The 63,753-nt window shown below is 42.8% G+C and overlaps 1 protein-coding gene and 1 long non-coding RNA gene across 2 annotated transcripts; one reads left to right on the top strand and one right to left on the bottom strand.

Moving 5' to 3' along the window:
* Positions 1 to 3,802: 3,802 nt before the first annotated feature.
* Positions 3,803 to 18,149, bottom strand: LOC148112166 (uncharacterized). Its single transcript, XR_015729740.1, has 2 exons — positions 18,060 to 18,149; positions 3,803 to 3,943 (listed from the first exon to the last, which is right to left on the bottom strand). It is a non-coding gene; the product is annotated as an uncharacterized LOC148112166 (long non-coding RNA).
* Positions 18,150 to 18,550: 401 nt separating this feature from the next.
* RHCG (Rh family C glycoprotein) lies at positions 18,551 to 46,171 on the top strand. The gene is made up of 11 exons (XM_034424655.3): positions 18,551 to 18,858; positions 27,013 to 27,199; positions 28,933 to 29,083; positions 33,262 to 33,409; positions 35,651 to 35,817; positions 37,343 to 37,480; positions 37,639 to 37,775; positions 39,307 to 39,431; positions 41,769 to 41,842; positions 43,309 to 43,403; positions 45,049 to 46,171. Exons 1-10 carry the CDS (start codon positions 18,654 to 18,656, stop codon positions 43,378 to 43,380), a joined length of 1,404 nt encoding a protein of 467 aa, XP_034280546.2. The 5' UTR covers positions 18,551 to 18,653; the 3' UTR covers positions 43,381 to 43,403; positions 45,049 to 46,171.
* Positions 46,172 to 63,753: the final 17,582 nt, after the last annotated feature.

Here is a 63,753-nt window from a genome sequence, read left to right as displayed (position 1 = left end):
AGGCAAGGACTCCAGAGCAGAAAATGTTGGTGATCCGCAGAAAAATTATTTGCATTTTTTATATTGCACTAAATACTATTTCTCTTTTATTTTTTTAAAAAATCATATTAGTGGTCCGCGCGATTTAAAATTATAAATTTAGTGGTCCCTGAGGTCCGAAAGGTTGGCGACCCCTGCTCCAGGGAGATCCAAATCCATTCTCAGCTATAGGAGATCAGTAGGTGACTTTTGGACTCGCCATTTTCTCACGCGCGCTCTCTCTCTCTCTCTCTCTCAGCCCAGTCTACATCACAGGGTGGTTATCCCAGCTGATTGGGAGGAAATGGGGATTTCGCAGTAACCTTCCCCTGGAGTGGGGAGCGAATGGAGATTTTACAGTATCCTTCCCCTGCCACGCCCACCAAGCCATGCCACACCCACCAAGCCACGCCCACAGAACCAGTAGTAAAAAAATTTGAATCCCACCACTGGTATAAGTCACTTTTTTTAATGCCATTGTAATTTTCAATGGTCACTAAATGAATTATTATAAACAGGGACTACCTCAGTGGTGGGTTGCCCCCGGTTCGGACCGATTTGCAAGAACCAGTAGTAAAACCAGCAGGAGGCTCCGCCCACCAAACCTGGACGTCGTCAGGAAGCTTCTGCACATGCACAAAAGCTTCTGTGCATGCGCAGAAGCACGCACGCTCAGTCCCATTTTGAACTGGTAGTAAAGGTAAGTAGAACCCACCCCTGGACTACCTATATAAAAGGTGGGGTAATATATAGTAATAAACATAACCTTAAGTCAGTGGTGGGATTCAAATAATTTAAGAAACCATTCTCTGCCCTAATGACCAACTGGAGAGGCATGGTTCAGTGGCCATGAGACTGTGTGGGCGTGGCCAACTCAACATCACTCATGATGATGGGTGCTTCACCTTAGCTGTTACAATGTAATAAGGGTTAACCAGAGAGGCAGTTTCTGTAAGCAGGGCAATAAAGATTAGGCTAGAAACACCACCAGAATGTTTCCTTCCTGCCTTCCTTACAGGATTAGCCCTGTAAAGTGGGAAAAAACAAACAAACAAAGATTTCTTCCAACATCCGGTTCTCTGAACTGCTTAGAAAGTTAACAACTGGTTCTCCCAAATAGGTGCGAACTGGCTGAATCCCACCATTGCCTTAAGTAAAAGAAAGATTTAAGGGTTAGTCTATTAAATAAAACAATATCATACATAACAAATGTCCTAACACGGCCATAGAGTAAAACTGTGTGAAGAAGGCATTCATAGGAGTTGTCAAATAGGATTTATTTCTGTGTGTAATATATTTCAGTCAGTTAGTTTACGTCCATCCTACTTTTCTTGTCCAGGGCTTGAAGGTAGATTGTTATTACTGTGCTTAGTTGAGTATCATATCTCAGACAAAAATCCACACCCACCAGTTGGTGGCAGTAAAGGGTGTTTTCTATTTTTTTATTGTTCTCTAGGAGGTCTTAGATCCAATTTTTGAAGGCTAATTCCTCCTTGGGATTGTGGCAAAATGCGAGCATAATAATGTTTATAATAGATACAAAATCAATAGAATTTATAATATTACACAGATATTCCTCCTACGAGTCAGTTCCTCTCCTGGTTCCTTTGCCTAAATTTTGTACATAATCAAAATCTGCTTGGCCCAGTGGGATCGAGGTATTTTCTCCTTTATGTCCACTAGATGTCAACATTGGCTCACTATAAAGCTATGAGATTGACGTTTTGCTACGAATAGAATCTTTGCATAACATGCAGTGGGAGAGTACATTTGCAAGACTAAACTCCAGTGAATACAGTAAAGCCAGGAATAAAATTAAGAATAATATTGGAGTCATTGAATGGTGCTGAGGCCTTTACTTCAATTTTTTATTTGCTTTTAATTTTTAAAAAAACCTAAAATTTTGTTGTTGTTAGTTGAGAAGTCGTGTCCGACCCATTGCGACCCCATGGACAACGTTCCTCCAGGCCTTCCTGTCCTCTGCCATCCTCTGAAGTCCATTTAAGCTCACGCCAACTGCTTCAATGACTCCATCCAGCCACCTCGTTCTCTGCCGTCCCGTTCTTCTTTTGCCCTCAGTCGTTCCCAGCATTAGGCTCTTCTCCAGTGAGTCCTTCCTTCTCATTAGGTGGCCAAAGTATTTTAGTTTCATCTTCAGGATCTGGCCTTCTAAAGAGCAGTCAGGATTGATCTCCTCTAGGACTGACCGGGTGGATCGCCTTGCAGTCCAAGGGACTCGTAGAAGTCTTCTCCAGCACCATTGTTCAAAGGCCTCAATTCTTTGGCGCTCAGCCTTCCTTGTGGTCCAACTTTCACAGCCATCCATTGCAACTGGGAAGACCATCGCCTTGACTATACACACTTTTGTTGGCAGAGTGATGTCTCTGCTTTTTAGTAAATGCTGTCTAGCTTTGCCATAGGTTTCCTCCCCAGGAGCAAGCGTCTTTTAATTTCTTGGCTGTAGTCCCCATGTGCAGTCATCTTGGAGCCCAGGAAAATAAAATCTGTCACTACCTCCATTTCTTTCCCCCTCTATTTGCCAGGAATTGAGAGGGCCGGTAGGCATGATCTTAGTTTTCTTAATGTTGAGTTTCAAGCCAACTTTTGCACTCTCCTCCTTCACCCGCATCAGAAGAAGGAAATGGTAACCCACTCCAGTATCTTTGCCATGAAAACCCCATGGACAGTACCAAAAACCTAAGATGCATGTTCTAATTAAAGAAAACCTGGAAAGATACCTGCTCAGCAACACAAGACAAGATAGAAAGACCTGCATACAGATTAGAGAACAAACAAAACTATACAATATCATCAAGAGAGTTAAAGAATTAAAATGGAAATGGGCCGGTGACATAGCAAGAAGAACTGATGGCAGGTGGACGATGGCAGTCCTAGAACGGATCCCACTTGGTTAAAAAAACGTCCACGAAAGAGACCTAAAACAAGATGGAGTGACATCAGAAAGTATTACGGACCCAATTGGCAAAGGAAAACTCAAGACCGTATTGGTTGGAAACATGCAGAAGTGGCCTTCATCCTGCAGTGGATAGACAATTGTGAGGAGGAGGAGGAGGAGAAGGCAGAGGAGGAGAAGGCAGAGGAGGAGGAAAAGGAGAAGGAGGAAAAGGAGGAGGAGAAGGCAGAGAAGGAGGAGAAGAAGGCAGAGGAGGAGGAGGAGGAGGAGGAGGAGGAAAAGGAGAAGGAGGAGGAGAAGGTGGAGGAGGAAGAGGAAGAGGAGAAGGCAGAGAAGGAGGAGGAGAAGGCAGAGGAGGAGGCGGCAAAAAAGTAGGAGGAGAGGAGGAGGAGAAGGCAGAGGAGGAGAAGGAGGAAAAGGAGGAGGAGAAGGCAGAGAAGGAGGAGGAGAAGGTGGAGGAGGAAGAGAAGGCAGAGAAGGAGGAGGAGAAGGCAGAGGAGGAGGTGGCAGAAAATAGGAGGAGAGGAGGAGGAGGAGGAGAAGGCAGAGGAGGAGAAGGAGGAAAAGGAAAAGGAGGAGGAGAAGGCAGAGAAGGAGGAGGAGGAGGAGGCGGCAGAAAAGTAGGAGGAGAGGAGGAGGAGGCAGAGGAGGAGGAGAAGGCAGAGAAGGAGAAGGAGGAAAAGGAAAAGGAGGAGGAGAAGGCAGAGAAGGAGGAGGAGAAGAAGAAGGCAGAGAAGGAAGAGGAGGGATGACAAAAATAATGCCTTCATATCAAAAATTCAGCACATTTAGTACAACTAAATTAAGAGCATCCAATGCAATGGTTTTGCAACGCCAGTTGATTCAAAGCAGTCAAAGTACACCATGAGATTTTGGTTTAGATCTTTTGCCTATAATTTAATGACAGGTTCTCACAAAATCAGCCAGATAAAACACCACGGCCATGAATCACTGGTACGTCATTCCAGGAACACCAAAGGCCCCGCACTGGATCTTTCTTGTCCAGGTGACCTGAAACAGATGCAGAGGTAAATGCAGTCGTAATCTGCCTTATCTACCAGTAACCGCATGAGAACAGAAAACAGCCAAAGGAACCCAGGAGTTTACTAACCGACTTTTGATTTAAAGATATGGTGCATAAAAAGTGTTGGCTAACACCGTTGCGCTAAGAATGGCTAAGGTCAAACACTTTAGGGGCTGAAGGCTGATCCAACCGGGTTATCCTGCCAGAGGCAAAGAGCAAATGATTCTGCCCTGTTATTCGCTCTCCGCTGCTTCTTACAGCTACCAGAATATTCCTGCAGTTTGCAGTTGCAGCAAAATTCACCTGAAATGGCAGCTGGATCCATTTGGAGAACCGAAGACATCTGTACAAGGTGATAATAAGACCCACTCACCACCACCTTCTGAAATAGCCTGACTAGATAGCTCAGTGGCTAAGAGACTGAGCTTGTCCATCGGAAAGCCGTGGCCTGGTTTCAGTCCATGGCCCTGCAGTTGGGGACCAGTGGTGGGATTCAAAATTTTTTTACTATCAGTTCTGTGGGCGTGGCTTGGTGGGGCGTGGCTTGGTGGACGTGACAGGAGAAGGATACTGTAAAATCTCCATTCCCACCAACTCCAGGAGAAGGATACTGCAAAATCCCCATACCCTCCCCACTCCAGGGGAAGGATACTGTAAAATCCTCATTCCCACCAACTCCAGGGGAAGGTTATTGTAAAATCTCCATTCCCACCCCACTCCAGGAGAAGGATACTGTAAAATCTCCATTCCCTCCCCACTCCAGGAGAAGGTTACTGTAAAATCACCATTTCCTCCCCACTCCAGGGAAAGGATACTGTAAAATCTCCATTTCCTCCCCATTCCAGGAGAAGGTTACTGTAAAATCCCCATTCCCTCCCCACTCCAGGGGAAGGATACTGTAAAATCCCCATTCCCACCAACTCCAGGGGAAGGTTATTGTAAAATCCCCATTCCCACCCCACTCCAGGAGAAGGATACTGTAAAATCTCCATTCCCTCCCCACTCCAGGAGAAGGTTACTGTAAAATCACCATTTCCTCCCCACTCCAGGGAAAGGATACTGTAAAATCACCATTTCCTCCCCACTCCAGGGGAAGGATACTGTAAAATCACCATTTCCTCCCCACTCCAGGGGAAGGATACTGTAAAATCCCCAGGACAAATATTTTGTGAGTGCCAAAATTTAGCTCTTTTCTTCATTTTTAAGTGAGCCTGTAGTCTTGGATTCTTCTAAACGGGGTGGAAAGATTTTCTTTCTTCCTGTCTTGTTACAGCTGAATAAAATTGCACCAGACCAAATGTTCCTTTGTATGTGTGTGTGTCACTAGACAATTGGGATTTATAACCAAACTCGTTTAGGCAGTTATTTTCCAATCCTTGGGTGAAACTTCAAATAATGTGTATATTAAGCTTTGTGGCTGATCTTTAGCACTTCCAGCTTGTTGACACTCTTGCAACATAATCCTTTGTTTTCTCATTGCTACCCCACCTAGAACTGGGCATCAGGTTTGGCTCTTGCATGTTCGGTGAACTCTATGGCCAGTCCCACATTTATGCACCGATGACACATAATTTTGACTCAGTGTTCGGCATGAGGATGAAGGAATGTCTTGGCCTCCTTCTTTGATTCTCTTAAACTTGGGGAAAATTCAGAGAGAAGATGCATATAAAGAATCAAATCAAGAGCAGCAGTGGTTAAGATTGATAATTTCCATGGAATTAAAAAATAATAATCTGGTGTTTGAGGTTGCTCTGCATTCTGTCCCTGGAAAAGAACTGCGTCTAAAATAGGGACAATTCAAGGAAGAAGAGGAGTGAGTTTTGCATTCTTGTTTCCTGTTAGGGCATTTAGTTTTCTCGGATAAATGCTGTGATTGTTTTCCTGTGCTCCCATCTGCCATTCAAGGAAGTAAATGCAGGTAGTCCTTGACTTAAAACCACAACTGGGACCAAAATGTCCATTGCCAAGCAAGGCAATGTTGTTAAGAGAGTCATGCCACAGTTGTTAAGCAAATTAGCGCAGGCGTTAAGCGAATATGCCTTCCCCCAATGACTTTGCTGATCAGAAGCCAGCTAGGAAGGCCACAAACGGCAATCACACAACCCCAGTGTGTGAGTGTTCCAAGTAATACACCCACAGCAAACAGAACTCTGAGGCAGGTAGATTCTTCAAAGAATATTTCGAGATATCATATTGGCACAGAGTTCTGTTTGCTATGGGTGTATTACTCGGCTTCAGGGTTGAAATCCGAGGACACTGAAACTGTTGTGACCACATGCCAAGCACTCACGTTTTGGTCACATGACTGTGGAGATGCTACAATATTCATAAGTGTAAGGACTGGTCATAAATATTTTTTTTTTCAATGCAATTGTAAGTTTGAAGGGTTGATAAATGAATGGTTGTAAGGTTGAGGTCTACTATGGATACTGATCTTCCAGGTGGAGCTTCATGAAGGGAAAGTCACCCCGGAGCTTCTGCAGCAGAGACAAATTCCTTGTCTTATCTAATCACACTTGGCCAATAAAGTATTCCATTCCATTCCATTCCATTCCATTCATTGTCCTATTCTATTCTATTCTATTCTATTCTATTCCATTCCATTCCATTCCATTCCATTCCATTCCATTCCATTCCATTCCATTCCATTCTATTCTATTCTATTCTATTCTATTCTATTCTATTCTATTCTATTCTATTCTATTGTCCAGTCCAGTCCAGTCCAGTCCAGTCCAGTCATTGTCCTATTCCATTCCATTCCATTCCATTCCATTCCATTCATTGTTCTATCCTATCCTATCCTATCCTATCCTATCCTATCCTATCCTATCATAGTCCAGTCCAGTCCAGTCCAGTCCAGTCCATTCATTATCTTATTCTATTCCATTCCATTTTAAATTACATATAAATGCTAGCATGTTTCTCACCGTTCATTTTCTGGCATTAAAGAGTCAATCGCTTGGTTCCCTCCTATGCTTCCCTTGGGTGCCTTATCCAAAGACAGAGCTATAATTTGGACTCCCTCCACCTCTTCCTTTTGAATTAACCTAGGCTTCTTCGAGAGACAGGAATCGTCTAAAAAGCCAGGTAAAATTCAAGCAACGATATTAACAAGTCTGGCGGAAAGAGCAGTTCCCCTGGCTTTCGTTGCCAAAGGCCATCAGTCTGAAAATATGATACAGCAAACCGTTCGAAATCTCAGCTCTCTGTTGGAAAAGGCAACATTTACTTTTCGCGAACTGACATCCCATTGTATTCCAAATCTTCCTTTCCCTGGCTTATCTGTGACATTGGCCTTGACTTGTCTGTTCATTAGAGCCTGCTTTTGTTCCTAAGAATTACAATATACAGTGTGAAGAAGACAAAACCTTCTTATAAGTAGTGCGTTCAAAAAAAAATAAAAATGCAAAGACTGCAAGACCTTTTAAGCATCTCATTACGAAGGGACCACCAGAGACAAGACTTAATAGGCCCTGTAAATAAAACCAGAATTAGAACGATTCGGGAAAAATAAGAATGGTAATCTCAACATATTTGGAGTAACATGCCAGGAAAGTAGATTTTGTTACATGTCTCTGGAATTACAGCCAAAGGGAACCAATGCAGAATTTTTGCCAGTTTTTTGTGAGGCTGGATAGACAGATAATCAGATTAACAGAGTCAGATAGTCAGATTAATAGGTTAACAGAGTTGGAAGGGACCTTGTAGGTCATCTAGTCTAACCCCTCACCCAAGCAGGATACCCTACACCATTTCTGACAGATGGCAGTCCAGTCTCTTCTTGAAAGCCTCCAGCGATGAAGCTCCCACAACTTCCGAAGGCAGCTTCTGTTCCATTAGTTGATTGTTCTCAGTGTCAGAAAATTTCTCCTTACTTCTAGGTTGAATCTCTCCTTGATCAGTTTCTATCCATTATTCCTTGTCTGGCCTACAGGTGCTTTGGAAAATAGCTTGACCCCTTCCTCTCTGTGGCAGCCCCTCAGATATTGGAAGACTGCTATCCTGTCTCCCCTGGTTCTTCTGGATTCTTTCTTCCCAAAAGAGGTTTTGTATTGGCCATCCCTACAGTCCTTTCCATCACACACTGGACTATGCCTATCTAAGGATCTGAACAGCTCTGGTGCCTTCAAGCACAAGTCAACCAAAATAGCTGGTCATTTGAAAAGTATGTCCTGTTTTCTAAAGGTCAATCCCTTGTTTTAAAGAGCTTGGTTCAAAGGCAGATTTCTAGCTGTCCCACTTGGCTTTCTAAAAATGTTGTCGCGATTAAAAATTGAACTAAAACCCATAAAAAAACAAGCAGGCAGCTAGCACATCTTTCAGCTTCATATTTATTTGCAAAAAAATGTCTTTGGGTCCTTCATTATTCCAAGAACATCCAGGCTCCGTGGCAGAGGTGGGTTTCAGCAGGTTCTGACCAGTTCTGGAGAACCAGTAGCGGAAATTTTGAGTAGTTTGGAGAACCGGTAGTAAAAATTCTGACTGGCCCCAGCCCCATCTATTCTCTGCCTCCCAAGTCCTAGCTGATAAGGGAGGAAATGGGGATTTTGCAGTAACCTTCCCCTGGATTGGGGAGGGAATGGAGATTTTACAGTATCCTTCCCCTGCCATGCCCACCAAGCCACACCCACAGAACCGGTAGTAAAAAATTTTGAAACCCACCACTGTTCCATGGGTATTCCTAGAAAACATAATCAAGTGGAGACGGTTAAGAAAAAAGAAAGAAAATCAGAAGAGGTAAAATAGAAGCATAAGAAAAAAAAGTAGAAGACGAAAGGGATTTTTTTTAAAAAAATCTTGTGGTAGAGGGTGGCTTTGCAAATATTTTTAATTCCTCAGAATTTTGAGTTTCTGAGGGGCCATTAATTCCATGGATGACAGCCTGAGAATTGGAACAATTCGAACTTTGTGGGTTTTTTTTCATAAAATTCTAATAATCAGCTCTCCATCAATTGAGCTTTCATAGAAATAGGAAGCTCACCAAAGCACTCACTCACAACTTGGATTATGTGGGTGTGTGCTTATTTATTTATTTATTTATTTAAGCCCTGATTCTTTGAGGGCCTAAAGTCTTTTCTGAGGAATTTATTTCCGTAGATATGTCAGTCGCCTCACTTATGTGTGTTGTGGGGGAAGGGTTAGTTTCTGTGCTTTTAAATTGGACATTAGCCTCTCGGGGGTCGCTTGTTGGGCAGCTACATATATTGAAAGAAAATAATTATCACGCCTTCGTTGGCGTGCATCCAGGAATGACGGCTCTCCTTCGCTCTCATCCGAGACACCTGGCTCCTGGCTAATCTCCTCTCCCTTGGCCGGCACCTGAGACAGTGCCAGAGGGGAGGGGCCTGGAGAGGGAGGCCTGGCTGACTCCTCTTCCTCATGTTCAGAGCCTTCTTCCTCCTATGAGATAAGCTCAGAGGGCGGGGCCACAACAGGATGGGAGGCTGAGTCAACCTTGAGCCAGTGAGATTTGATCCGCTGATCTGCTGAACTAGCAGTCAGCTGAAGTAGCTGCAATACTGCACCCTAACCACTGCGCCACCTCGGCTCATATGATCTTCCGGTTTCCAGCACATGCATGGGCACCGGTCAGCTGGTCTTCACACACACATATGTGCCATAAGCCAGGGGAGCAGCTGCTTGGGGCTCACATGTGCACTCCAGGTGGCTGCTCGTCTGGTTTCCGGTATGCATGCACACACGTGCACAGCCATTTCAGCACTCAGTGCCAAAAAGGTTCACCAACACTGTTCTATGGTTTCATTCCATCCCTTCCCAAGGCTGAGCCATTCCATTTTTTTTTTAAATTTGATTTATATGCCGCCCTTCTCCGGAGACTCAGGGCGACTTACAATGCATTAAGCAATAGCCTTCATACTTTTGTATATTTATACAAAGTCAGCTTATTGCCCCCACAAACTGGGTCCTCATTTCACCTACCTTAGAAAGGATGGAAGGCTGAGTCAACCTTGAGCCTTGGAGAGATTCGAACCAGCAGTAAATTGCAGGCAGCTGTGTTAATAACAGGGTGCGTAGACCACTGTACTATCAAGGCTCTTTTTTTCATCAGTTTCCAGCAATGCTGCTTCTTCTGTTCTTAAATGATGACCTCAAAAAGAAGAAGCAGCAGGAGGGCTTTTCAGCAGTGAGTCCCAGGTGTCTCACACAATCCAGCGGGCAAAGGTGAGAGCTTTGGAGAAGTCATTGGACCAGGAAGGCAGGTGCCTACGTTGGAGATCTGCCCATAATGTTTGATTTTTTAAAAACTGGTAACAATCTAGTTTGAACTGAAAGAGTAGAATAATGGTTAGCATGATGGAACTGGGAGTAAGACACTGGGTTCAGATCCCTTCTCAGCCACTAAGCTTAACAGAATGACAGAAGGACCTTGGAGGTCTTCTAGTCCAATCCTCTGCTCAAGTATGAGACCCTACTATTTCAGACAAATGGTTGTCCAATCTCTTCTTAAAAACCTCCAATAATGTAGCGCCCACAACTTGTGAAGGCAAGCCTATTGAATGACCTTGAACCAAGCTTCATCTCATGGTCCAACTCAGCTCATATAGTAACGGTGAGAATAAAATGAGGGGAGATCATTTCCCCTCCCCTCCCCATTTATGCCACCTTGAGCTTCCTTGATAAGTAGCTTTAATCATTCAAGAAGACTTCTTCAAGAAATAAGAGAGTATCCACCAATAAAGTGCACTTATGATCATGCTTAGTCATAAAACTGACTAGAACTACAGAAAAAACCATTGCTACCAACCTACCTTCCATTGAGGACTTGTATACTGCATGAGTCAAAAAGAGGGCTGTGAAAATATCTACAGACCCCTCACATCCTGGACATAAATTGTTTCAACCTCTACCCTCAAAATGATGCTATAGAACACTGCACACCAGAACAACTAGACACAAGGACAGTTTTTTCCCGAATGCCATCACTCTGCTAAACAAATAATTCCCTCAACACTGCTGAACTATTTACTAGGCCTGCTTTACTATTAATCTTCTCATCGTTCCTATCACCCATCTCCTCCCACTTATGACTGCATGACTGTAACTTTGTTGCTTGTATCCTTATGATTTATATTGATTGTTTCCTAGTATGATTTGATTGCTTATTTGTACCCTATGACTATCATTGTGTTGTGCCTTATGATTCTTGATGAATGTATCTTGTCTTTTTATGTACAGTACACCGATAGTATATGAACCAAAGACAAATTCCTTGTGTGTCCAATCACACTTGGCCAATAAAGATTTCTATTCTATTCTAAAACCTTTAAGCTAGCCAAAGTCTATCGACAAGGATGTAAGGGGTGAGGCACCACCCATGTTCAAGTCAGAACAAGCATCAGGGTTCCATCAAACATCCATGTCCAGCATTAAGCTTCAAGGATATTAACTGGGGCTGGGTCTGTTTCTGGCCTCCAGAGCCTGGGGAGCCCGTTTTTGCCCTCCCAGAGGCTCAAAGAAAGCCTCCGGAGCCCAGGGAAGACAAAAAGGCCCCGCCACCATTGTGCAGGAGGCTGACTAGGCCATGCCCACCATGGCCACACCCACCCATCAACTGGGCAGAGAACTCTTTGCTAAAATTTTTGAAGCCCACCCCTGCCTCCATCTCAGGAGTAGAATAGAAGCCATGTATATGATACTGTTCAACAGTAAGAAGTCACAGATGTGGTGGCTTTTCAGCCTACTTTCCAGTCAAGAAAAGTCAAAAGCAGTCAAGTCTTAAATCTGGCTTGAACTCAAGAACCAGGAGCTGGAAGAGTCACTGCCCTGAAGTTGTCCATATGTATTTAACACCAAGGCTGCAGGCTGATCAGGAACATGAATGATCTGCTCACAACCTTTTCCTTACTAGCTTGAGCCGAATTGCATTTTTTATTCTATTTGCGTCCGTGTCTACAGATAAAGCAGATGCAAAGGTTACAGAAACCTATTCTGGAGATATGTCGCCATCGAACAAAATCCCTAGGAGGAACTCACAGAGAGGCCGTGTGAAGATTTGATTAGCATATTCAGTATGAGGGCACTTGGGCCAAATCTCTGAATCAAACTGACTTTCTAAATTTGCATCAAACCTCAGAGTCAACCTGAATGATTCAATGACCTTTCGCCGACTACGAAAAGAAAAGCTTGTGTTCAGAATCATATCAACCTGAAAATACAGTTTGAAAAACTGAATTGGATTGACTCAGGGATTTGAACTGACAATTTGAATCAGGTTTGACTCAGGGGTGAAATCCAGCAGGTTCTGACAGGTTCTGGAGAACCGGTAGCGGAAATTTTGAATAGTTCGGAGAACCATTAGCGGAAATTTTGAGTAGTTTGGAGAACCGGTAGCGGAAATTTTGAGTAGTTCGGAGAACCGGCAAATACCACCTCTGGCTAGCCCCAGAGTGAGGTGGGAATGGGGATTTTGCAGTATCCTTCCCCTGCCACGCCCACCAAGTCACACCATGCCCACCAAGCCATGCCCACAGAACCGGTAGTAAAAAAAAAATGGATTTCACCATTGGTTTAACTTAATCTCTACACCCTTCCATTAAACCGTGAGCAATCTAATTTATCAGATCTCAGTCTTCTTTCTTCTTATTGTAAAAGTAACTGACTCTGTTTGAGGGTCTAACAGAGCTTTTCACCTCCATCTCTCTTCTGTTGTACGTTGATTTGGGCCTTGGACGTGTTTGAAACTGGAGAGTATCCAGGTCTTTTCTGGTGAGAAAGCCTGAGGGCACAACAGATGGTAGAACATTCAACACATAACAGGCAATTAGATTCAGGTAGCCAAATGAGTGGTTTAACTATGTTAAAGTATTACTTTTTAGAATATTTTCAAAAACACCTAGGAATTATTTGCTAAATCTGATCATTTCCCTGATTGGACCATAATTTCAGCAATAGGAATAAGCACGGGTTTCAAAATACAACTGTACAGTTTTTAAAAAGATAGAATGGATGCTGAAAATTTAAGCAAGAAGGTTAGAATGTCCCTGGAGCATTCTACAGAACATCTCAAGATCAGGAATGAAATGCTCCCGGTTCGGACCGGATCGCCCAATCCCGTAGCGATGGCGGGTAGTGGTTCAGAGAACCAGTAGCAAAAATCCCTGTCCCCCTCCCCATTGCCCAGCTGGGCCACATGATCATCAGAGGCTTTTTTTTTTTTACTTTTAAAAGCATTTTTTCTTTGGCCGAAAAAATGCCTTTAAAAGTAAAAAAAAAAAAAGCCTCTGATGATCACGCAGCTCAGCTGGGATCGTCAGAGCCTTTTAAAAGCATTTTTTCTACAACCTCTTCAAAAAATGCTTTTAAAAACCTCTGACGATCCAAGCTGAGTTGCCTGATCGTCAGAGGCTTTTTTTTCTTTTAAAAGCAAAAAAAAACAAAACAAACTTTTAAAAGTAAAAAAAAAAAGTTGGCCATGCCCAACCAGTCACATTAACCCCCCCACCAAGCCACGCCCCCAGAACCAGAATTTTTGCATTTTACATTTAATTTTTTTTCTGTTATATAATTACTGAAAGTTGTTTTTTCTTTTTAATTTGGACTATTATACTAATTTAAATATTATATCCTGCCTTTTTAATGTAAGAGATTCTGGACTCAGAAAATAATAAATAAATGCTGTAGTAACAGAATCAGTAGTAGGAGCTCTTTGAAAATGAATGGAATGGAATGGAATGGAATGGAATGGAATGGAATAGAATAGAATAGAATGGAATGGAATGGAATGGAACGGAACGGAACGGAACGGAACGGAACGGAACGGAACGGAACGGAACGGAATAGAACAGAATACCTTATTTTGCCAACTGTGGTTAGATATATAAGGAATTTGTCTCTGGTACAGCAGCTTTTAGTATACATACAAACAACAGTGACAAGTCATAGATCATAAATCATAAGATACAAACAATTGATACATCATAATATATCTATAGGAGAAGGTAGTTGGAGAGATGAAGTGAGAAAGAGGAGAAGATGACAAGGATAATAGCAATACAGCCCTACTACGTGGGTAACTATCTTTAGGCATAAGACAGTACTGTGGGAGTTAGGTGTTTAGCAGAATGATGGCATGGGGGAAGAAACTATTAAGACAATTAAGAATAAGGAGGGAGAAGACTCAGTGGCATTATAAGTAAGAGCAAGAAAACAATACAGAAAAGGCATGGAGAACCTATGGCCTTTAGATGTGGTTGAACTTCGCCTGCCAGCAGCTTCTGCCACCTTAGACAATGGTGAAAGCTGTTCAAAGTTGTAATTCAGGAGAATTACATCCTCTCCTGGCAGGCAAATTAATTAATGGTTCTGCTTGCCAGAGAAGCAGATTACTAAACCTTTTTTTAAAAAAATGTCCTCAGCATGCAAAGATCAACAGCCACTTGCAAATTGGTAATAGGTTTGTACTGAAACGAATGTTCAACACGCCAGGCGCAGCTGAGGGCAGAATCCAGAATATAGTACAGTTTGTTACCATATGGCTATATAGGATAGAGTGAACCTGGAAAGAGATAATGGAGAAAAGAACCAGGAATAGGTAGGGGGAAGATAGAGAGAGAGCGTGTGTGCTTTTAATATGGGGAAGCACTTCCTAGGTAGGAATACAATACAATAGAACAATTAATCAGTGGAAAGGCTCACCTTCAGAAGTTGTGGGTGCTCCATCATGGGAGGTTTTTAAGAAGAGGTTGGACAACCACTTGTCTGAGCTTGAGCAGGGGGTTGGACTAGAAGACCTCCAAGGTCCCTCCCAAATCTGTATGTGGTTTGTTTCTTAATCAGATTCAGGTCTAGGAAAATGTATTGTGCCAAAATCTGTACTTGGATTATCTCAGACATTTCTATCTTCGGTGGAAGATGTTTCTGTTTGAAAACGCTTGAGAATTTGTTTTGTTGTTGTTGTTGTTGTTGTTTCTCTTGGAGAAGTTTTTGAGTTTGATTGTAACGTTGAAGTGGTGAAGGTTGCTGTCACTGGTGGTGATCTGTAACGTATGTTCCCATCCATCTGAATCTCTACTGCCCACAGGAGGATTTTCCTCCTGATATATTTCCCTTGCGATTTAATAGGATCCTAAGAAGCCAGGGAAAGGGATGTGGTGGTTCAGTGACTAAGAGGCTGAGCTTGTTGATCAAAAGGTCAGCAGTTCAGTGGTTCGAATCCCTAGTGCCGCATAATGGGGTGAGCTCCCGTTACTTGTCCCAGTTTCTGCCAACCTAGCAGTTCGAAAGCATGTAAAAAATGCAAGTAGAAAAATAGGGACCACCTTTGGTGGGAAGGTAACAGTTTTCTGTGTGCCTTTGGCATTTAGTCATGCCAGCCACATGACCATGGAGATGTCTTCAGACATGCTGCCTCTTCGGCTTTGAAACGGAGATGAGCACCGCCCTGTAGAGTCGGGAACAACTGGCACGCATGTGCAGGGGAACATTTACCTTTACTTTTACCTTTAAGAAGCCAGGGAGGGTGCAGATTGTTGAAGACACAGCCGTCCCTCCAAAGGCAAGCCATCCAGACATACCCCTTTGGTTACCACCTAAGGAAATAAGTGAAATGCCCCTCTCTCCACTCAATTACTGTGCCAGTAATTTCAAAAGTGAAATCCTTTTCATTCAACTGAATATGTAGAAAAAATGGAGGAGAAATGTTCCATGTGGCACTCATTGGAATGCTAAGAATGAATATCAATGAGAGTCTCTCACCCAGCTTAAGTCAACCAGGGATAGTCCAGAATGGTAGGACAACAACCTCATGTTCCTTGGTCAATTTCTGGAGAAAAGTAGAGGAGCTGTAGATCAAGACACCAGAACTTGGAGACAACTACTTTCTTTATTGTTGTTAGTTGCGAAGTCATGTCCGACCCATTGCGACCCCATGGACAATTTTCCTCCAGGCCTTCCTGTCCCCCAAAGACCATTTAAGCTCATGCCAACTGCTTCTGTGACTCCATCCCGCCACCTCATTCTCTGCCGTCCCCTTCTTCTTTTGCCCTCAATCGTTCCCAGCATTAGGCTCTTCTCCGGTGAGTCCTTCCTTCTCATTAGGTGGCCTAAGTATTTTAGTTTCATCTTCAGGATCTGGCCTTCTAAAGAGCAGTCAGGGTTGATCTCCTCTAGGACTGACCGGTTTGATCACCTTGCAGTCCAAGGGACTCACAGGAGTCTTCTCCAGCACCATAGTAACTTCTTTCTACAGAACATATAATTCCAGTTTCATTGGGGTGCTGGTGGTCTCACTCATTCATTCATTCAATTCACTCCTCCAGAGCTAATGCATTCTCCCACTCGGTGGGGATGATGAGAATCATAGCCTAACATAACCCAAGATCAGTAACTCTGTGGTTCGGATGTGCATAAAAGATGACAAAATTATCATGAAGAAGAGTCTGATTGCTGGGTTCCCAAAGTGGAAGACAGCTTAAAGCTGCTCAGAGTACCTACTGTGTGTACCTCAAACTTTAGAAGGAGTAGTAGAACGTAGAAGTTTGACGTAGAAGAACCAAGGGAGACATGATAGCAGTCTTCCAATATTTGAGGGGCTGCCACAGAGAGGAAGAGATCAAGCTATTTTCTAAAGCACCTGTAGGCCAGACACAGATTAATGGATGGAAATTGAAGAAGGAGAGATTTAACCTGGAAACAAGAAGAAATTTTCTGATAGTGAGAACAATCAAGCAATGGAACAGAAGTTGCCTTCGGAAGTTGTGGGAGCTTCATCCCTGGAGGTTTTCAAGAAGATGCTGGATTGCCATTTGTCAGAAATGGTGTAGGGTCTCCTGGTTGGGTGGGGGGTTGGTCTAGATGACCTACAAGGTCCTTCCAACTTTGTTAATTTGTAACTCTGTAAACATGGAGGCAGAGCCAAAAGGGGGATCAGCCTAGAATCCCTATGTAGTCACAAGCAGGCTAAGTCCATCACTACACAATATTAAAAGTATCGTTGCAAGATGTAAGCTGTTACAAGTAAGTCTGCCTTATGCAATTGACCGATGGCGAGTTTGTCAATGCCGAGCGTATTCAAGCAGGTGCTAACCATTAGTTGAGAAGATCTCTGTGCATAAGCTTTTAGGAACAAATCAATTTAATTGGGCCTTCACAGTGGATATGCTCTCTCACACCTGACACAAACAAAAAAAATGAGATTTAAAAAAAGGGAAGCTGTATTTCTGGAACTGCTTTGACTTCAAACAGCTTGCAGTAGAAATAAACTCACTTTGTTTAAGTGAGTTAAGAATTTGAGATGTTTTGAAGTAAAGCCTTGTGAAGATGTCATCCTTTCCCTCTAACTCACGCAGGCACAAAAGACATACTGTATATCTTAGATAAACTGGAGGAAATGTCAGGTGTCATTTCCTCAAAAGAGGTGCAGTTATATGCAGAAAGAAATCCTACCAAATTAAATCCAACCTGGGCCCAGAAAAAAACAGGCACAAGATTGCAGCTGAACATTTTGAATAGGATAGTTTTAGGAAGGTCACGTTTAACACTGCCTTTCTCTAAATCATGGACACACAAACATAGAAATCTTAAAAAAATAAGATGATTTCCTGTAGCAGACAGCAGCCTGTGGATTCCAGATATTAAGGAAAGTGGCAGAATAAGAATAAAAATTTTATTATGGTCATTGACCAGCAATAGACATACAATAAATTAAAAATAATTCTGACATTAATCGTGACTAATAACATCCCTGTTATGAAAATACATGGTCTCAAACCGTTAGGGTCACTCCCTAATTTACATGCATGGAGAGCCGATAAGTATGTGAGTAAATGTATTTTTCCAATAATTGTTATAAATACAGTACCTCCAAAAAATTGACAGCAGTTGACTTCTATAATTCTGTAACCAATTTTTTTTCTTATGGACATTGCAGTGACACAGAATTTTGCCACTGCCCGTGGGGTAGCCGGATTTGAGTCCTGGGGGAGAAAGCCTACAGTAAGGGGAGGGGAGTAAGTAAGGGGAGAATATATATTGACCTAGATACTCTGTATAACTCACAGTACAATAAAACATGTGAGATATCTTCGACTTCTCCTTTTCCACATATACGTACCCGTTCTGCTATTGGTGTTCTCTTGTACCTACTCTGGAGAAGTGCTGAGGGGAGAATATTAAATCTGGCTCTGAAGGAGAGTGGTAGACCACTTCCTTGCTTGAGCTCCTGCTTCTACAGGTGAAACGAGCTGAGGATGAAATAGAGAAGTCAAAGGAACAGCATCTCGACCTGCATCCTTTCTCTGCAAAGGTATTTGAGGTCAGCCCCATAGATTCACGTCCATCTGCACCTGGGATCATCCCCAAATGGTTTGCCTTGTCTTTCTCAGATACTTCCTTGGCTTATCTTCCTCCACCTTCACTTGGAATGTGACAAGGCAGGGAAGGCTTGTCATGCTGGACACAGAATCCATTCATCTGTGATGTCGAACTGATGTGTGGAATACATTCTTAAGAAAAGCCAGGACACTCCCTTGGCTTCTTCTCTTTGGACTAGTACAAGGGAGTGAAGATGCCCTCCCTGAGTTGCTGTGATGACTGGCAGCTTCAGAGCCACACCCACTTCTCCCCAGATTACATAAAATGAATGAACAGGTTGGACTGTGAAGCTACTTTCCAAGCTTCTCTGGGACTTCTCTTTTCCGGCCACCTTCAATTGAACAAAGGGGCGAGGAAGTCAAGCTCATGGTGTGCCTGAGCACGATGGCGAGGAACACCGATATGCGCTGGCGCTTACCGTTGATTTGCCTGGTCTGGGAGGTGGCCATGATTGTCCTTTTTGGGATTTTCGTGCGCTTCAACCCGGAGGCGAACGTGGCTGATTGGGAGAAGGAAAAACAGCAAAGGAACGTCTCTGATATTGAGAATGAATTCTACTTCAGGTACCCCTGTGAGTATAATTATACCAGGCAAAAAGCTTGGAGTGGTTTTTTTGGCATGCCTTTTGTGTTGCATTTTTCCTCTGCAGAGATTCTGAATGGCAGAAAAATCATACTTGAAAATCATAAGGCTGCGCAGAGCTCCAGATTAATGCCATAATATGTAGTAGCATAGTCAGCCTGAGTCTGGGCTTACTGGTTTTTATATAATCAGCCATGGACTTCATGACTTTACAGGGACTTTCTTTGTTTGATTGGGCTGCACAACTTCTCCTGGGCTGTCCTTGATGGCATCCTGGATCATGCTCCAAAATGTAGTGGCTGCCACCACAGCAAAGGCTTTTAATCTGATTTAAAAACTGAATATTGCATTCAGTTTTGGTCACCACGATGTAAAAAAGATGTGGAGACTCTAGAAAGAGTGCAGAGAAGAGCAACCAAGATGATTAGGGGACTGGAGGCTAAAACATATGAAGAACAGTTGCAGGAACTGGTTATGTCTAGTTTAATGAAAAGAAGAACTAGGGGAGACATGATAGCAGTGCTCCGATATCTCAGGGGTTGCCACAAAGAAGAGGGAGTCAAGCTATTCTCCAAAGCACCTGAAGGAAGGACAAGAAGCAATGGGTGGAAACTCATTAAGGAGAGAAGCAACTTAGAACTAAGGAGAAATTTCCTGACAGTTAGAACAATTGATCAGTGGAACAACTTACCTGCAGAAGTTGTGAATGCTCCAACACTGGAAGTTTTAAAGAAGAGATTGGATAACCATTTGTCTGAAGAGGTGTAGGGTTTCCTGCCTGGGCAGGGGGTTGGACTAGAAGACCTCCAAGGTCCCTCCCAACTCTATTATTCTATTCTGATTTCACTTTGCTTGCCTGTGCCTTGAAGCCAGATCAGATATAATGAATAACATTTGTATTTCCATTCATCTTTAAAAGAAATAGTTTAAAAGTAACAATTTTGAAGGTTTGAGGAGGGGGGGAATGTGTCCGAGAGGGAAGAAATCTATCACCCTTCGAAGTACTATATTTCCACTAGAAATGAAAAGGTGGATTGTTTGGTTTACAGTTTGGATTGTTTCATCTACTTCAAATATCTAACTCAACTTCCTCCTGTTTTATGTATGCATGCAATGTGTATTTCTTCACGATCTGTATGAGATAAGCCTATGCTTGGAGTTTCTCCCTCATTTACTGAGTGAGGTTCTTAATGCCCATCCTTAAAGTCCTGATCTGAAAAATTCCTTCTGTGCTTAGGTAGGGTTCATCTGGAGAGAATAATAAAAAAGTGAATCAAGATGTTTAAACCAGAGGTCTCCAACCTTGGCAACGTTAAGCCTGGAGGACTTCAACTCCCAGAATTCCCCAGGCAGTTTTGCTTTGCTGTCTGGGGGAATTCTGGGAGTCGAAGGCCTCCAGGCTTAAAGTTGCCAAGGTTGGAGACCTCTGGTTTAAACCACAACTAAAATACAGCCTTTCTCAAAGGAATCTTCACACGGAACAGGACTCCTAATTGATGATTGATTGATGATTTAGCTGATTTTTATTATAAAATAACCTCTGAAACCCAAATTCTATTGTGGCTCAGCTTGGAAATTGGACAGTGTTTCCCAATCTCAGCCATTTTATGCTGGCTGGGGAATTCTGGAGTTGGAAGTTCACACATGTTAAAGTTGCTGAGGTTGAGAAATGCTGAAATAGGGAAAGGGAGACTGAGCAAAAAGCGTCTTTTTAAAAGAGATCATAATTCACATTGAATGTTTATGGAGTGCAGAGAAAACCATTGCCTTTATTAGAATTCCAGGCAATCACTTGTCCAGTTATCTCACGTTCTAGCATTACAATTTGATTTTTTTTTTAAAAAAAACTTGGTCCTTTGGTCCTTTTCCTGCTGCTAAGCTGGAATGCTCTTTGCTTTTCTATTTCCAACACAAAACTATAGGTCAGTGATGGGTAACCTTTTCCGGACCGAGTGCCCAAAGCGTGCGCGCCCCTGGATGTGTGCACATGCGCCCAAACCCCCAAGATGCAATGCACGCATAGCCCCCGTGCATATGCGCTGCCCTCCCATGCACACGGCTCCCGCACATGCCCCTCACGCGCATGTGTGCATGCCTCCCTGCACATGCCAAACTCCCGCACATGTACCGCAGATACCTGAAGACCAGCTGATTGGCGGGAGGTTCACACATATGCACGGCAGAGCTGAACTGGGGCGATGGCTCGCGTGCCCACAGAGAAGGCATTGCATGCCACCTCTGGCAAGTGTGCCATACATTTGCCATCGTGGCTATAGGTTATCCCCACTGTCACTCCCTATCACATCTATGGAGATTCTCCATCATCCTGATTATGATTGTCCCAAAAGTGTTTTTCCAAATGGCAACTGGACTTCCTTGGATTTTTTTTTCCCCCTTGAAAATATTTCACCTCTCTCTCTCTCTCTTTTTTTTTGAAAAAGTTTTTTATTTTTATTTCTCATAAACATGTCTTAAATATACAGTCTCTTATCCATTGTTGATCACACATATTCTCTTTTAACTTTCATATTAGTTCAGTCTTCATCTTAAAAAATTTAAGTTTTTAAGTTTGCTCGGGGTTGCTCTTCTACCATCCCATCTCCCTTATTTTACAACAATCCTTCTTTTCTTTCTCCCCTCTTTCCCTTCCTTTCCTTCTTCTATCCTCTTCTACTTTCTTCTTTCCTCCTTTCTTCCCCTCCTCTCCTTCTCCTTCCTTTCTCTCCACACCTCCCTTCTTCCTCCCTTTCTAACCTTCTCTCCTACTCTTATTTCCCTTCCTTTCCTTCTTCTATCCTCTTCTACTTTCTTCTTTCCTCCTTTCTTCCCCTTCTCTCCTTCTCCTTCCTTTCTCTCCACACCTCCCTTCTTCTTCCCTTTCTAACCTTCTCTCCTACTCTTATTTCCCCTCCCTTTCTTCCTCTCCTTTTCCCTTTCTTTTTTCCCTCTCCCTTTCTACCTCTCCTTTTCCCTTTCTTCCTCTCCTTTTCCCTTTCTTCTGTTCCTCTCTCTTTCCTCTCTTCTCCCCTCCTCTCTATCCCTCTACACCTCTTTCCATTCTCTCTCCATTGTTGTATTCATTTTCAATTCAGTATTTTCCAAAATGGTATCCGAGCAGCCCGATTTTCTGTTTATATTTACTTTCTTTTACTTATTTTTTTTTCAAAAAGAAGAAGAAGAAGAAGAAGAAAATATTTTACTTCTTATCCAAGAAGCTTCTTCTGAAGTTTTAGGTCCAAAAATAGGTAGAGAGAGCTAGCATGCTGTTAACCAATCATTCTATCCAGTGGTGGGATTCAAATTTTTTTACTACCGGTTCTGTGGGTGTGGCTTGATGGGCGTGGCATAGCTTGGTGGGCGTGGCTTGGTGGGCGAGGCAGGGGAAGGATACTGTAAAATCTCCATTCCCTCCCCAATCCAGGGGAATGTTACTGCAAAATCCCCATTTCCTCCCGATCAGCTGGGACTCGGGAGGCAGAGAATAGATGGGGGCGGAGCCAGTCAGAATTTTTACTACCGGTTCTCCGAAGTACTCAAAATTTCCACTACCGGTTCCCCAGAACTGGCCAGAACCTGCTGAAACCCACCTCTGATTCCACCAATCTGGAAACTGGGAGACTCTTAAATTCTAGTATCTCAGTTCTGAGAACTAAAGACCCTTCATGGATGAGAAGGAAAACATTTTCCAGGGGGGGGGGGGAAACCAAGGAAGTCCAGTTGCCTTTTGGAGAAGCATTTTTGGGATCCCTATTTTGCTTTTATTACCTCTCTTTTGAGCCACTGCCAGACCTCTGACTTCCCTGCAAATAATTGGTGACAACGCTTAAAACAAGTTTGAACACCTTAAGAATGTCCTTGGCAGTGTCAGAAAAAAGCTTAAAATTCTCCCGATTCAGCTAAGCGTGGCCTACGCTGTGTCACATTCATGGACCGTGGATAAGATGAAAGATAAGATCATGGGGACATGGCAGGGGAAAAAAAACAGATTCTCAAATCATGCTCGTGCTAGGGTTTGTGCCTAAGGCAGGACTAGAACTCACAGTCTCCCAGTTTCCAGGTTGGTGTCTTAACCATTATAGCGTACAGGTAGTCCTCAACCACAATTGAGCCCCAAACTTATGTTGTTAAATGAGACATACCGTATTTTTTGGAGTATAAGACACACCTTTTTCCCCCCTAAAAGAGGGTGGAAATGTTGGTGCGTCTTATACACTAAATACCTCCAAAGAGAAAATGGTACAGGGTTAAGGACAGTAATTGCATTGGAATTTCTGTCATTAAATTATGCGGTTTTAAAGTATGAGCCAGGGGTGAAATGCTCCCGGTTCGGACCGGATTGGACGATCCGGTAGTGATTGTGGCAGGTGATTCAGAGAACCGGTAACGATGGTGGTGCAAGGCTCCGCCCACCTGCCCGGGTGTCATTACTTTCTGGTTTTAACCAGGAAGTAATGTGTTTTTTACCCTCTGTGCATGTGCAGAGGATCTGTGGCGCGTGCACTTCCGAATCGGTAAGGAAGGTAAGTAGATTTCACCCCTGGTATGACCTCAAATGACCACACCACCTAACAATGACAATCCTGGCTGTCTCGGTTGCAGTCATTAACTGAATCCCACTGGTTGTTAGGTGAGGACCCACCCTGATCCAAACCATTCCCACCTTGGTCCTTTCCATCCCTGAATTTTGGTAAGGTAAGGGGCTACCTCTTCTTTAACCCCTCCCATCTGCCTATCTCAGTTTCCTCTGTTTTTCTACGTGAGCCTCAGGATGCTTGAAAATTTCATTCAAATTTCTCTTACTGATACAAACTTCCTGACTTGGTGAAACATGCAACAGCTGCTGCTCCTCTAATTTTTTTTTGAGACACGTCTTCATTCTGCAACCTTCCTGGCTATCCCACACTTCACAATCTGAAGAAATACAATAGGAATGAAGAATGTCCTTCCTGATAAGATTGATCAAAAGTAAAGAAGTGGAACAAGGAAAGTTGCAGAGTACTGGAGGGATGATTGTACAATGAAATAAATAAATGTTCACACTCATTCTTTGTCCATTTCATAACTAAGGTAAGCTGCAGAAATGCATTGCTCTTCTGTGAATTTCTCCCAAATGTTTCTTTTGGATTGTGAAAAAAATATCTGTGAACAGTTAAAAAAATAAAATAAAGCCAGAACAGAACAAACTGAGGACTTCTTCTTCTTGTGCCATATCTGTCATCGGATGTAGGTGATCCTATTTTTGTCAACAGCCGTATGAAAAAGTGCTGCTGAGTTTTGTCCAAACCTGTCCCATAGGTTTTGAAGCCATGATGTTCTTCTTCTGCCTGGATCTCGTTTGCCTTCAATCTTTCCCTGGAGGATTAAGTGAAGGATGCTGTATTTTCCTGGGTGTCGCATCACATGTTCAAAATATTCTAACTTCCGCTTTTTAATGGCATTGATGATTTCCCTTGGCTTTCCCAGGCAGCTTATCACCTCCTCGTTTCAGATTTTGTCAACCCAGTTTATACGCAACAGCCGTCTGTAAATCCACATTTCAAATGCTTCTAGTTTCTTCAAGTGGTTTTCTGTCAGAGACCAACCCTCCACTCCGTAGAGCAGGATAGAAAAGATGTAACATCTCATAAGCCTGATTTTCAGTCTTAGGTTTATGTCGTGACTGCAGAAGATCTTTTTTTCATTTTGAAGAATGCTGTTCGCGCTTTCTCTATCCTTGCCTTTACTTCGGTGGTCGTGCCCCAGCTTTCATGTAAATTAGAATCGAGGTACGTGATCCTTTCAACTTTTTCTAGTGGTATTCCTTCTGAATTTATCAGTGGTAAATTAATGGGTTGTTTGCTGACAACCATGATCTTGGTTTTTGAGGTGTTAAGCTTCAAGCCATATTTTTCAGATATATTTGAGACTCTGTTGATAAGGAGCTGAAGGTCTTCATGCTTATTGGCAAGCAGAACTGTGTCATCAGCATGTCTTAAATGGTTGATCTGAACAACATTTACTTTGAGGCCAGCATCAATGTTTTCCAGTGCTTCGTTGAAAATTGACTCAGACTGAGGACACAAAACTAATTTTATCCTGTTATTTTCATGAAACCTGTTGCAAAGGGTGGGGTTTTACCTCCCGCAGTGAAAATACTTCTCAAAACTATCAGTGGGGAATGGGGCAATGCATGTATTTTTCTGGTTGCATGAATAGGTGGGGGGAAAGGTAGATTCCTAAGCCAGTGATGGAAGAGAAACAATACCCATTTTCAATTTGCTGCCTTGCCTTCGGCATTTCCTGGACCACCAATAATTGCCAAGTTTCACTTTACAGCACCAGAGCAGATTCCTATCTTGAAGATACGATGAGCAGCAAAGTTGGTTAAAGATCTGTTTGTTCTGGAGACAAAATATCTCTCCGCCCCACTTGCCTGGGGTATAGGATGAAAGTTACTATTTATCATACAGATAGAGAAAATATTTTTTGACCAAAAAATAATGGCAACAGCACTTTTTTTTCATTAGAGGTTAGGCCATGGGTCTGCAACTTTAAACACTCAAAAGAGCCATTTGGACTCGTTTCCCACAGGAAAAAAAACACCGGGAGCCACAAAACCCTTCCCGTGCCTGACTATTTCTTGAGCCACCACAAAAGTAGCATATGGAGTTGAATTAAATGTTCTGTTTTCTTCTGAAACTTTTCTTTTCTTGGATTTATCCATGGTTGGCCTACCGGGGGTTGAAAAGCTCAATAAATCGCGTGCCAGGCAGGTGTCGCACATTGGCGGTTGTGACGCATATTTTGAGTGACAGGGAGCCGCAGTAGAGGGGTGAAAGAGCCACATGCGGCTCCAGAGCTGCAGGTTGCTAAACCCTGGGTTAGGCCAATATTGATTGTGTTAATATGATAAATTTACGCCCGGTTACCAAATTCACACTTTTTGCGGAGTACCACAATGCATTAAACCATAAACTAATCAAAGGGGCTGAATTCACACAACCTGCTAAGCCACACAAATAATAAGTAAGTTTAATATTAACCCAGCTTTATGATGTTGGTGAATGACTCCGCTAGAGATCTCTACTTGGCCTGGCTAAACGTATTGTGAGAGCATAACTTCTACCTTCTTCCTAAATTCAAGGCAACTTATTTGGAACTGATAATACATGCCCTTCACAGCAATCCTGTGTGGTATGTTGAATGAAAGAAAGACAAATGAAAGACGGTTCAAAGATCAACCAATAAATGGCCAGCAACTGGACTCAGATCTCCTACGTGCAACTGGTGTTACCCTTTGAGGAATGCTGGATAGTCAAAAGTTGGCTGTGCAATTTATTCTAGTCATCGTATTCACCAGCATTAATTCAAAATGAATTGTGGTTTTCGGGAATAAGAGAAAAGACTTCGCTTTGCACTCAAGCAGTGTTTTTCAGAATCTTTCCATTTTTAAGGAACTTTGTCCATACCGCTTTATCTCCCAATATGCTTGAACTCTCCTTTATACAACATCTGCATTGTAGACAGTACTGTGATGGATCCTAGGGAAGACGCTTATAGTATGTAATGTTCTGTCACAAGCTGCTCATTGTAGACCAGAGTTTCTCAACCTCGACATCTTTAAGATGTGTGGACTTCAACTCCCGCAGTTCTCCAGTCAGCACCCTGGATGGAGAATTTTGGGAGTTGAAGTCCAGGCATCTTAAAATTGCCAAGGTTGAAAAACATTGTTGTAGACCAGTTTTTAACTGGTTGTTGTTAAGCCCACAGTTCATGGACCAGCATCTGTCCATGGCATGCCAGAAATTGGGCTATGCAAACAAGCTAAATATGCTATTTAGTATACTGTCTTTGGAGTAAGCCGCCCAGAGTCCTCGGAGAGTGGGTGGCATAGAAATATGACTAATAAATAAATAAGCGAAGCCCCATTGATGAGACGCAGGCAGCATGGGAAACCAAATGCCCTCTGGTCCATGGAAAACCCTTTCTCCAGGGAACCGGTCCCTGGTCCCCAAAAGGTTGGGGACCACTGTTATAGACCATAAGTAAGGAACAGTCATGTATAAACTAGTAGTCAGCATTGAGTGAGGTGGTTGTTAAGCATACAGGTAAGTGTGGGATGAGAGTGAAAGTCCATGTAATGAAGCATCTTTCTTTATTGCAGCTTTCCAAGATGTCCATGTGATGATCTTTGTGGGCTTTGGCTTCCTCATGACCTTTCTTCAACGTTACGGCTTTGGAGCTGTTGGCTTCAACTTTCTCCTTGCTGCCTTTGGGATCCAGTGGGCTCTTCTGATGCAGGGCTGGCTCCATACCTTTGAGCATGGAAGGATACTCATTGGAGTAGAAAGGTAAGTTGGCATGCTTGGACACGGAAAGAAAGAGTTTCTGGGTAGCAGGACGCAAGACGAGCATGAAACAATAATGAAGATAGATTAAATTTGTGGCTTAGGAATGCAAAGATGTGCACTGGGAGAGAGATAAGATGGAATCTCTTATCATTTATGGAGTCCAAAATAAATGTCCAGGACTTCCAAAAAACAGCATTTTAGAGAGAATGCTGAAGCATCATCTGAAACACTCCACTTGTTCTGAGGCATACTTGGAATTTTAGATCAAAGGCAGATATGGAATTTGAAGTGAATATTCTGAGTGCACTGAAAAAATGGCTGCTATTGTATATATAGCAATAGCATTTAGACTTATATACCGCTTCATAGTGCTTTTACAGCCCTCTCTAAGCTGTAAAGTCAGCTTAGAGTCAGCCTATTTCCCTCAACAATTTGGGTCCTCATTTTATCCACCTCAGAAGGATGGAAGGATGAGTCAACCTGAAGGAAGGAAGGAAGGAAGGAGGGAGGGAGGGAGGGAGGGAGGGAGAAAGGAAGGAAGGAAGGAAGGAAGGAAGGAAGGAAGGAAGGAAGGAAGGAAGGAAGGAAGGAAGGAAGGAAGGACAATAACACTTAGACTTAGACAATAGCATTTAGATTTATATACTGCTTCACAGTGTTTTACAGCCCTCTCTTAAGTGGTTTACAGAGTCAGCCTAATGCCCCCAACAATCTGAGTCCCCATTTTACCCACCTCGGAAGGATGGAAGGCTGAGTCAACTTTGAGCCTGGTGAGATCTGAACTACCAATTGCAGGCAGCCAGCAGTCAGCAGAAGTAGCCTGCAGGACTGCACTCTAACCACTGTGCCATCATGGTGCTTATGATTAATAATGAGCTAGCCTTTTAGGATTGTTCTGATTTACTTTCCTGATTGCCTGAATACTTTCCAGCAAAAAAGAAAAAGAAAAAGAAAAAAGAATAGAATGGTGACTATCCATGATTTAGAAATCCATCTTCTCTTGATGCAGCCTCATTGGACGACCTAAAAGTCTAGGTTAGGGACAGTTCATAGTGGACAAAATCTATCCATGTCATCCCCAAGGGTCAGGGTAAGGATCAGGGGTGGGTTCTACTTACCTTTATTACCGGTTCGCAACGGGATCATGCATGCATGCGCAAATCATCGATGACGACATCCGGGATGGTGGGCGCCGCCTCCTGCCAGTTTTATTACCCATTCTTGCAAACCGGTCTGAACCAGGGGCAACCCACCATTGCTCGGGGGTGAAATTCAGCAGGTTCTGACAGGTTTTGGAGAACCAGTAGTAGACATTTTGAGTAGTTCAGAGAACTGGTAAATACCACCTCTGGCTGGCCTCAGAGTAGGGTGGGAATGGAGATTTTGCAATATCCTTCTCCCAAGAGTGGGGAGGGAATGGGGATTTTGCAGTATCCTTCCCCTGGAGTAGGGTGGGAATGGAGATTTTGCAGCATCCTTCCTCTGCTATGCCCACTAAGCCACGCCATACCCACCAAGCCACGCCCACAGAACCGGTAGTAAAAAAAATTGAATTCCGCTACTGCCAAGGGTCAACCGTGACTCCAAGGGCACATAATCTAACCTCAGGTGTCATTTTTTTGTAGCCATGTCTCACTGCTGGCTCATGGGATCAAGTGCAATTCCAAGACGCTCAGTGTTGTGTTGCCTCTGTAGCCTTCTCTGACTTCCCCATCTCTTCCTTCTCCTCTCAGCCTGATTAATGCAGATTTCTGCGTGGGTTCTGTTTGTATCGCCTTTGGTGCCATTTTGGGCAAAGTCAGCCCCGTCCAGCTGCTCATTATGACACTGTTTCAAGTGACCCTCTTCTCCGTCAATGAATATATCCTGCTTGATCTGCTCCATGTAAGGCTCTTCACCTTGGTTTCAAACGTTCAGAGATGCTTCCCTGTCTTAATTTCAAATTTTGTGACAAAGATTCCTTGTGTCAGCCCTGAAGATACAACGGAAAAAGATGGCTCCCAGGCCTGACAGGAAGCCATCTTTTTCATTGGATCGTCAGGCCTAATACCTTGTGTATTTGGTTATTATCACTTACCATCCTGAGTAACTCTCTGCAGATGCAAGACAAAGAGGACAATGGTTTAAGTTTAAGGGTATGTTTTACTGTGGTGGAATGTAATCTGGATTCCCAGGAGGGAGGGGCTACATTCCAAAGAGCAAAAAGGCAATGAAGTTCGGAAAGTTTGGTCAGAAGGAAGAGGTTTAAAACAGCCCCCTCCTTAGCGATTCTCACTTATAGGTCTAGAGATGAAGAACAATAAAGGAAACTACTCGGAAGTAACTCCATCTGTTGTTCTTGGTTCTTGGGACCTGACACAAACTTCCTTCAGTTCAAGGCCTACTCTAAGCTTTTCAGGGCTGGGCATGAGGGACATTTCTTTAAGCAAACATCCTCATACCAGACTATTATTGGAACAAGAGATTGGTGACGCCAATCCTCCTGCCCCATAGAGATCATCTTCTTCTAGATCATCATACCACACTGACAGGAGGAAGAGGCTCAGAAATTTGAAATTTTGGCATGTCTTGCATCTGATGCATACGGCCACTTGAAATCTTTTGGAATGGATTCGTGACATAGTTTCTCTAAGGAATAAAATTTTGACGGAGATTTTATGTCCTTGGAGAAGAGGTGGATTTCAGCAGGTTCTGACCAGTTCTGGAGAACCGGTAGCAGAAATTTTGAGTGGTTCGGAGAACTGGTAAATACAACCTCTGACTGGCCCCACCCCCATCAATTCTCTGCCTCCCAAATCCCAGTTGATTGGGAGGAAATGAAGATTTTGCAGTAATTTTCCCCTGGAGTGGGGTGGGAATGGAGATTTTGCAGTATCCTTCCCCTGCCACGCCCACCAAGCCATGCCATACTCACCAAGCCATGCCCACAGAACCAGTAGTAAAATTTTTTGAATCCTACCACTGCCTTGGAGGTATATTCTTACAATTGAGAGAGAAAATCCTACCGTAACACTACACACAAAATATGTTCCAAAAGTGGATGACACCATAGTCTAATGGGGAAAAGAAATTCATAATTTCTTAGGGGTGAAATAGGTGCCTTCAATTCTTGCAGGACTGCTCCCTGTATTGCTTTCTAAATAACCTCCAACACCAATTTAAACATTAATCTGTCTGCTCAAGGTCCTTGGTGACTGCAAAAATGGAACCTAAGTATAAATGTGGCTTACTAGCTATATTTTTTTATATATCCTTGCTATAACACATCTTTACCCAAGTAAGTGCTCTCTAGATTCATTCCTTTACAATTCCCAAAATCTCCCACCAGCATATCTAAGAAAGCAGGTTGGAATTTTGCAGTCCAAATGCATCTAGAGAGGTCTCCAGATTGGGGAGATTAATTTAGCAACGTTTGCTGAAACCCCCTGCAGAACCTCCTAGGTATCCAGTGAAAATCTTAACAATTATACATGCACCAGAAAAGTATTTGCTCAGAGTTCAGATTTTCTTCAGCTTCCAGAAGGGTGGCAAAAAGAGACAGGACTTTCTGGGTGATGGCTCCTCTGTTAAGAGAAGCTTGCTTGGTTTCCACCATGTTACTTTATCCATTGTCTTGGATGATCGCTCTTTCAGGCTTCTAAAACATCAAGAGCTGTCGTTTTATTTGCTACGTTCACATTTCATCCCGACAGTTCTTTTTGATGTTGGGTATATATTCTATTTTTGAGGGAACAGATGGAGCTGTTGTGTTCTTTCACTTGGATTTGTGTTGACTTTATTAATCTTGTATTTTATTATCACTAGATAATAAGTTACTGTGCCTTCCTTAATTTATTTATTTATTTATTTTTCATATTTGTATACCGCCCTACTCCCAAAGGACTCAGGGCGGTGAACAGCCATAATAAATACAAATACATATAGAAGTTAAAAACTATTAAAAAACAGATTAAGTAATTTGGCTCAAAGATTAAAACATCCAAATTTATCTAAAAGAGGTCTAAACCCAATTTAAAAGCCAATTTAAAAAGCCAATTTAAAAAGGGAGAGTTAGGTCAGACCAGCTTGTTGGAATAGAAACGTTTTCAGGGCTCGGTGGAATAAGTCTTGGATGTTTCGTAACTCCGGGGGAAGCCCGTTCCAGATGGTAGGTGCCCCCACAGAAAAGGCTCTCCCCCTGGGGGCCGTCAGTCGACATTGTTTGGCCGACGGCACCCTGAGGAGTCCCTCTCTATGGGAGCGAACTGGTCGGTGAGAGGCTATTGGTGGCAGGAGGCGGTCTCGTAAGTACCTTGGTCCTGAGCCATGGAGCGCTCTAAAAATAGTAACCAAAACCTAATGCCCAGAAGTTACTGGTTACTGGTAACCAGTAACCAGTATGACCATGTTACTACCATGTTACTGGTCAAGGTAGCACTTTATGGGAGACCATTATATTACAGTCTCCCCTCATGCCCACTATGTAAGTGAGAGGAGAACCAAATTAGGAAGGGAGCAGAGCCCGTTGCTGGTTTCTTATCCATGACCCACAAGATGCAAGACTTGGAATGTGGTTGCACAAGTAGGGCACACTTTGATTGAACGTACATAAAAAGCCCCTGAGAGGAACAGATTAGCCATCAGATAAGGGGATTGAATGAGATTGTGGCTTGAGGGTCTGAATGGAAAAGCAGACTTAAAATAATATTACCAGCACTGTGGAATGCAGGGGAGAGCTCCTTGACTTCAGCTCCACATGTTCTTTTTGCAAGCAAAGGAGCTTCTCGTCTGGTAAATTCATACAGTTTGTCTTCTCATTCAGACCAGAGGGACAAGACGATTGAATAAATACGACATCCTAAATTATTCTTCCACCCATTGTAAAACCAGAGATAAGAGTTGTATCCTCTGAAGGGCAAAGTAGTTACAACTCCATTCTTGGCACTAGCAATCGCATGTATTTTTCCCCCCCAATGTTTCATCTTTGTGTTTGTTAGAATTTTTTTTTTTTTTAAATCTCATTGTTCAGCCAGAAGAACTCCTGGGGTATCTTTCAGATAAGATAGTCCTTGCCTGCTGGCTTACAACTTAAAAGATCTCACACCAAAGTAAAAAGAGAGAGAAGGGAGGAAGGCCAACAGAACAGGGGTGCTATTCAGCAGGTTCTGTCAGGTTCTGGAGAACTGGTAGAGGAAATTTTGAGTAGTTCGGACAACTAGCAAATACCACCTCTGGCTGGCTTCAGAGTAGGGTAGTAATGGAGATTTTACAACATCCTTCCCCCAAGAGTGGGAATTAAATGAAGATTTTGCAGTATCCTTCCCCTGGAGTAGGGTGGGAATGGAGATTTTGCAGTATCCTTCCCCTGTCATGCCCACCAAGCCACGCCCACCAAGCCACACCATGCCCACCAAGCCACGCCCACAGAACCGGTAGTAAAAAAAAATGAATCCCACCACCGCAACAGAAGCTATGATACTACTATGGTCCGTGCTATGGGTTGTGTAACTAAGCAACACGAAAAGTCTGCTACTTGTTCTTTGTCAAGAATCCACTTTCTTGCATACGAGTAGCAGTGAAAGCAGTTCCAGAACGTTTCCTGAGTACAGGTGAAGGAAGGTTAAATTAGAGATATCGTCTGGCTGAAGATCCAGAAGGCCATGTCTCTGGAGATTCTCAATCATCCAAGTCATGGTTGTCCCACATGTGCTTTTCAAAAGATAACTGATCTTTCTTGGGTTTTTTTTTCCCCTTGAAAACATGTACCTTCTCATCCAAGAAGCTTCCCCAGTTCTGAACTTCACTGAAGGAGCTTCTTGAATGACAAGCAAAACGTTTTCAAGGGAATCAAAAACAACAACTAAGAAACCCAAGGGAAGGAGAGTCCAGTTGCTTTGAAAAGCATTTTTTTTTGGGGGGGGGGACATCCAGAAATAGAATTTTGAGATGCCCAAAGGCACAAATGTTCTATTTAGTTTGTTAAGCAACCGGGTTCAAGTTTCATTTGTGATATGCTGATTCTCTGTAGAATAAACCAATTATTTCTGGGTAGGCTTCAACCTCTTTTATATCGGTTACTGCAGGTGAAAGATGCTGGAGGATCCATGACTATTCATACATTTGGTGCTTACTTTGGCCTAACGGTGACCTCTATTTTGTACCGGCCCAACCTCGAGCAGACCAAAGACAAGCAGGAATCTGTTTACCATTCAGATCTTTTTGCCATGATCGGTGAGTTGTGGTTCCTCCTCTCTCTCTGTTAGGCAGGAGATCCTTCGCTTTCTGAGACAAATAGTCAGAAATAGTGAAAAAGAGGCTTCAGGCTACTGACGAAGAGGCCTTTTTTCTTACCTTTATTTCTGTTTAAAGTAGCCCAAGGTACTTAAAGTGCTCAAGGTGAAGGTACTTAAAGTGGAAAATATTGTGAAAGGATTGTAGGACTTTGAGCCTTTAATCCACCGTGCACAAAGCTGCCTCTTCATCACATCTCGGAAAAGCAGGAAAAGATACGCTTGGCATGTCATTGTTTTGGAAATCTTAAAACCTCTTTCGATCCTTACGATCACACTGAAAGGAATGTAGAAGTTTCTTGATGAGCTCTTTTCTAAACCAGCGGTCACCAACTGGTGGTTTGTGGACCACTGCTGGTCTGCGAGAAAATTTTGGTGGTCCACAGAAAAATTATTTGCATTTTTTTTATATTGCACTAAATCAGGGGTCCTCAAACTACGGCCCCTGGGACGGATACGTGCAATGAACGCTTGTGTTGCTGCAGAGAGTCTCCCCCTTCGGGGTCTTTTTGTCCAGGTCAGTGGGGGCAGAAATTCCGACTTGGGGTCTGCTTCGGCCTCCTGTTGCCGGGCTTTGGGCGAAGGCTGGAGGGAAGAGCTGCTGGTGGCGAAGAGCCGGAGGGCCTTGTTCCAGTGGGACTGCATCATGGCCTGGAACTGGCTGACCATCTCAGCCGGCTGAGCCTCCAGGTGCCGGTACCTGGCCTTACATTCCCACAGGTCTTCCCTCTATGTCAGAGGCAATTAGCCCCGTTACCTTCCTGGGGTAATTGCCTGGATTGTGGCATTTTCCTTGGGTATACCTTTGAAAAATAAAACCGGAATACATCTTCTAATTAAAACTCATATTTATTGTAAAGAAGAAAATAAAACATCTTACTGATCTAAAATAATTAAATTGTTACATTTTGATAAAGTTCCTACCGACTACATCTCTGCAGTCGGACTTCTCTTGGCAGGAGAACAAAGAAAAGGGTGAAGTAGAAAGAAAGAATGCGGACATACGTAGTATCAGTTACTGATAAGAAATTTTGGCAAGCTACGGAAAGTCTGACAGTCTAGAAATAATGAGCTCAGCTGGTAAATACAAAAAACGCAGTGACACTCTGCCGGGAAATCCTAGGCTCATAGTCCTCAGTGAGGTGCTTCTGCTGAGCCTCCTTCTCAGCCAGATCCAATTTGAACTGAGCCAGCTGTTTTGCCAACTCTTTCTCATGGTGGCTGCTTAGCTCCAACAACTGCTTCCTGTTGGGGCCCTAAGGAGTCCGGGCAGGGAGGCAAGAAGTGGCTGGGAGAGGAGGGGCGAGTAGAGGCTAACGAGGCGCCCCTCGACATGACATTGAGTTGGCCACGCCCACCTAGTCACATGATCACTAACCACGCCCACCCAGCCGGTCATTAGGCAGATCGTATTAGCGGTCCGCGGGATTTAAAATTATGAATTTAGTAGTCCCTGAGGTCCGAAAGGTTGGTGACCCCTGTTCTAAACTGCCCATTTACTGATCTGCAAACATCTCATTAAATTAGGGAGCTTGGTTTTCTGGTTTTGCTATTTCAACCTCAAGGTCCTATTTTGGATGTTGTTGTTTTTTTTAAAAATGCACACTAAATAGACCTGGAAGTATTTCTGTACAAGAAACCAGTAAATATGCTGTTATACAGATCAATATTAGTGATTGATTAGTAAGGTTATTTTTCCTGCCCAGTCTCTAGTTGGGCTAGAGCAGGGGTCTGCAACCTTAAACACTCAAAGAGCCATTTGGACCCATTTCCCACAGAAAAGAAAACTCCGGGAGCCACAAAACCCTTCCCATGCCTGACTATTTCTTGAGCAGTTACAAAACTAGCATATGTAGTTGAATTAAACTGTCTGTTTTCTTCTGAAATTTTTCTTTTCTTGGATTTATCCATGGTTGACCTACCGGGGGTTGAAAAGCTCAATAAATCGCGTGCCGGCAGGTGTTGCACATTGGCGGTTGTGACGCATATTTTGAGTGACAGGGACCTGCAACAGAGGGGTGAAAGAGCCACATGTGGCTCCAGAGCCACAGGTTGCTGACCCCTGGGCTAGAGGGCTTCTCAGAGGCTTACGTTCATCCCTCATGCTTTATCCAGAAGAGTGAGCTGCCTACAGTTCCTGGTCCATCCTTATAAAAAGCCAGTTCTTAAACTACCATTGCAGGAACCTTGTTTCTATGGATGTATTGGCCCAGCTTTAACTCAGCCATTTCCAATCACGGGGATGCACAGCACCGAGCTGCCATCAACACCTATTGTTCCCTTGCTGCTTGTGTCCTCACTTCTGTGGCCTTCTCCAGTCTCTTGCAAAAGAAGGGAAGGTTGAACATGGTGAGTAAAGTCGGGCAAGATGTCATGCCTTTCTCTTATCTTTCACAAGGTTTCATGGAATACCTCACTACAGGGCAGTGGTGGGTTCCTCCCGGTTCAGCCCAGTTCTCCCGAGCCGGTAGCGGTGACGATATGACATCACCGAACCGGTTCTGCCCCCCGCCCCCCCACTTCCCCCCCGCATTATTCTTACCTTTTATTTGGCCCCACCCCCAATCTATTGCTGCCTCCTGAGTCCGAGCTGATGGCTAGAGGGAAAAAAACTGTTTAAACTCTTGCCGCGGGGCTTCAAGCTGATCAGTGTTAAAAGAAAACAAATGAGTAGACCAGTGCCTGCAAAAATACATGAGTAGACCAGTGCCTGCAAAAATAGATGAGTAGACCAGTGCCTGCAAAAACAAATGGGTAGACCAGTGCCTGCAAAAAATAAATGGGTAGATCGGTACAGTTCTGCAAGCAGTTCAAAGCCTGGTAGACCAGTACCTCTGCTAAATCCTAAATAGTTGTCACATGACCATCAAGCCACGCCCACAAAATAAACCATGCCCACAGAACCAGTAATAAAAATTTTTAGAACCAACCCCTGCTACAGGGGTGTGTGTGGGGGGGCTGCTTGTATGTCTACTCACCTACCTGCTTGCCTGCCAATCAATCAAGCAAGCAAGCAAGCATTAAAAATGGTGTCATGGCTTTCTGTTATCTTGTACAAAGTTTCATGGAACCACCACCACAAGGGTGCGTGTATCTCTCCCTTCCTTCCTTCCTTCCTTCCTTCCTTCCTTCCTTCCTTCCTTCCTTCCTTCCTTCCTTCCTTCCTTCTGTCTTTTTTTTTCTTTCTCTCTCTCTCTTTCTCTCTCTCACTTTCTTTCTTTCCCTTTCTTCCTTCCCTCCTTCCTTTCTTTCTCCCTTCCTTCCTTCCTTCCTTCCTCTCCCTCCCCTTTCTTTCTTTTTCTTTCTCTCTCTCTCTCTTGTTCTTTCTTTCTCTTTTTCTCTTTCTTTCCTTCTTTCTCTTTCTTTGTTTCACTTTCTTTCCTTCCTTCCTTCCTTCCTTCCTTCCTTCCTTCCTTCCTTCCTTCCTTCCTTCTGTCTTTCTTTTTTCTTTCTATCTCTCTTTCTCTCTCTCACTTTCTTTCTTTCCCTTCCTTCCCTCCTTCCTTCCTTTCTTTCTCCCTTCCTTCCTTCCTTCCTCTCCCTCCCTCCCTCCTTTCTTTCTTTTTCTTTCTCTCTCTCTCTTGTTCTTTCTTTCTCTTTTTCTCTTTCTTTCCTTCTTTCTCTTTCTTTGTTTTTCTTTCTTTGTTTGTTTGTTTCTTTTTTTCTTTCCACCCCTCTCTCCCCCTTCTTTTTCCTTCCTCCTTCCTCCTCCACAGTAGGTCAGGAAAGCCATTGTGCTAATCATACCAAGACTGCACTTTTAAAAGACTATTGCATTGTGTCAAAAAGGAGGTGAAAATGACCCTTGAGGAAAAAAAAAAAAAAGAATACATAAAGTAGAAAATCAGGAATTAAAATTGCTGTGTCTTCACAGGTCCATATTCAAAATGCCACCCTGGCCGGCGGTGTGGCCGTGGGAACCTCTGCTGAAATGATGCTCACCCCATATGGTGCCCTCATTGTGGGCTTCCTCTGTGGCATTGTGACGACCATCGGATACGTCTACATCACAGTAAGAGCATTTCTGAATGCACCAAAGCTTTCTTGAGCTTTGATGGAAGGACCAAGCCGCAAAAAAGTGGAGCTGTTACTTCTTTACATTACATTACATTGTTGTGGCAATTTCCTCTTTGCAGCGCTCACTTTTTGTCCTTCCTTCCTTTCTTCTAGCCTTTCCTAGATGCCAAGCTACATATCCAAGACACCTGTGGCGTCCACAACCTTCACGGAATGCCAGGTTTAATTGGAGGCATCGTGGGGGCCGTCACTGCTGCCGCTGCTACAGAAGGAGTCTATGGAAAGAAAGGGTGAGGTGCTTTGGGACGTCTGTGTAGGGCAGGGGTGTCAAACACAAGGCCCGTGGCAAGAAAGGTCGTAAAATGGGGCAAAACTCACTTAACAAAACGTCTCACTTAAAAACAGAAATGCTGGGCTCAATTGTGGTTTAAGTGGAGGATGACCTTTATTGCTCCAATACACCTATCGGTATTCAACTAGGGTGGGAAAATATATGTATATGTGTCGTTGCTTTTTTTTTTTTCTTTGCTAATGTACGTTTTTAAAAAGTTTTGTCTAGCTTTATTTTGTTTTGTAAGATTTTTTTTCTTTTTTCTTTTGTTCCTTTGGAGTTTCTATTTTAACTTTCTGAATAAAATAAAATAAAAAAAAGTATTGGGGAAAAAATTGGACGCTTGGCAACCCTCATGTATTTACACCAGTTACAGTACTATGCCCCAAAATTATGGGGATGACCATTGGTGACCTTCCCAGCAACTCTCACTTTAGAATAGAATAGAATAGAATAGAATAGAGTAGAGTAGAGTAGAGTAGAGTAGAGTAGAATAGAATAGAATAGAATAGAATAGAATAGAATAGAATAGAATAGAATAGAATAGAATAGAATAGAATAGAATAGAATAGAATTCTTTATTGGCCAAGTGTGATTGGACACACAAGGAATTTGTCTTTGGTGCATACGCTCTCAGTGTACATAAAAACACAAGATACATTCGTCAAGAATCATAATGTACAACACTTAATGATAATCATAGGGTACAAATAAGCAATCAAATCATACTAGGAAACAGTCAATATAAATCATAAGGATCAGGGGTGGGTTCTACTTGCCTTTACTACCGGTTTGCAATAGGATTGCGTGCTGAGCTTTTGCGCATGCGCAGATCATCTATGATGACATCTGGGTGGATGGGCGGAGCTTTCCCCCCCCCAGTTTTACTACCGGTTCGCAAGAACCGGACCAAACCGGGGGCAACCCACCACTGATAACGATACAAGCAACAAAGTTACAGTCATGCAGTCATAAGTGGGAGGAGATGGGTGGTAGGAATGATGAGAAGATTAATAGTAATAGTAATGCAGACTTAGTGAATAGTTTGACAGTGTTGAAAGAATTATTTGTTTAGCAGACACAACTGTTCTTGTGTCTAGTTGTCCTGGTGTGCACTGCTCTATAGCGTAGTTTTGAGGGTAGGAGTTGAAAGAATTTATGTCCAGGATGCGAGGCGTCTGTAAATATTTTCGCAGCTCTCTTTTTGACTCGTGCAGTATACAGGTCCTCAATGGAAGGCAGGTTGGTAGCAATTGTTTTTTCTGCAGTTCTAATTATCCACTGAAGTCTGTGTCTGTCTTGTTGGGTTGCAGAACCAAACCAGACAGTTATAGAAGTGCAGATGGGAGACTCAATAATTCCTTTGTAGAACTTTGAGGGAAAGCAAGACAGATGGTGATGAACCAAAAAGAACTTGGGACTACAATTGTCTTTGATATGGAGAGAAATCTTCACGTTCCTCTCTTTTCCACTTCACTTCACTCTCACAGGCTCATCAACATGTTTGGCTTCACCGGAGAATATCGGGATCGAACACCCAGTATCCAAGGAGGATTCCAAGCAGCTGGCATTGCAGTATCACTAGCTATGGCTTTGGTAGGAGGAGCTATTGTAGGTCAGTGGAAGAAGTGGTGACATGATAGCAGTATTTCAGTATTTGAGGGATTGTCACAAAAAAGGGATGCGGTGGCTCAGTGGCTAAGACGGTGAGGTTGTCGATCAAAAGGTCGGCAGTTCAGCAGTTCGAATCCCTAGTGCCACATAATGGGGTGAGCTCCCGTTCCTTGTCCCAGCTTCTGCCAACCTAGCAGTTCGAAAGCATGTAAAAAATGCAAGTAGAAAAATAGGGACCACCTTTGGTGGGAAGGTAACAGCGTTCCATGAGCCTTTGGCATTGAGTCCTGCTGGCCACATGACCACAGAGACGTCTTTGGACAGCGCTGGCTCTTCGGCTTTGTAACAGAGATGAGCACCTGCCCCCTAGAGTCGGGAATGACTAGCACATATGTGCAAGGGGAACCTTTACCTTTACTTTACCTTTACACAAACAAGGGGGGGTCAGCTTGTTTGTCAAAGCACCAGAGGGCAGGACAAGAAATAATGGATGGAAACTAATCAAGGAGAGAAGCAACCTGGAATTAAGGAGACTCAGTGCCGAAAAGGTTCGCCAATATAGGATCTCCTGCTCAAGGAGAGGGTCAGACAAAAAGACCTCCAGAGTCCCTTCCAAATCCTATTCTGTATTCCGATGCCAGCCTTTCTGTATTTTCTCTCCTGCTTGAAGGTAGAAATGGAGTCTTTCTCTGGATCACGTAATTCGAGGCAAAGCCAAGATTTAAATTTAGGTGAAAACTAACCAAGGAGAGATGCAACCTAGAACTAAGGAGCATTTTCCTGACAGTGAGAACAATTAATCCGTGGAACAGCTTGCCACCAGAAATTGTGGATATTCAATCACTGGAGGTCTTTAAGAAAAGATTGGATAATCATTTATCCAGAATGGTGTAGTGTCTCCTGATTGAGCAGGGGTTTTATTTATTTATTTTTATTTATTTATTTGTCAAGCATGTATAAGGTAACAGCTATAGGTATAAACATGATTATGAATACATGAAATGGATACAAATGAATGGGGGACAGTAGGACAGGGACGGAAGGCACGCTGGTGCTCTTATGCACGCCCCTTACAGACCTCTTAGGAATGGGGTGAGGTCAACAGTAGACAGTTTAAGGTTAAAGTTTTGGGGGTTTGGGGATATAACCACAGAGTCAGGTAGTGCATTCCAGGCATTGACCACTCTGTTGCTGAAGTCGTATTTTCTGCAATCGAGTTTGGAGCGGTTTACCTTAAGTTTTATCTATTGTGTGCTCGTAGATTGTTGTGGTTGAAGCTGAAGTAGTCATTGACAGGTAAGGACACTATAGCAGATAATTTTGTGTACTACTCTTAGGTCAGACCGAAGGTGGCGTAGTTCTAAGTTTTCTAGGCCCAAAATTTCAAGCCTGGTGGCATAAGGTATTCTGTTGCGAGCAGAGGAATATAGGACTCTTCTCGTGAAATATCTCTGGACTCAATTATATTAATGTCCGATATGCAGTGCGGGTTCCAGGCAGATGAGCTGTATTCGAGAATTGGTCTAGCAAAGGTTTTGTATGCCCTAGTTTGCAGTACAATATTACCGGAGAAGAAGCTACGCAAGATTAGGTTAACTACTCTTAATGCCTTTTTGGCAATGCTGTTACAGTGAGCTCTGGCGCTTAGATCGTTTGAGATGAGAGTACTCCAAGGTCCTTGACAGAGTGAGGGTCGTCTACGAGGTCATATCCACCCAGCTTGTATTTTGTGTTCTGATTTTTTTTGCCAATGTGTAAAAAAATGTTAGGCTAGAAGACCTCCAGGGTCCCTCCCAACCCTATTATCCTATGTTCTAAGTGAAAAATCCTCATGAAGAACAGCTGTTTTTCTTAACAATGTGCCAGTAAGAGGTGAAATCTCTGCCTATTCATCTATCTCTAATTTTCTATGACTCAACCCCGTGTCTAAGTCTCTGATGTTTCCCTGCTGCCATCTTCTGGCTTGTTAAGGTTTGGTTAAAAAAAATAAATAGAAAAGTAAAATCATCTTCCCTCTGATCTCAACTATTGTAGACAGATATGGAAAAATCCTGCCGTTTTCCTGCGATTATAGGAAGTATTTCTTTCATGTTTCCAGTTGTGCAGCTCTTTCAAATTTTGGATGTCAAACTTAAAGAGTAATTCCGCCCTCCCCCAGTTCTCGTGAATTGTTGTGTGTAACTTGGTGGATGTTTTCCCCCAACATATTTTTTCTTTTCTTTTATGATTTGTGCCATAGTACAGAGTGTTTTCTCAGTTGAAAAAAAAAAAAAGAAAGAAAATTTAAAATTAAAATGCACCGTAAGTGAATTTAGCACCTGATTTTTCTTTCCCGAAGGTGGCATTTTGAAACTGCCCTTCTTTGGTGACCCTACAGATGAAAACTGCTTTGAAGATAATGTCTACTGGGAAGTAAGTGGATTAGACTTGGATTAATTAAATTAATCCAGATTGTGGAAGAAGCTCCCTTTGTCGAATCTGCACCAATGATTTATTCCATGGTCCTGGAAGTAACTTCCTAATTTTGTTCCTTCTCTCATTCACATATCCATCCTCCCTTCCTCCCTCCCTCCCTAACTTCCTTCCTTACTTCTCTCATTCCCATATCCTTTCTTCCTTCCTCCCTCCCTCCCTGCCTGCCTCCCTTCCTAACTTCTTTCTTTCCTAACTTCCTTCCTAACTTCCTTCCTTCTCTCCTTCTCATATCTTCCCTCCCTCCCTCCCTTCCTAACTTCCTTCCTTCTCTCATTCCCATATCCATCCTCCCTCCCTCCCTCCCTCCCTCCCTCCCTCTCTCCCTCCCTCCCTAACTTCCTTCCTTACTTCTCTCTTTCCTATATCCTTCCTCCCTCCCTCCCTGCCTCCCTTCCTAACTTCTTTCTTTCCTAACTTCCTTCCTAACTTCCTTCCTTCTCTTCTTCTCATTTCTTCCCTCCCTCCCTCCCTTCCTAATTTCCTTCCTTCTCTCCTTCCCATATCCATCCTCCCTTTTGTCTGTCTGTCTATCTGCCTGCATGTCTAATATGACTCTCTCTCTCTTCTCTCCTGCCTACATCTATCTAACATCTGTCTGTCTACAGCCTGCCTGTCTGCCTATCTGCCTATCTCTCTATCTGCCTGTCTATCTCTCTATCTCTTATCTCTCTATCTCTCTATCTATCTATCTATCTATCTATCTATCTATCTATCTATCTATCTATCTCCTATCATCTATCTATCTATCTATCTATCTATCTATCTATCTATCTATCTATCTATCTATCTATCTATCTATCTATCTATCTATCTATCTATCTATCATCTATATCTAATGAACTCTCATCTATCTATCTATCTATCTATCTATCTATCTATCTATCTATCTATCTATCTATCTATCTATCTATCACCTATCATCTATCTATCATCTATCTCTGTCTAACAAACTCTTCTATCATCTATCTATCTATCTATCTATCTATCTATCTATCTATCTATCCATCCATCCATCCATCCATCCATCCAATCTATTATCTACCTATCTGCCTTCCTGCCTCCCTCCCTCTCTCTCTCCCATCCATCCGTTCATCTAATTCTAATCTATCTGATATACCGTATGAGGAGAGATATTCTGCCACTAGGTGACACTGTTGCCTGCCAAATAACAAGCTGGTGGTTTACCAGCTTTGCCCAATACATGCCCTCCAGGCGCGTTGGATTCTAACTCCCATCCCTCTCAGCCACCTAGCTGTGTGCCACAGACACCACCGTAATCCAGATATCTGGACAGTGCTGCACCTTCAAGTGCATAAAAGCAATCAATGCAGGAAGAGGGATTTTTTTTTTTTAAAAAAAAGAGGTGATTCTGACTCACCCTGCATTCTGCCATCCTTCCAAAGGTCCCTGGTGATGAAGAGAGCAACCTTTACTGCATGCATGACTCCAATGCTAAGCCTGTGATTAACCCTTAACCTGGGACATTAACAGCCGAAGGGTAAGACAGCCAACTCTTTCACATGCCATCTTATTTCTTCTTCTTTTTTTTTAATATTACGGTATGGCGCAGACCCGATCAGGTTCTCCAAGGGCATTAAAGTCCAAATGAAACCAATGCACAAATATCTTGTACCACTCACTTGTCAAAAATTATATATGCTTTCAATGGAAAAGAGTTTTTTTTTTAAATTTACAAGGCAGACTTCCAGCATCCTTCCTGATATTCTTTAGTGCCTGGCTGATTTTCATAATGCAAACTTCCATCATCATCATCATCATTTAATGACACTATAATCCATTGTGGGGTGGAATCTGGGCAACTGAATGGCGCTAGCAAAGTGTTTACTGACTAGATGCCCTTCCTGTTGCCAGTACGGAGTTTTGTTCAGCAGATATATTCTCAGTGTGCCCAGAGAGAGAAATATCTGCTTCTACCTAGGATGGAACTCACAGCCTCCTGATTGTGAGGCGAGAGCTCCACCTCTAGGCCACCACAACACTCCAATGCCAACATCCAGCATGCACTATCATATGCCCCCCTCTCCCCACCCTTGTTAAAAAGGCTTCTGTTTTTCCACCTTATGCTCAGAGGGGTAAAATGTTTTTCACCCTTCTGCAACTTTCCTGGCTGCTCCAGTTTCCCAATCTGGAAAATCCCCATAGAAGACATCTGCTTATAAGGCCTTGTCTCAGCATTTGGTGGAAGCATGCGAGGTCTGAAAATTTGCAGCAAGAAAGATATTTGCATGCTCTCTTTGTTGACCTTACAGCTAAAGCAGTGGTGAAATCCAATTTTTTTTTACTACCGGTTCTGCGGGCGTGGCTTGGTGGGCGTGGCAGGGGAAGGATATTGCAAAATCCCCATTCCCTCCCCACTCTGGGGCCAGCCAGAGGTGGTATTTGCCGGTTCTCTGAACTACTCAAAATTTCTGCTACCAGTTCTCCAAACTGCTCAAAATTTGCACTACCGGTTCTCCAGAACCTGTCAGAACCTGCTGGATTTCACCCCTGAGCTGAAGTAATGCAGGAACAACACCCTTTGACCATGAGAATTGCTGGCCATGGGATTCTGGGAGTTGAAGTCTACACATCTTAACAATGCTAAGGTTGAGAAACACCAGGTTATAGAATACAAAATATTTGTCAGGTCCCAAGCTGGGAAGGGAACCTATAAATAGACAATAAGAAAAAATTATGCAAACAAATAATAAGGAAGTTGAGAAGGGTGGATCTCTTCCCCAGGGAAAAGAAGACTCAGACTATTACTTAATTTGGCAGAAATGGTACAACTGGTTAGATAAAAGGAACACGAAATAAGGGAATACCACCCAATGATACAAAAATAAGGAAATAAAATGAAATATCGTTGTATAAACATTGATACATGATGAAAGATAAATATACATAGATATATGGATATATAATTACCGAAGTAGCCCTATTTTTAAAGTTCAAGCTGTATGACTTGATCTCACTGTATAGTTAGTTTATGTATAGTTTGTTTAAATGTCTACGTCTGTATATGTATGTTTGTTTATTAAATAAAAAAATATAATAAAAAATAATAATAATAATAATGATAAAAAAAGAAATATTTCCAAGTGACACAGTTAAGTAATGGGATTTCTTTCTTTCTTTTGTAGGGTGATCAATCTCTGCATTTGAAATTCCTTTTTTTAAAAAACAGCAGAATCAAGGAAACTGAAGAAGGGAAAAATATTATCACTCAAATGAAGATCTTTTTAAAAAAACAAACAAACATGAATTCTGGCAAAAAAATTATGCAAACAAATAATAAGGAAGTTGAGAAGGGTGGATCCCCGAATTCAGAAGCATATTGCTGAAACCAAAACAAGTTATGAAAAAAAAAACCCATAGAAGTAATAAGCAATAAAATGTTAGAGCTCATTGATCAATAAAAAATGAGCCAGGCATTCCCCATAGAGCTCTTAAAATGAAATCGCTGAAGTTTTAGCAAAACTTTCCCTAAAATTGGCTCTTTTTGTTTTTTTTTTAAAGGCCTGGAGATTAGTTTTCTTTAAAAAAATGATAAGGAAAGAAGGCAAAGGAAGTAAAAATTTCAGCTTCCATTCTTGGTAAATTTGTGGAAAGCTTTAGGAAATATAAATTTATAAGCCTTGTGGACGAATGAATATGGTTTCTGGACAGGCAAGTGTCACCTCCCCAAATTTTTTAGAGTTTTTTTAAGGAGTCAACCTGATTGATCTTTTAGCTGGATGCTTTAGCCAACATCTTCATCAGGGCATCCTGAGTCAACCTACCAATCAAGGGAAAAGACCATTCCTTTCATAGACGTTGCAAGACCGAGAAAGAGAGAACAAACGTAATGCGAGTTTTGAGGGATGAGGGATGCCAAGAAAATAAGGTCATCCATATGATCTGTAGGGAAATTGGGGCATTTTAATAAAGCAGTTCCAAAATGATCTAGCGATGAGCAGCCTAGAGCAAGCAAAGCGGTTGAATTTGCAGATGATTCCTGATGGAGGGGAAGTGTCAACCGGCCCTCGAAGGGGGAGCCCCTCAAAGGGCTCCCAAGTGAGATTCCTTCTCATTGCATGGAAGAACCGTCACCTAAGTTTCGTTACAGGTCTTGGGGTGGTTGTCCACAGTCCGAGGAATATCTTGACCCACCCAATGGGACACCAGGCTTCATCAAATCAGTTAGAGGCCTCGAGGCTGCAACGCACAACTCTGCTTTCCTAAATCTGTAAATGTTGTAAGTAAAGGCATTTTTACAAAAAGTGACCAACGTTTGCCATGTTTTATCTTCCACAGAGACTGGTCCTTAGAACATTGAATATCAGAGTTGGAAGGGACCTTGGAGGTCTTGTAACCCAACTCCCTGCTCAAGCAGGAGACCCTATACCCGGGATGGCGAACCTATGGCACGCGTGCCACAGGTGGCACGCGTAGCCATATCGGTGGGCACGCGAGCTCAGCGCCAGCTGATTTTCGGGCCTTCTGGGTCATTTCCAGCCTCCGGAGGGCTTCCAGGGGGGTGGGGAAGGCCATTTTCGCCCTCCCCAGGCTCCTAAAAAGGCTCTGGAGACTGGGGAGAGCAAAAAGCAGGCCTACCAGGCCCACCGTGCCATCACGTGCCAGGAGCGACAGGGTAGCGGGGGGTCGTGCACGCATGTGTGGGGCCAGGGCATATAAAATTATGGGTGTGGGAACATGTGTGCACGTGACCCCCCCTTCATCCCCGCGCTCCTGGCATGTGATGGCAAAAAAGTTAGCCATCACTGCCCTATACAAATCCAGACAACTGACTGTTCAGTCTCTTCTTAAAAGCCTCCAGTGATGAAGCACCCAGAACTTTTGAAGGCAAGTTGTTGCACTGGTTGATTGTTCTCACTGCCAGGAAATTTCCCTTTAGTTCTAGACTGGATCTCTCTTCGATTAGTTTCCATCCGTTTCTTCTTGTCCTGCCCTTAGGTGCTTTGGAGAATAGGTGGTTGTCCTCCTCTTCTTTGTGGCAGCCCTTCAAATATTGAAACACTGCTATCATGTCATTCTTGGTCCTTCTTTTCTCTAGACTAGCTATACCCAATTTCTGCAATTGTTCTTCATATGTTTTAACCTTCATAGGATTTAGCCCTAATCGTCTTTGTTGCTCTTCTCTGCCCTTTTTCCAAGGTCTCCAAACACCTTTTTTATAATGTGGTGACCAAAACTGGAACCCAAATGTTCACTTTTCAAGTGATGCTTATGGCTTAACGTTTCTCAATTGCACACATTTTCCTATTTTCTCCCATATTGGGGCTTGCTTGCACATTTTGCATGCATAACTGGATATTGAAGCTGGGAAGAAGAGAAGCTCCTCTTTCTCTCTCTCTCTCTCTTTTTTTTCTTTGTTTCTTTCTCTCTCTCTCCCCCTCCTTCTTTTCTTTCTTTCTTTCTTTCTTCTTTCCTTTCTCTCCCTCCCTCCCTCCTTTTCTTTCTTCCTTCCTTCCTTCCCTCCTTCCTTCCTTTCTATCTCTCTCTCCCTCCCTCCCTCCTTTTCTTTCTTTCTTTCTTCCTTCCTTCCCTCCTTCCTTCCTTCCTTTCTTTCTCTCCCTCTCCTCCTTTCCTTCCTTCATTTCTTCCTCTTCCTCCCTTCCTTTCTACCCTCCCTTCCTTCTTCTCTCTCTCTCTCTTCCTTCCTCCTTCCTTCATTTCTTTCTTTCTTTCTCTCTCTCCCCCTCCTTCCTTCCTTCCTTCCCCTTCCTTCCTTCCTTCCTTCCTTCCTTTCTCTCTCTCCCCCTCCTTCCTTCCTCTTTCTTTCTTTCTTTCTTTCTTTCTTTCTTTCTTTCTTTCTTTCTTTCTTTCTTTCTTTCTTTCTTTCTTTCTTTCTTTCTTTCTTTCTTTCTTTCTTTCTTTCTGGCTGCTCTCCACGGTGTCTGCTTATATTCTCACACCCAAGGAACGAATTGGATGTAAGCCATTTGTGTGCCCTTGGGATACAACACCCTCATTTTCTATGCTGGAGAAAGAGGGGCCCGTGCACCCCCCGCCCTAAACCTGTCTCTCTTTATCACATGTTCCTGGAATTTGTCAGCAGCTGCCAGCAGCAGCATCTTAATTAACTGTCGGCAAAGATGGAAGCACATGAGACACGGTTCTAATTGGACTGTTGGCATTGTGGAAATGGGGAGGGAGTGGAAAGCAACAAAGGCAGAGGCTCCAGAGCTAGGAGTGTCCCCTCTGTGTGGCATGGGGAGGTGGGATGAAGGAGATCCGTCTGTCAAGATAAGTGAGGATTTGGCTTGGCTTGATCCACAATCACTTTGATTTAAAGAAGGGGTGAGGAGAGAGAGAGAGAGAGAGAGAGAGAGAGAGAGAGAGAGAGAGAGAGAGAGAGAGAGAGAGAGAGAGAGAGAGAGAGAGAGAGAGCAGGAACAATGACCAGAAGTCTTGGTCAACAGCTATTATTTTTTTTTCTCCTAGGTTCTTTGTCAAGGTTGATGCTGAAGTAGTGGTAGAGGGTAGAAAAATTGTTTGCTGAAGGATTCATCAGTTCTTAGTTACATCTTGCTTTGGTAACTGCTTTGGAACATGTAGGACTCTCTCCCTCTCTGTCTCTCTCTGTCTCTCTGTCTCTGTCTCTGTCTCTGTCTCTCTCTCTCTCTCTGTCTCTCTCTCTCTCTCACTCAGGTAGGTAGGTGGATAGATAGATAGATAGATAGATAGATAGATAGATAGATAGATAGATATAAATAAATAGATAAATAGATAGATAGATAGATAGATGTTAGATAGATAGATAGATAGATAGATGATAAATAAATAGATAATTAGATAGATGTTAGATAGATAGATAGATAGATAGATAGATAGATAGATAGATAGATAGATAGATAGATAGATATTTTATAGATAGATGGATGGATGAATGGATGGATGAATAGATGGATGTAATCCTCAATTTATGATCACAATCGGAACCAAAATTTCCATTGCTAAGCAGGACAGTTGTTAAGTGAGTCACCCTCAATTGTGCCAAGTGTCTGAATTTTGGTCAGTTAGCCTGTGATAGTCAGAAGTGCAAGGACCAGTTATACGTCACTTTTTTGGTGCCAACTTTGAACAGTCACTAAACAATGGTTGTAAGTCGAGCACTACACACACACACACACACACACACACACACACACACACACACACACATTAGAGCAGGTGCAGTGGCAGCCTCATTCAAATATGATCTTCTTCTTCTTCTTCTTCTTCTTCTTCTTCTTCTTCTTCTTCTTCTTCTTCTTCTTCTTCTTCTTCTTCTTCTTCTTCTTCTTCTTCTTCTTCTTCTTCTTCTTCTTCTTCTCCTTCTTCTCCTTCTCCTTCTCCTTCTCCTTCTCCTTCTCCTTCTCCATCTTCTTCTTCTTCTTCTTCTTCTTCTTCTTCTTCTTCTTCTTCTTCTTCTTCTTCTTCATCATCATCATCATCTTTTTCTTTGCCTTAAGCAGCCAAATGTATTGCCCCATCCTTTTTCAGGAGGGCTTAATCTCAGGGAAATGCCTGAAGGATGGCAGCTAAATAGTTTTAAGGAAGCCAAAGGCAGTTTGAAGGAGCTCTTGGTAAAATGTTCATCTAGGATTTTTATCGCATAGAGGAATCACATCCAAAGTTCTTGGAGAAGATATGCTTCATAGGATAGTGAAAGCATCCAACTATTTTTTATTTTTTTTAAAAAAAGAGAAGTTTTGATCTCCACCCTTTTATTTTCCCCACAAGCTTCTCCGGCCAACTTTGCATCAAGAGAGTTGTGGGGAAAACCATCATTGCTTCCAGCTGAATATTGATAGTATTTATTTATTGAACTTTGGTAAGGCTATGACAGCCCCATAGTTTAATCTGGGTCCAAAAATTCAATTCTTTCAGGGTAAGGATGATTTATTGGGATGTGGTGGCTCAGTGGCTAAAAGACTGAACTTGTCGATCAAAAGGTTGACAGTTCAGCGGTTCGAATCCCTAGTGCCACGTAACGGGGTGAGCTCCCGTTCCTTGTCCCAGTTTCTGCCTACTTAGCAGTTTGAAAGCAGGTAAAAAATGCAAGTAGAAAAATAGGGACCACCTTTGGTGGGAAGGTAACAGCGTTCTGTGCGCCTTTGGCATTGAGTCATGCCGGCCACATGACCACGGAGATGTCTTCGGACAGTGCTGGCTCTTCGGTTTAGAAATGGAGATGAGCACTGCGCCCTAGAGTCAGGAACGACTAGCACATATGTGCGAGGGGAACCTTTACCTTTTTAATTATGATTTAAAGCTGACCAGCCACTGTAAGGCTGTGGACCAGGATGAGTCAGCAGGGTTATTGCGGCTTTAAGACTGAGGATGAGTCAGCAGGGTTATTGCCACTTTAAGAAGATGCCCATATAAGGGAGGCCATGGGAGGGCAATCTCTCCCTCCGTGTATTATCTCTCTCCTCGTGTATCACTCTCCTCATCGTGTTCTATCTGCATTGTAGTTCTCTGTGTAGAGTTGAAGTTCGCTTGCTTGCCTGGTATGTGCCTACCATGTGTGTATATGTATATAGAAGTCTTGTATATAAACCACTGTTTGTAAGACAAACCTCTGTGTCCTGTATTTTGCTCCTGGGTTGCCTCAAAATAGCAGTCACGCTGTAAACACTCTGACAAATTGGAATGGATGGGCCCTATTCCAATTGCTTTGCTTCCTCACGTAGCTGAAGAATCCATCTTTATTATTATTGGTTCAATTTATATGCCGCCCTTCTCCAGAGACTCAGGGCGGCTTACAATGTGTTAAGCAATAGCCTTCATACTTTTGTATATACCTGCTTAGTAGGGCTTTCGCCACCCCCCACCCCCAAAGCGGTGTTCTTTTTTATACAAAGTCAGCTTGTTGCCCCCACAATCCGGGTCCTCATTTTACCTACCTCAGAAGGATGGAAGGCTGAGTCAACCTTGAGCCTGGTGAGATTTGAACTCACAGTAATTGCAGGCAGCTGATGTCACTTAACCCCACTTTAATCTGCTGCGCCACCAAGGCTCTTTAAAGGCCAACCCATGTAAAATGCAGTATAGTCCTTGAATCCAAGTATGGTGAAATCCAATTTTTTTTACTACCGGTTCTGTGGGCATGGCTTGGTGAGCGTGGCTTGGTGGGTGTGGCAGGGGAAGGATACTGCAAAATCTCCAATCCCATCCCACTCCAGGGGAAGGATACTGCAAAATCCCCATTCCCTCCCCACTCCAGGGGGAAGGATATTGCAAAATCTCCATTCCCACCCAAATGCCAGAGGTGGCATTTGCCGGTTCTCCGAACTACTCAAAGTTTCCGCTACCAGTTCTCCAGAACCTGTCAGAACCTGCTGGATTTCACCTCTGGTTGGAAGGGACCTTGGAGGTCTTCTAGTCCAACCCCCTGCTCAAGCAGGAAACCCTATACTATTTCAGATAGATGGTTGTCCAATCTCTTCTTAAAAACCTCCAATGTTGGAGCAACCACAACTTCTGGAGGCAAGTTGTTCCACTGGTTAATTGTTCTCACTGTCAGAAATTTCTCCTTAGTTCTAACTTGCTTCTCTCCTTGATTAGTTTCTACTCATTGCTTCTTGTCCTGCCCTCAGGTGCTTTGGAGAATAGCTTGACTGCCTCTTCTTTGTGGCAGCCCCTGAAATATTAGAAGACTGTTATCATGTCTCCCCTAGTCCTTCTCTTCATTAAACTAGATATACCCAATTCCTGCAACCATTCTTCATATTTTCACATGGTTATGTGCCCTGCATAGGTCAGATTTGCTTTGTACTCATCCTTGAAAGTAGAAGATGCATTCCAATGGACACATTAGTCAGCATACCTGTCACCATGTCTGTGTGTGTGTGCTTGCCGATCTCCTTGCATATGTGAAGCGCTCAGGGATTTTCTGAAAGAACTCTAGGGGGAAAAAAAATTGTAATCAGATTAACGTGGCCAATCATGTTGAGCTCTTGAAAAGGACATACGGTTTCTAATCAGCGCCTAGCCCCAATGTCCAAGTAAACCAGCAGGAGTCAAGCCCTCTGAAGCACAAGCAAGAGAGGCCTGCTTTCCCCCCCCTCCTCTCCGTCCGTTGTAATTATGTCAGTTTACTAGCCAAATTGTCTGCTTGAGTGGACGCTGGGATTCATCCATTCTTCTCTCAACTGGCCTTATTCATGTGGTAATAGAAGAGAAGCATGACCTTCTCAGTTCTGGGAATGTGGCTGGTCTTTGGAGATACGGTGATGTTAAAGGCAAAGGTAAACGTTCCCCTCGCACATATGTGCTAGTCATTCCTGACTCTAGGGGGCAGTGCTCATCTCCGTTTCAAAGCCAAAGAGCCAGCGCAGTCTGAAGACGTCTCCGTGGTCATGTGGCCGGCATGACTCAACGCCAAAGATGCACGGAACACTGTTACCTTCCCACCAAAGGTGGTCCCTATTTTTCTACTTGCATTTTTTACCTGCTTTCGAACTGCTAGGTTGGCAGAAGCTGGGACAAGTAACGGGAGCTCACCCCATTACGCAGCACTAGGGATTCGAACCGCTGAACTGCCAACCTTTCGATCGACAAGCTCAGCGTCTTAGCCACTGAGCCACCATGTCCCTGTGGTGATGTTACTTTACTGCAAAAACACAACCAAAGGAATTGTGAGGGTTGGGTTTTTCCCCCCACCTCTATAACACATGGAGCATTTTTTTAAATTTATTTATTTATTTATTTATTTATTTATTTATTTATTTATTTATTTATTTATTTATTTATTTATTTATTTATTTATTTATTTATTTATTTATAATTGTTTTCCAGAGGTGATCCTCTCGCAAGGTAAAGATAAGCAGCCACCTTCTACAGAGCAATACTGTAGTTTCATGTGGGCTGGGGAGGGGGAGGGTTTGGGTTTCATGGCTAAATCAGAAGGACATGGGTTGGGGAAACTGTTGTGGCCTGCCAGCAGCCAGAGGAGCTGGTAACAGATTCAGACAGTGAGGAGGTTGGGGAGGAACATGGGCCAGTCCTGGAGTCTGGGGAAGGCTCTGATGAGTGCTCTGCATCAGAGGCAGAGAGGGGGCCAGAGCTGTATGCCAGTTATCAGCTGCCTTCGGAGTCAGACATCAGTGAGGCAGACGAACAGCTGGAGCCTGTTCCCAGTGTGTGCATGTGCAGAGTTGCCAGACGAAGGGAACAGCTAAAGAACAAGGGCCGACTTGGGAGTAAAGCCACAGGTGGACAATGAATGGCCCCTTCCATAGGGAATAAAAGAGGAGCTAAACAAGAGTGGAGTTTGCAGGAGTCAATTAGTTCGCTTAATTGGTTCGTGACTCTCCGAGACTCCTTGCCAAGTTTTTGAAGATATCGGCCTGGCAGCTCTCCAAGCCAGATAAGGTCTGTGACTGTAAATTCATCCTTGACTGACTTTGCTGAATGCGAATGAGAGAAATTCACAGTAACTTAATAAAAAGGGATTTTTGTCGGGACAAGGAGTCCGCTTCGTGGTTTGGGAACACCTAGCTCAGAACAGAAACTGAGTTTATCCACCCATCTCCACATGCTTGCTAGAGCAATGTCCCGGCTTGTCTGTTTGGGAAGGAGAGAATTCGCTTATTACACCAATGTTTCTCAACCTCAGCAAATTTAAGCCTTCCATTTGCAGGATTCCTCAGCCAGCTTGCAAAACAATGTCCTAAAGAAAAACTCCATCGTGTGCTGTCCATGGTCCTGTTTGACAACTGTCTGAACTCAGCGAGCAGCAGGAATGATACCGGAGTAACATTTAGTATAGTTTGGCAAATGTCATCTTTAGTGGCCTGAGGGTGAATCAGCATGATTCTTCACTTGTTTACTTGTGGCTATGATCACAAACATGTCAAGCACAGCTTGGGAAGGTCATAGAAATATTTTTCCCGGTTACCAATATTCCTTTCAGCCTCTTCCACTCATGGTTGTCCCAAAAATGCTTTTTCAAAAGGCAACTGGACTTTCTTTGTTTTTCCTCGAAGACATTTTGCTTCTCATCCAAGAAGCTTCTTCAGTTCTGGCTGAAGAACTGAGAATGCTCCTTTGGATGATAAGCAAAATATCTTCAAGGAAAAACAAAGGAAGGAAAACACATTCAAGGATAAATAATTACCTTTAAAAAAAAACACTTTTGGGTTAACTATGACCTGATTGGATGACTTAGAATTTCTGTGGATGTTCCACCTGTGGGTTTTATTTCTCCTTGAAGGTAAAACAGGTATCACAAACTGCAACTTCAAGAGAAGTTTCAATGTCCCTGCTATTCAGGTGAATTGACATATACGTCTACTGGGCAATTTTCCACATGAATTGTTGATTCAACTCTCAATGCCATAAGAACTCACGAGACATCCTTCTCTATGACTGAATTTACATAGCATTAAATATTAGATATCCTGACTATGGAGATTTAAATCCCTAAACAAACCAGCAAATCTGCATTTGCTGTTTTTTTTTTTTTAAAAAAAAACATTTTTCCCGAAGATCCTAGCAATTCCTCTTAGCCTCATGCACAGTTACTTGCATTTTGTTTCATAATTATCAGCTTATGGATTCTTACGTATCCTGTTCTATGTAGAGACAAGCTAGTAAAAAGCTAACGGAGGGTTAGAAAAAACCTGTGCATTTATTTACAAGACCAGGTTGGTTTCCATTGGATTTCTTCATACTCAAAAATCCAGATTCAGAATGAAGCACGAACAATGCTGTGTTTTAGACACGATGCTACTGTTGGGGCAGTCTAAAATTACATTGACCAGTTTTGCAGCTGGATCCCATATTAAGTTTTGTCACCAGCTGCTCTGAGTGTCCCTGCAGACGATGCTATAGTATAGTACCTGGTCTTTGGGTGTTAAGTGAATTTCGTTATATGGGTATACTGTGTATACACATACAACAACTATAAAGTTATTATTATTATAGTACAGTGATGGCGAACCTTTTCGGCACTGAGTGCTGAAAAGGGAGCGCGTACATGCGCACGCGGCACCAAGTGTCAAAAAGGGAGCACTTTGCACACTCGTCTGGGCCGAGACCAGGAATAGGAGTTGCAAAGGAGCATGCACGCACCAGAGAATGTACTTGCTGTTTCTTCAGGTTTCTTCTTCTTTAGTCCAGGCAAGTCTTCAGATTACTGCTGCACATGTGCACATGGCAATCAGCTGGCAAGTGCATGCTGGAAAATGTACTTCCAGTTTCTGGTGCGTGCATGCGCTCCGGCCGGCAAGTCTTCAGGTTACTGCCACGCATGTGCATGTGCCGAACAGCTGACCAGTGCACATGCTCTTGCCGGAAAATGGAAGTCCAGCCAGCTCTGATTTAAGCACAAGGGCCAGGTGATCGTCACGTGCGCATGCACGCCAGAAACCCAGAAGAGGAACGGGCACCGCCCTGCGTGCCAGGCGACATGGCTCTGTGTGCTACTTCGGGCACGCGTGCCATAGGTTCGCCATCACAGCTATAGTATCTCAACATTGTCTCCAAATTCTAGATCCATAAAACGGGATCTAGAATGTAATTTTATCACCGGCGATTTCTGAAACAGGTCCGATCTACTGTATTTTTTTGGTGGCATCTAATCAGTTCGTTTATACTGTAGTGCTTAGGATTGCTTAAGGTCAAAAGGTGCAAAATGACCTAGATGTAAAAAGCCACTGTAAAACTATTTAATTAACTGCTTCCAGCATCTTTCCTTTTTCTAACAATTTTTTTATTCGATTGGCTCATGTGACACAGATGTAGTTATGGATGCACACATGATGTATGTGTGTGTATACATATTCTGCCCCAGCTCCAGATTTCCGAGGATATTGACACACACCAATGGTCCTTTACAAATTTATTAAGTAGCAAGAATAAACAAGACCGGCAAAGGTTGGCAACCAGCCTAGAAAACAAGATACGATAAACCAAAATACTCTGATAATAATATGAGTTGTTTCCAGCAAGAACGCACTAGCTGCGTGTGACTTAAATAGGCTAAGGGAATGGCCAATTATCCTCACGACCTACTCTTGAGTAGACCTCCTCCTCCTGAATAGCCACTCCTGCCTTTTGGCAGCCCTGCGTGCCCGAGCATTGAGGAGAGGCTCCTCCTCTTCGCTCTTTCCACTGGAAGGAGCCTCTGGAGGTTCTGAAGGCCCTGGCTGAGTCTCTTTCTCTGGCATCACATCCTCTTCAGCCTCCTCGCTGTCCGACGCGAGCGCTGGCTATGCAGGCTTCTGGCACAACATCACACCAGCCTCCTCTTCATCGGGATCAGCCACGATCAGTGCAGGCCGCTGGCGGGCTACAACACACACACATATATATACATACCCTGTTCCTCTGAAAATAAGACCCAACCGGAAAATAAGCCCTAGCATGATTTTTCAGGATGCTCGTAATATAAGCTTTATCCCCAAAATAAGCCCCAGTTAGGAATCTCAGCCAGATGGGTGCATTTACTGTAGTACCGTATTTCCCCCAAAATAAGACCTAACCAGAAAATAAGCCCTAATGCATCTTTTGGAGCAAAAATTAATATAAGACCCGGTCTTATTTTTGGGGAAACACGGTATGTGCATACACATGTACACACACACACACACAGAGAATTGCAGTGGTGAAGCAAACAACTCATGGGAACATAAACAGCATTTTGTCATAGATTGTGTGTGTGTGTTTGTGTGTGTGCGTTCTATGACAAAATGCTGTTTATGTCCCTGTACGTTGTTTGCTTCACCTCTGCAATGCTACACACCCCCAGAGGTCATTCTCATCAGCTCATTATGTCCAAAAGTGTCAAATGACTCAGCTGCACCCCTGTCTTTCACCCAGGGCCCAGAAATCTGGACATGCAGACACCGAGGGGAATAAATAAGAATTGGAACATGTCCCCAGCAGACGTTATTGTCTTCCGTGCCTCTCTCCACCACCCTTCCAGACATAACAAGACGCAGACGCTCTGTGAAGTTGTTTGAAAGTCTGCTGGCAGTTTTAGTGGCCACGGAGTACAGCTTAGCTATGATCTGATCAGCTTCGTATCTAAGCTGTATTCTCCCTGCTGACAAGTATTTGAAAGAGGGGAGGGACCACTTTCAGCCCCAAACGATGAATCTTTCACAGACAAGAATGGGCCTTTTCTTCTGCACTGGTCTTTGCCTTGTTGCTAGGCAAAGTGGCGTGAGGCCCACACTTGGAGGCCGGGGCCTAGACTAGCCGGCCTCAGGTTAACAGGATAAGGAGATTCAGACCAAACAACTTGTTTTATAGGGTGCTTTTCCCCCAACCCCCTTTCTCCTCCTTCAATGGCATTTGATTGGCAGATAACACCTCTTCTCAAATTCCAACCCAAATAACTGCAACTTCTTTCTGGGACCGTCTCTGAGTTGTGGGGTGTCAAGAAGAGGGACGCAAGGATTTGCATAAGGAGACAAGGGTAGGTCCTTCCATTTACCGTTCTTCAGTGGTCATAAAACATGCTGGCTGCCTGTCTCACAGTTCTGCTGGATTCGGTGATAAATGTCCCACTACAGGACACCTGTTTTGTCCCAGTCCCATTCAAACAAACATGGAGTTTCCCACTGCATAACAAACTCCGGGTATTGTTATAGGGACTTAGGGATCAGCCATAATGAGGAAAGGCATAAAGCATCACTGGGGAAAACTTTTTCACAGAGTTTTAAATATTGCATGCCTGCTGCTGGCTGTAAAGATGTAACTAGTTCCCTAACTCTCAGGAATATTTGAAACCTTAGTATCTTCCTGGAATTAACAATGAAAGAAAAGATCTTTGTTTTTAAGAGGGGGAAAAAAAACCTGCTTTGAAGTATGACAGTTTCTTATTTAGGGTGGTGGTGGGGAATAGTGATTATAATCACTATATTGAAAATGAAAAGCAAATGCTTTTCTCATTCTTTTTAAGACACCAGGATCATTTCAATGGCATAAATTAGCAGGCAGCGGGATTAGGCATGTTCGCCACCTTGAGTTGACCGTAATATATAAAAGGTGAAATTAAAATTAATAATAACAATGGGGCACCGCTTGAACATCGTTGACATTGACAAAATTGCCATCAGTCAATTGCAAAAGGCAACTTCACCTGGAAGAGCTTACATCCTTCCACCATGCCTTTAATACCATCAATAAAAGAGAATATTTGCAGCTCAGGGTTGAAATGAAGGTTCCTTGATGTTCTCTGAGCTTGGTTGTTTTCTTGCAGATGTTTCATTACCCAAATTAGGAAACATCATCAGTGCTGGTCCATCAAACAACATCTGCATATCACATGTCCTTGGGAAGGACTGAATAAGTGAATAAAAATGCCATATCCAATATACACATCCAATATACACATCTGTGTAATGAACAGCAGCAACAACAATAATAATATTAAAAAAATGTACATTTTAAGAAGATACTTGATTGATACCTAGGATGCTGGCAGCAACCCATATCAACCATCAGCAGTCAATGGTATCTGTGATACATTTTTAAAAGTTCAGTTTACTGAGTTTCATGTTTAATGAATAAAAGAGATAATAATAGTAATTCAGAAATAGCAAATCAGAACAGAACAGAACAAAAATGCTTCAATTTTTTTTTGTGTATGTATGAATCAACTTAAATTCTTTCCCCCTATCTATCCCCTTGCAAAAGTTGCCATAACAGTTCACAGAAGACAAGGCTAAAAATGAGGACAATAAATGAACCAACCATTCATTCATTCCTTAACTTCACATCATTTAGTAAAATTGTCGGACCTGGATTAATGCGATTTGCATATTCTTGGCTAATTATGGATAAGTGAGCAGTTTGAACTCCATCCATCTTCTCCCATGAATCCTTCCTTTGAAAATAAAAACCCAGATTAGCACTGCAAACCATATCCAAGTGACAATTCAGATTGAAAACGTATGACAAGGTGAGCTCTGGGGAACCTCTGGAAGACAAAAGCTACATTTAACGTTTTATGTGCAATGGGGGGCGGGGAGGGAAATGTCATATCTGAAGTAACAAAATGGGGGAGGACAGGGATTGGGCTCAAGCCTACTAGTAGTGCTGCAAAAATCTCCCCTGCAATTTCATAGTTTTATTTCTCCGGAAAACAGGTATTTATTCTTTTCCATCTTAGTCCCCAAACACTACACGTCTTTCTACCAAATTTGTACTTGCTTTTTTTTTTTTGAACTGTTTCTTTCTTTTTTTCTTTTTTGTTAATTAGAATTTTTCAATACAATAAAAGTATTAAAAATTAAATGGAACAAAAAGGGAAAAAAGTGAAAAAAGAAAGAAAATAGAATTATGACTCCTGTGCTTCTTTCCGTTGATCAGTTGCCATTTTACTCATTTCCCTCCCTCTTTAACCCTTTTTAATCTCCAAATTCGTAAATCATCTATTCAGTCTTTTCCACTTGTAACAAAAAGTCCAGTCTTTTAAAAAGATTTTTATTGTCTTTTCCCTAACTAAACAGATCAACTTTGCCAGCTTCTTCATCAATTTTCTAATCCAATCTTCTACTGTGGGTATTCAAAAAAAAAGGGGGGGGGAATCAATTTTGATGATGGCAAGATAGAGAACGAATGAACAAACCAATGAACCAACCAATCAATCAATGATTTTGATAAAGCCAACAGGGATGGATTCCATTGGAGTGGTGCAGTGGCCTAGAGGTAGAGTTCTCACCTCACAATCAGGAGGCTGTGAGTTCAATCCTAGGTAGAGGCAGATATTTCTCTGTCTGGGTACAATGAGAATATATCTGCTTTGAACTCCACATTGGTGACAGGAAGGGCATCTGGCCAGTAAACACTCTGCCAACTCCTATCAGTTGCCCAGACTCCACCCCGCAAAGGATTATGGGGTCATTAAAAGAAGATGATGATGAACAGGGATGGAGTCCATTCTGCTTTCTTACCTTGAGATTTATTGGAATAGACATGAAAGAGACAGGGGTTAAAGTGGAGGCAAGAGGTGAGACTTATCTCATCATACAATAGCTGTGATTTAAAGTTCTTGTATCAGTTACCAGGATGTAAGTTCATAATTGTAGCATATACCGGAGGTGATGACATCACCTTGCACTCGTCATTCTGACATCATCACTTGCTGTAGGCACCACCAAGAATGGATGGTCTTGTGAAATATAGGACATACTTCTATCACTCTCCACTAAGTGCACGGTTACTACATTTTTCAGTAGGTCACTAGATAGGAGATATGCTCTCTGCCCATCTTTTTTGTGTTATGAATATACAATTATTAAATAGCTACTTGTTTGATCACATTTAGAAATCACTTGGGTGAAATGAGGGACCTAGATCCTCCACTGAAATTCAGGTAGGAAGATGCAGGATCTCACCTGCATGCAGTGGTGAAATCCAATTTTTTTTTACTACCGGTTCTGTGGGCATGGCTTGCGGGGCATGGTGTGGCTTGGTGGGTGTGGCAGGGGAAGGATATTGTAAAATCTCCATTCCAACCCCACTCCTGGGGGAAGGATATTGCAAAATCTCCATTCCCACTCCACTGTGGGGCCAGCCAGAGGTGATATTTGCAGGTTCTCCGAACTGCTCAAAATTTCCGCTACCGGTTCTCCAGAACCTGTCAGAACCTGCTGGATTTCACCCCTGCCTGCATGTTTCCTGAATGCAAAACTCAGTAGAAAGTTATGGAAATATTGTAGTCTAAGAATAATTATTTCAAACCTCGCCCAAATAAAGCATTCTCTAGTCTCCAACTTGTGAGCTTGGTTTCGGTCATTACCAGACAACCGTGTTTTTTTTTTTTTTTTAGAACAAGATTGCCACTGGTGATGTATATTTGTCTATTTTGTTTGCTTTGATAAAATCCTATGAAACCCTGAATTATTCTAATCAGAAGAATCCCCACCAAGAATAAAGGAATTGCATTCATTTCTATATTTGAAACAGGACATGTGGTTAAGAATTGTTCCACCAAGCTTGTCTTTTAACCGGACCATCTTGAAGTCTCAATGAATGTCCTCTTGGACTTCAACATAATGAGAACATAATGCTCATATCCAAATATTCCAATGCCCCCTGGATTTATTCCCATTCATTCCCATTCATTCCTAGATTTCCAAGGCATGACAACCGTTATCAGTGAAAGCATCCCAATGTATAAGCAATTGTTTTTCACCCTTGAAGCAAGCCTATTTTTTTTTTACCCTTGGACTTCCTTTAATTTAATTTAATTTTATTCTTTCTTCCTTTCCACTCCTCCCAAGTTCAAAAAAAAAAGAGAGAGAGAGAAGATGGGTAGCCTGTTGAAAACTTCTCCTCTTATTCATTTGCATTCCTGCCAGCCTCCATTAAGGCTCTGTTTATAGAGTTACAACCTTCACATTTGGTAGCGGGATGCATTGTTGGGTAGCCTAAGTCTCTGGCTCATTTTTATTTTTTTTTAAAGATCTCTGTGGCAAAAAGAAGCCCATAACTAAGCCTTAAGCAGACATCTTTTTTTTTTCCACCCATAATTGACATTTAACAGACGTCTGCAACTTTGTACTTAAAAGGGGGTGGGGGAGAGAAAAGACCCAAGTAACAAAGAGGCATCTCCACATGGCACACAGTGGCTGTTTGTATCTCTATTTGCCTCCTAGAGTGTTTATGCTAATCCACTACCAAGTGGATTCTACCTCTGCATACTGATTTGGCATTGATTCAGTCTAGATCAGGGTGTATGTTGTCTGGGGCTTGAACCGTGTGAAGATCCTGAATAGAAAAGGACAACTATGTTGTTTTGTCAGGGCTGGAGAGAAAGACAAAGTCTCGCTCCTTTCTTCCCACATCCCATTAGAATCATCATTCGGACCACATAAGGGGTGTGGGGTGTGGTGGGGGTGGGGGTAGAGCCAACCCTGCCCTCTTTGGTCAAGTCACAATGGAACTGAAAGGCATGGACATTAGCTAGACAAGAGGATTCCGGTGTAAAATTCCACCACGAGGAAAGGATTCCCACAGATGGGTTGACTGCCCGCCAATGAAGACGAAAACAAAAAACACGGTAAGTTGGGTTTTGCACCGTTGGTATTTTTGACATGTTCAGGACTGGGGCTCCTGTCTTATTCAGGCGTTATTGGAGATGGTTGATCTTACACTGCAGCACCTCTGCCCATTTTGTTTCTCCTGTTCAAGGGGATCTCCTCAAAAGAATGAACTGGGAGAAGAGGTTTTATGTCGTGCTCGATCTTTGAAGACCCAGCAAGCAACGGAGAAGAAAACTGGAAAGCAGATGTTGAGAAGAGACACTAATGAAAAAAGAGGCAAATGATAAATATTTGATCAATGACATACTTAGGGTTCATATGCAGGCATGTAGAACTTAGAATGACTTTTATCGTCACTTTAAATGTACACTAATCGGCGTACAGCTCTCAAAGGCTCACCACCTCCAATATACACTACATAAACATGACAAAATAAATAAATACCGAATTATGCTCAAACCCACATATATTATATGACACAGAGAAACGACACAGTCTAGTTCGGATATATGCCATCTGTACATGGCGAGAAAAATGAATCTTGCAAGTTTACCAGATGGATGGCCTAGAGAACAAAGACGTTACAGAATCTGGTAGTCCTGCTAGAAATACTTCGAAACCTCCTCCCAGAGGGGAGCAACAGAAACAGACCATGAAGTGGATGTGTGGGGTCTCTAAAAATGCTTTGAGCTCTAAGCACATAGCGCTTATAAGCAGTATCCTGAATAACTGGAAGCGAGCTTCCTATAATCTTCTCTACTGTCCTCACCACTCTCTGTATGGACTTTCTATCTGAGGAACTGCTGCCACCAAACCAAACAGGGATGCAGTTTGTTAAGACGCTCTCAATCGTGCCTCTGTAAAAAGTGGCCAGGACAGGAGGAGAAAGATGTACTCTCCTCAGGGCTTAACCAAAGTCTGTGAAGCCAACCACTGCAAACCTGCAAGTCATTAAACTGCATGCCAACAAAGAACACTTCCACACAAGATTAAAAATATCCAGACTATCTGAAACACCTTTTTCTATATAACTATCCAAAGGCCAAAAGCCCAATATCATACAACTGATTAACACAAGAGTGGGAAAAATGCCTCCTTACATTAGATCACATTCCCTCTTTTTTAATTTATTTTTTATTTTATTTATTTATTTTATTTTGTGAAGCATGTATAAGTATAAACATGATTATGAATACAGGAAATGGATACAAATAAATGGGGACAGTAGGACAGGGATGGAAGGAATGCTGGTGCACTTATGCACGCCCCTTACAGACCTCTTAGGAATGGGGTGAGGTCAACAGTAGACAGTCTTAGGTTAAAGTTTTGGGGGTTTGGGGATGAGACCACGGAGTCAGGTAGTGCATTCCAGGCATTGACCACTCTGTTGCTGAAGTCGTATTTTCTGCAGTTGAGTTCGGAGCAGTTTACCTTAAGTTTGTACCTATTGTGTGCTCGTGTATTATTGCGGTTGAAGCTGAAGTAGTCATTGACAGGTAGGACATTGTAGCAGATAATTTTATGTACAATGCTTAGGCAGCATAGTTCTAAATTGTCTAATCCCAAAATTTCAAATCTGGTGGCATAAGGTATTCTGTTGTGAGCAGAGGAGTGGAGGACTCTTCTTCTGAAATATCTCTGGACTCGCTCAATTGTATTAATGTTCGATAAGCAGTGCGGGTTCCAGACCGATGAGTTGTATTTCAGAATTGGTCTAGCAAAGGTTTTGTATGCCCTAGTTTGCGGTACAATGTTACCGGAGAAGAAGCTTCGCAAGATTAGGTTAACAACTCTTAATGCCTTTTTGGCAATGCTGTTACAGTGAGCTCTGGCGCTTAGATTGTTTGAGATGATTTT

Source organism: Pantherophis guttatus, chromosome 13 (genome assembly GCF_059756535.1).
Source record: "Pantherophis guttatus breed Tessera chromosome 13, ASM5975653v1, whole genome shotgun sequence".
NCBI classification, from domain to species: Eukaryota; Metazoa; Chordata; class Lepidosauria; order Squamata; family Colubridae; genus Pantherophis; species Pantherophis guttatus.
The sequence above is the reverse complement of the archived record's forward strand: the minus strand, read 5'-3'. Positions and strand labels throughout refer to the sequence as shown.

Coding starts and splice junctions, on each gene's coding strand:
- RHCG (XM_034424655.3), top strand. CDS start 18,654: ATGGTGTGCCTGAGCACGATGGCGAGGAACACCGATATGCGCTGGCGC. Junction 18,859..27,012: donor ATTCTACTTCAGGTACCCCT/GTGAGTATAATT, acceptor TCTTTATTGCAG/CTTTCCAAGATGTCCATGTG. Junction 37,776..39,306: donor GGAGTCTATGGAAAGAAAGG/GTGAGGTGCTTT, acceptor TCACTCTCACAG/GCTCATCAACATGTTTGGCT.